Consider the following 71,393-nt stretch of genomic DNA (forward strand, 5'->3'; position numbering starts at 1 on the left):
TTTAATTTTTTATGCTGTTGAATGTATTTTGTTTAGAGGAGGATTTAAAATGCAGCTCAGCACTTGTACCTTTCTCTGACCACGAAAATCAATCCACAGGACAGAAGGATGAGTCTGCACTTCTCAGGAGACAGGAGAATTTCTGTTTTCTGCCATCACCTGCCTCCCTTCTTTGCTCTGTGGGTCTGGATCAAGAGGAAATGAGAGAATTAAGTGTTCTTGGCAACTCCTGGTTGTTCTGAGAAGCCCTCACTTGTGTCACAACTGGTAAAGCAAAGCCTGTGATAAAACTGGTGTAATATCACTGTTGTACAGCTCTTTTCTTCCTGTAGTTTATTACCCTCATCCACAATTATTATTATCATTAGTAGTAGTGCAACTGAGTATTTCACTTATTTTAACTCCTGTTATTAACAAGACTATCTACAACATGTAATTCTGATCAATCATCAGATGAATTACCACAGTCATATACTGTGCCATGGAAAAGCAAAAAAAAGAGAAAAATGAATCCAATAACATATAAAACTAATCTTCACTATAATCTTCACTACTTCAGGACCATTCAAGTATAACAGCAGTTTTAAATTCAAAGCATATTCCAAAATCTAAATTACTCTCCCTGATTCCAACTAATGCAGTCTAATATTTGTGTAACAGTAGCTTAAGAAAATAGTTCTGGATTCTGTAATTTATGTGGGCTAAGAGTTCATTTTTACTTGAACATAAAGATTAGATGGATGTTAAATCATTAAACATTCCCTCTAGAAAAAAAAAAAAAAGGAAAGAAATCTAGGGCTAATATTAATTACTGCACCCTTCCAAAAGAAACACACACACAAAAATTAGTAATAATGAGACAGTTAGGCAGATGTTCCCGAAAGAGGGTAGAAAAATAAGTTGTACCAATTACATGAGAATAAACACAAAACATTTTTTCTCCTTGTGGCTGTATGACTTTTATATGTACTATAAAAAAGGCTTAAAAAGTGTTAGTTAAAGAAAAGCTGACAACTGTTCTTGAAATTACAAGAGAAGATGCTGAGTACACGGAAAGATTGAATAGCAGCACATGGTAACAATTCATTAAACAAATATTTTGAAGTCGGCAGTGAACAGAGAAAGAATATTTGGAAGAGTGCTTGGGATCATTTAGCTGCTACTGGGACAGTTCAGGCAGCCCTTCCTCAACCACAGAACACTAAAATGGTGCTGAAATGGTGCTATTGAAACAAGATAATAAAAACAGCCACATCCATTTACATCCCATCCCATCCCATCCCATCCCATCCCATCCCATCCCATCCCATCCCATCCCATCCCATCCCATCCCATCCCATCCCATCCCATCCCATCCCATCCCATCCCGCAGCTTCCACAGAGAACACTCAATGGAGACACCCTCAGGACAGGGTGGCTGAGAAATGTGCCCCAAATATCAGGTACTGGTCTCAGAATTGCAGGTACATCCCAACATGCACAATGGAGGTTTTGGAACATCATTGCTTTAGGTCCTCAACACAAAAGACATCATGGTTCATCGGTTTAAAAAAAAAAAAAAAAAAAGATTTTATAGTCACCACATACTCAAGATTTGTCTCACTAGTCTTTAATGGCAGCTGGAATCTACAGGTTTATAAATATCTCTTTTTCATAATTGTGACAAGAAGTGACTAGATGTAGTTTTGGTGGAAAATTTCTGAAATATTGTAAGGCTAGGTAAATTACAAGGCATTATTAGAAAATGTTGATTTTGACTTTTGGTGATATTACATTAACTTTTACAAACATTAGAAACAAGCATTATTTGGTGAAATATAAACATTGCAGAAGACACTACAACCAAAAGTAATTTACTAGTCAAGTACAGAGTTAAGCAACATTTTTTTTTTCCAGAATGAAGTCACAGTAAATCAAAGAAGCAGTAATAATCTGCATGTTGAAGAACATTCTCTTCAACAGACAGAACCTCTATTTGTGTATCACTACAAGGGAGGAGTTGGTTTTGTTCAAACCTCTCCAAGAACAGCAATTCTGTCACAGCAATTTTCCTTCAGCACAAACTGGATTCGTGTCCAGATGTTGGCAGGTTTTGCACCCAGGGTGCCCCTCCAAGAAGGAGGCACACAAACATTTTTTATACCACAGTTCAGAAACTTGACACACGAGTAATCCCAGCCAATTTTAGTTTTACTATTGTCAATAAGCTTTAAAAACACACGTACTAGCTCTTTGCATTTAAAAGTGTAGCACAATTTGGCTTTTTGTTTTAAGATACAGAAATACAAAAAAATTTAAACTCACAACAGTAACACAGTTTTCGTCCTAGAAGGTGATAAGTGTAACATGTGAGATTTGCTTATGCAATGCTATGAAATATTGTCTTGTTATTGTTAATCTGAGGAGTTTCTTACGATTCAGTAAAGTCAGGTTGGACAAAAAAGGAGCCTAAAGTTGTAACACCATTTAAGACACACAGTTTCCTTAATGACAGGTTACACAGAATATTCTATACATAATACACTGATACATGAACTACACCAATCAAGTTAATCCCTATAAAAACAGGTGCACCATAGAATTGCATAGAAAGAAATCCCTGGCATTAATAGCTTGCACTGGAGACTAGGACTTTCTCCCTGCCTTTCTAGATCAAAGCATCTATGTTTTTTAAAAGCACAACTCACATTTCACATTATTCTTAGCTATATTCTTTGGAATCACTAGTGCATATGTTATTTCAAGCAATTTTGATACTTCATGCTATTGTTTAAGATCTAAAAAATGAAAATTGCAAGGAAATATTTCCCTGTCTACCCCTCCAAAAATCTAATGTAAAATAATCTTCCTATGTAGCATAAAAATAAAATCAAATCCTTCCTCAACAACAGAGGCCTCAAGCAAAAGCCCGAGTGATTAATGAAGAGGAAATTCACACAAGATAGGTTAACCCAGGGTCAAAAATCCTTTCTGTGAGGGTACTTTAAAACAGTATTTGTCAGTTGGATAAAGAAAACCTCCAAGCGATAGCCAATGGTTTTATAGCTCAGTATCCACTTTGCTCATGGAGCACCTACATTCAAGCCCATACACAGATGTAAGGAAACACTCTTATCACTTCTTTGTTTTAGGGCAATTCTCTACTATCAGCTGAACCTGAGAAAACCTTCATTGAAACAGGTGTGTTTCCCTGAATGAGTTTCATTTTGAAATACACCACTGTCTTCTATTTTAAACAAAATACTGATCAGCTCTACATAGGGACAGTGGCTTTGTTTTACAGTAATATTGGCTACATTTACTTCTTGCCTTAAACAATTTATGCTGGAAAATCCTTGATTTCAGTGCTCAAAAATATTTCCATTCCATTAAGTAATACTTCCATTTACTCCAAGCATGTGAATGTGGAGTACCTACAGGAAACAGAATTACCAAAAAGCCATACAAAATAGCTGGAAGGCAAAAGTAATTTCCTTCAGCTGTTCCTTGCACTGAGCACTTTTGTTTCATGATATAAACCCTGCAGACAGATTAAATCTATCAAAGAGTTTTAGCAATATGCATTATGCAGCATTAGATAAGTAACAGTAAAAGTTGAAAAGGCCAGGTCTCCACGAGCAGATTTAATAGAAAACTAGAACTTTCTGGCTTCAGATAGAATATATATTTAGAATATTTGTGCAAGAGGGGAATATATACAACAAATATATTCTGTTATACTAACTACAGTCACAATCAGTTTCTTTTTTACTTAACTACATAAATGTAGAGGTGTACCAGGAAGACATATTTCTGACTGACATTTCTTTCACTGTAATATGGGAAAATATTATCAAATCCTTCTGGCTGCTATAGATACATGATATCTGGCACATCTAAAAATGTGTCAGGAATTAGTATTATTGTATTTTTGTAAAAAGTTTCATTTTAATGACAAGTTCAGTAGTGGACTTGTGGTGGGAGAGCTAAGGAACTTGTGAGCTGTATTTCTAGGAAATGCTGAAAGGCACATAAAAATTTTAATACATGATATGTTCAAAAATCAGATTCTGAGTATTTTGCAGGTTACTTTACATTATAACGAGCAGCTGCTTGCCTGTTGGCATTATGGAATTTCACATATCTGTAAAGGGATGAAGCTCATGCATGAACAGACATTTGTTCATTCAAGTGATATATTTTACCCTCACATCTGCTGAAACAACTGAGTGTGCACTTACTCTGTTGTTTACTGAGATATTGAGGCACACGCACTCACATCAAAAAGTTGCTTGCACATGGTAAAAGGAGAAAAATTAATTAACCTGAAATTATGTACATTTACTGAAAATAAGTACAACACCTTCAGTTACTGATTTTATGCTAATAAATAAAGTTTAGCTAACTGAAAATCCATTTACAGTCACTTAATAGTTCTCATTTGTTTCAGGATTTCTAATAATTAGGGTAAATTCTCCAAAATCTTGCCACAGAAGGCATAGAATCACATACAAAAACCCTCCCAGTTCCGTGTGGAGCAGTAAACATCCATGTCTATCAGACACAGTACAACTCAACTTGCTGTATAAATGAGCATTATAGTGTGCATAAAATAACATGGCACATTTCATAAAGCTACAGCTTTGCACCATAGATGACACATTTTTACACCTGCAGAGACATAAACAATGAATAATTCACTTACAAGAGAAGTACACAGCCTAAGGATTATTGCCTTGCCTAAACCATTCTGCTATCACCTGGAAGGGGAGGTGGCATGGACCCCATTCATGCATATGAAACAATTTTTTTTTCCAGAAATAGAATGGCTTGAAAATTTTCAAATATTTAACTTGGCTTGTGAAAGTTTTTCTTGAACAATATTCTTCAGAAATATAATTTTAAAAAGCTGTTTTGCTCAAGATCCCAATAAAATAATTGGTGTCCTGCCAACTTGAAAATGACCCCCTACAACACAGGTTTTTCTCCTCCAAGTCATTGTTTATGTATTATAGAAATATCATTTGATATTTATATTTCATCTCCACTTAGCACAATGCTTCTAGGAAGTATTAGATGGAATAGATGGGCTCAGATTGAAATCTAATGGATTGAAAACTACATGAATGCTGCCAGTGGAAAAACACTCCCACCCACTGAACTGAACACATTTGGAAATGTGAATAAACCTTTCTTGGAAATAAATTCATGTGACAAAAGTGCAAATGTGTAATCGAAGTAGTGCATCTTTGGCATATACTACTGGTAATTTCTATGAAGACACCTCAATCTTCTTCCACAGACTTCATCAATATCATCAATAGCACTCTGGTTAAAGCTGGCTGGGTGCAGCCTTCCCTTCCCAGGCATTACAATGGAGCTGGCTCTAAATCTTCTACAAGACCAGGTCTTTTACTGGACTTGTACCTGTCTCATCAATAATCTCTGATCAAGCCATAAAGTTACAAAGTTTAGGTTGAGGTCAGGATTAACTGCTTGAAAGCTCAGGAGACTGTTCTGCAAAACACTCTACTGGTATGCTATGACTTCAGAAGGTTGAATATTCAAATTTGTGTTTAGCAAAGTTGGACATGAATAAAAGAACAATAATAGCTGAACACTATTATAAAGCCATAGCCCAATTCTGCCAGTAAGATTGCAACCAAGAACAACAGTAAGTTCACCTAAGTCATGATTAAAAACAAATCATTGTGCACTTGATACAAGTACATCCACTTAGGTAATCCAAAATGTAAGTGTTTAAGCCACAGGTGCTAGAAGGAGATTTTAAAACTTTTTTTAGAGACCTACATATGCTGCATAAATCAAACTATAATGAAAACTGTGTAAATCAAACAACAATGAAAACTGCCAATCACTGCAAAATAATTTTGGAGTTCTAGAATTGGTCAGTGTTAAAAATGTTTTTTTAGCACTGCTCGTGTTTTTTAAAGCCATTGAAACAAACAGAAAATCCTATTAAAACTTCATAAGCAAAGTTGCAGCATCAGTTCATCTAAAATGCATAGAAACTACTTTTTTCTCCAAGCATTTTCATTAGTCCACATAACTGCTGTTGGTTCACTCTGGCAGTTAAAAAGGCCCAGCTTTGGAAAGCTACAACACATAAATAAATGATGGTTTGCTATATTTCTACCTGTTTTCAAAGTGCTTTCAAATGAAGACAAGTCCTTTCTCTCCAGTATTAAGGCTCTTATAAAAAGTTCAACTAAAAGACACTTGGGCTCACTTTATCAAACACATCACTTAATATGTTTTAATAATGAACATTTTAAGACCCTAGTTGTACAATTCTAGCTTGATAAATGTGTTCTAGTAATTTACAGGATTACTGTATTATAAGGTGGGGACCTTAATATATTAAAATGTGAAATAGTCAGTAGATGCTGACAGTGTATTTCTGTTAAGTTTGGTTTCATTAAAATCACAGGGATTAGAACACTGACTGGGAGATTGAAACCAAGGTACCAATACTATAGAAAGCAGTCTTGCTATTACTTCCTTCAATTACTTATTACTTCCTTATTACTTCAATCAGAACCAATAATCTACAGAAATCAAATTAAATACTCTTTTCCCACCGAGTTTCCAGACATTTCCCCCCCCACCAGATTTTGTAAGTTTAATTATTCTGACTGGATCAGACCCTCAGGAAAAAAAATTGCTTCCAATTCTCACCAGAGTCAAAAGGTTCTGTGAGAGCTCATTACTCCACACATTACTCAAGATGCTTGGGACACTTAACCTTTTCAAGAAACACAGAAATACAGTTTTTTAAAAAAACAATCGCATTTCATCCCAGAACAACCTACAGAAAATCCAAAACCTAAAGGCCTAATCTTAAAGCCCTTCACAACCAGAAAAATCACACTGACAGGGTTTTACCACTCTCTGAAGTTATATTTGCAGAGGCCCCTCTCCAGCAGATACATGCCTCAGTCCTGGAAAATTAGCACCCAGATTTTGGCACCAGCACAACCTGTATTCAGCTGAATTCCTGAAAAAGCAGTTTTAAAAAGGAAAATGCTTTTTTTAGTGCTAATATAATTTAAAACATAGCTTTGAAGGCAGAAGCCAGTACATTGTGTAATTTTGATATATTTTGTATGGCAACATACAATATGAACTTTTTGATTTTTCTGATTAAACCTCACCAATTTTGTGAAATGCATCACTTACTGAAGTTATTACGAAGAATTTAGAGCAGAAGAATCAGAAAGCAGGCTCCTGCACTGATCCAGTTTAATTAAACTGTTAACAAGAGAAAAAAAATGAAGGTGTTGCTCATGATACAGAATGGAATTATGAATTCAACTCTTACAGCTTTTCGTTCCTTTGGGGCAATTCCACAACTTTCTTGCTGACCTGAACACAAGCAGCTTTGTGGGGCCAATCCTACTGAAACAAACACCAGATCCTGACAAACTTTTTCATCATGCAGCGCACAAATTCTAAACCAAAACACTTTCTTTTAAAAAGCCCTCCGTGAATTTCAAATTGAATGTGATCAGGTTTTTTTTTTTCCCTAACTATGATTAAATAACCAAGATAGGGTTAAAAACAAAACAAAACAAATCTTTGCTTTAAATCGAACACTTTCATTGCATAATGGAAAACCATGCCTTGGGGCGTCCGTACTTTTGTCTTTTTGGGTTCAGAACTAACCTGTCCCTTAGCCTGCGCTAGCAGGCCCTTGGCCCCGCGGGACGATTAACACGAGCGGGTCAGCGAGGCGCTGAGGGCGCGTCCAGGCCCCGCTGGAGCCGGGCTCTGCTTGAGCAGGATTAGGAGGACAGGACGGAGGGACGCCCTGTGGGAGCGCCCTCCGTGTAACCTGCTGAGGCGACAGCCTGACCTCCGGGCCGGGAGGGTGTGCGCTCACCTGCGGATCCCGGTCCTGGCCGGCAAATCCCGCACATTCTCGGCCTTTGCAGGCGGAGCCCGGCCGGCAGGCGCTGCTTTGGTGGAAGTCACAGTGTTCGGGACACTGAGGGGACCCCGCGCCTCACCCGGCGAGCGCCTGGGAGGCGAGCCAGGGTTCCTCCCAACCCCGCTAGTGACACAGAAAATACAAATTACCCCTCCGTAAGCAGAACTCGGGAGAACTCCTCCGTGCGGCTGGCGGGGAGGCGGCGGGGGCAGTGAGCCGAGACCCCCGGAGGGTCTCCCCGGCCCTGCGCGGGCTCCGCGCCTCCCCCGTTTCAGATGAAGTGGATCCAGGCAGAGCTGTCGGGGTCCTGCGGGGGCCCTGCGGCGGGCGGGACGCGCTGCCGGCCCCGCAGCCGGTAGTTCTTGCCTTCGTTGTTGTCCCAGTATTCGGCGCCGGCGACGCGGTAGCGGACGGCGAACTCAAGCGCGGTCTCGGCGGCGGCGCCCAGGGGCAGCAGGAAGGCGAAGCGATCGGTGATGCCGTCGGCCGGCCCGGGAGGCTGGTACGTGGCGGCAGCCTCGGCGCAGCTGGCCCAGCCATTAAGCGTGTAGCGCACCGACACGACCTTCTCGTAGGCGAGGTTGAGGACACGCACGGCCCCGCGCAGCCCCGCCGGCTCCGCCCGCACCCACTCCAGCCTCACCTTGTGCTGCCGCACCCGCTCCGCGAAGCCGGGGCTGGCGCCGGGCTGCGGCGGGAACAGCGGCTCCAGCAGCAGCGGCGGCGGCCCGAACAGCACCGGCTCCAGGTCGCCCAGCGCCGGCGGCTTCCTGGTCTTGAGGAGGTCGGCGGGGCGCGGCGTCGGCGGCGCGGGCAGCGGCACCCGCGGCAGGTCGGCCTCGCAGAAGAGGTGCACGGAGGTGAGCTCCAGCCCCAGCGAGTCGGCGAACCGCACGGTCTTGCGGCGCGACGGGCTCTGCTGCAGCGCGGGGCGCAGGCTGCGGTCGCCGGGCGTGGGCAGCGATTTGGCGCGGCGGCGCTGCGTGGGGCTGGGGGGCACGGCGGGCAGCGTGGGCTCCCGGCCTCGGGTCGGCGGCGGCTTCTCGCCCGCCGCTTCCCGCACCACGGGCGTGGGCGCGGCGTCGCCGTCGGGGCTGCAACCCGCCCTGCACTGCTCGGCCAGGCTGCCATAGAGGCAGGCGCTGCAGCTGAAGTTACGCGGCAGGTAGAGCCGGGGCGGCGGCCCGGGCACCGAGCTGTGCAGCGAACCCGCCTTATCCATGGGGTGCCCGCGGGAGCGGCGGCGGTGCCGGCGGCTGGCGCGGCACCCGGGTCTCCTCCTCTCGGACCGCGGGCTGCGGATGGCGAGGCTGTTTCAGCGCCCGGTCCGCGGGCTCTGGCTCTCGCCCGGACCTTGCGGGATGCCCTCGGTGCCGTCCAGGTCGCGGCCGGCCCCGGGAAGCGCCGGCGGGCTCATGTGTGCGGGGGCGGCGGCGGGACCGCGTCGCTCTGGCTGCAGCCGCTGGTGACGTGCCGCGGTCAGGCAGCGACGCACGCCCCGAGCCATCCTTCCTTCCCCATGGCTCCCACCCGCCCCAGTGCCCGCCTCGGTGTCGGCCTCGCCCCGGCTCCTAACGACACCCCGCGCCTCCCCCTTCCCGCTCTCCCCAGTTCGGCGGATACGCCGTCCACCTCCTCCTCCCCACTCGCTCTGTTCTGGGTCTTTCCTCCAGGATCTCATCCAAAAGGAGGAGGCGGCAGGGATTCCCCAGTGGAAGCATTAAAATTCATAGCGGCGCTCTCGCTCGTCCGATCCCGTTACAGAAATAGCAGCGAGAGGAAGAGGCAAAGCCGGGCTCGGGAAGATTACACGGGCCGATAAGAAACAGCTGGCTTGCAAGTTGGATCTCACAGTATACATTTAAAGGAAGAAATCCAGCTGATCTGCTGTAATGCGTTTACAGTACATCTGCCCTATAAAATACACCTGCCACGCGTCTCCAACGGGGGTAAAAGAAGCTCCGGCCGAAACACCGGGGATGATGGTGTGAAACATAAACCACGCTGCCTCTTGTCAGAAGAGCATTTGGAAATTGCTGAGCAATATTCAATAAATTCCAGTTTAATGACAGACTCTGGTGTAGCCGGTTCAAGGAGCTAAACCACTACTTTAGTAAGCGCTTCATTCCAGACTTTCCGTAATCTGGGACTCATTATTAATTAGTAAATGGCATTAAAAACAATGATCCTACCATCCTGCCAGAGCCTGACCCTGAACTGTGCTGACATGTGATTCTGATTTAGCTTCTGAGCAGGAGCTTTTTACACCTCTAGCATTTTATCTGCAGCACTTGGTGTTCCTTTGACAGTCTAGGCAGTGGAAATGCGGCTGATAAGATTAAGAATAGGACAAGTAAACCTGATAAGGACTAAGAGTTAAGGAAAAAAAAAGCCACTACCAGAACACAGGGAAAAGTTACCCGCTGTCTCATATTAGAACAATCAGCTTTAATTCCTTTACTATTAAGTATGAAAATAATCCCTAGATTACTGCTGCTGGCCTCCAAATCTTTTTAAATGACAATTGATTCATAAGTAGGAAAAATTATGCCAACCAGTATTAAATATGTCACCATTATGTTACATTGTGCCGTTGTCTCACATTTGCAGCCTGATTACAGGTTTTGAAAAATCAAATAGTAACAATAAAAATAATTACATCTGAATTCATTAGCCCAGAATCTTTAAATTGTCTCACTTGTCCTTTGACACACACCACGGGAAACATTTTTTTAGGTCTCTTTCCTGTGTCTCACTCACAGAAACGAGTATTTCAGTAAAACAACGTTAACTCATGACTGGTTTTCATCTACTCATATTAATATGGGGGAGAACAAGAACAGGCTCAGATAATTGTTCATGCAGGTTTTAAGGCAACAGCCTTTTGAATTATTTTTCCTTAATTTCCCTCTGTCATAATGAACATTTTTAAAATGAATTAACACTTGCTTTTGCTGATGTTAATCTTAAATCAAGTAGAGAGAACTTCTATTTTTTTATGTCAATATGCAGCCTTTGCATTTTTAAACCACTCTGAAACTACCAGCACTAGTAAGCTGAATTCCGAATTACCCATTCAGTCAGGTCTGGATGTTTTTGTGGTATGCCTGGGAACATAACTTTGGAGTAATTTAGCTTCTACTGTACTTTACACAATTGGGGTACCTTTGTAAAGTTTCACTTCCCCTCTTCTGGTAATGTTAGTTGCCCAACTTCTTCCTAATTCTTATCGTAAACTTCTGTAACACTATTGCTTTTTGGCTTTCTCAGGTCTCCTCTTCCACAAGCACGGTATTTCATGGAACCAAAAACCCCAACTTCCTTCTTCTCTGGTCATTGCAGCTGAGGTAGCTCATGTAACTGACTTGAAAATACAGATTCCTCCAAAGTAGTAAGCAAAAAAATACAGCATAAAACCTGAGAAATTACAGCAAAAAGAAAGAAGAAGAAAAAAAAAACACAAACCCAAACCAACACAATAAGCTTTGGACTAGTCAGGTCAAGGCAACATGAGATGAGAGGGCACCTCAGCCGTGTCTCAAGCACTGTCACTGTGTAAACACCACCAGAATTCTCACAATGGTATTTCTCATTTTCTTCTCTCAATCCAAACATTCCCAGCAAGTCTCACTGAATCTGAGGATGCTGCTGCTTTCTTTTTACTCTTGCTCACTTGCCAAATGTGCTGTGGGAACTCTTACCCACGCCTTTCACTTCTGAGGGTGTCCTTAGTACTAGGCTGGTCTGCTCCCTCTGATGAATTTTAAGACTAATGCAGTAAATGAAAGTCCTGAGCACTGAAATATAACAAATATACACATTCCCTCAAATAGCCTGCAGCCTTGTGCATCCTTCTGTGATGTGGAAACTGTGGCTTGAGTTAAAGATAGGAAGCATCAGGCACCATTTGTAAAAGGAAATAAAAAAAAAATTCGGGTTTGGCTACTACAAATATTTGTACATAGCAAATGCTGAAATCCTTAGAAGCAAGTAAGCACTTCCACACACAGGAAATACGGATTAATATGTGCAGTAGTAGGCAGCCATCCACCACCCCCTCTCAATCTTAATTTAGTTCACAAAAATTTGAACACTGAAGTTTCAAAGCCTAAATTCTCTCTGCTTTTATAGCGCTATGGTAAGGAATTTTTCAAGACTCTTTTCCAAATAATATTGTCAAGACCAAGCTGATACAGAAATCATTAACACTGCCCTAGCTACCCCCTTTAAAGAAATACCTATTATGTTTTTGCTAGATAGAGTATTTTTATGACAAGATAATTTTGAAGGTGCCAGCACTAACAGAGACAGCATCCTGTAAATTCTAGAGCTGTACAGCTTTGCTGTATTATAGGGGCCAGAACAGCAGAAGGTCTTAAATTGCAGTTATTGTTGACAGCCTTAGGAAACAGTGCCCAGGCATTGTTTTCATTCTTCCAGACTCCTCTCCCTCTGCAGATTTAAATAGCACTGTCACAGGATAAAGGTTTGTCCTAATTAACATTGTCCTAATAACATTTTGTTGACCTGTCTCTGCATCTTCCAGCTGACGTCAAAATTTTTAAAGACAGCTTCTTGTTTGCCTACGTGAGCTGAGCACCCCTGACATTCCTGCCACACCAAAGTGTAATTAAAATCTGTCAGAGGCTTGAAAATTTCCAGCTAAATGAACAGAGACATTTGGTTCTGTTTTGTTAAAAGATTTGCTAAGAAAAAGACAGAATTGTAGCAGAGAGTGAGCAGGAAGCTTTCTTCGGCTGCATTTACTGATTGTCTTGAGTCCAGGTAAACTAGGAGAAAGCAAACACCAGTGCTGGGGAGCATTAGGCAGAACTACAATGGAACCATTAATAGGGCAGAGTGTCTGAGTGCTGGGGCTTATCCAAAGTGGCCACTGTCACATGTCCACTTTAACTTTCCAGAACAGGTTTATATTTAGCAATGAGAATTGCAGGCAGATAAAATGGATGTAAAGGCAAAGTGCATTATGGTTACAGCAGCTTTGGAGATGAAGTTGTGACTCAGTATAAGAACTGTAAAGGTCAACTTCTACTCCCATTTGTATCTGTGCAGATCCTCTGAAGCCTATGAACTACGTAGGTGTTACATGAGAATATAATTCCTGAGTTCAATAATCTTATGTGACTACATGAATGTGACAATGGTATTTACACTGGCAGTCTGCAAGCCTTGCACGATACAGTTGTGATGCATGCTTCTACTTTAAAAATACCTTCCCACGCTGATGATTAACTCAGACTTTATTTATTTCCCCAAGAAAATATCTTAGTCACACCTCTAGAATTAGATAGCATGCTTGAGTTCTGTAAAAGAACAATGGTATTGATTTCTGTATCAAAAAACATCTTTACCAACCACTTATCTATTAAGGTGAAAATTATTTGATTCACAGAGTTATATCAAGGTTATTTGATTTCAAACAATGATCACTGAGTAAATTCCAACAGGCTGAAAGTTCTGCTAAACAAAAGATGTGACACTTGGAAAGGGTGTTTTGTGATTGGATGTTGGGTTTCTAGGGTTCTGACTTTTTTGTTCTTATTTTTCTTTTTAAATATTGGGATCCAAATGAAGACATGGCATTAGCAAGAAAATAGAATTTTAACAGTTTACTTACATCTATGAACTTGTGAAGCTGCCTTGGAGTATGATGAAGCTCACACAAAATTTTGGTAATTAAGCATTAATTGTTGACTCTTGAGTGGCTTAAGACTTTTACAGAGAGCAAAAAAAAAAAGCCAAAAAAAAAAAAGCCCAGTTAAGACTGTGAAAAAGAAAAAAATACCCTATATACATCACTTTTATGAAGAAAACGATAAAGAGCATGTATTTTTCATATATAAATAATCTGCACGTTTTAGAAGGATTGAATTTTCTTAACAAGGATTTCATAACAGCACACAGGTCTGGGACTCTTTCAGTCCTAGAACTTTTAACACAGCTTTTCATGCAAGTATCTGAAAAAAATGTACTTAGGGACATCCCCAAACCCCATCTTCTGGTAAGTCCTTGTGACTCAGTCTTCATGCCATGCTATAAAATAACCACAGGGCTTTCTATCAACTGCAAATGGTCTCAGTAGTACTAGTTCATGACTTTATAGACCCAAAAATAAGCTTGTTGCATGCTTTATTTTTTTTCACTGTTAGGTCTAATAGACCATTTTCTTCCCTTCCTTGGACCCTTCCCCCTATGGTAAAATTCTTTCTAATATGTTTTCCATATTTAGTTATAAAATGCAACTTCTACAAAACAAGCATCCTTTACAAATAGCCCCAAGATAAAGAAATTAATATATGCTTACTTCAGTTGCATTTTCCACTAGATAGAAAATGCAAACATCCATCTCTCTCTCTCTCTCTAACTGTGAAACTAGAAACATTTTTCAAAGACCAGGAGATTTCTTCCATTCAGATAAGTGAAAATAATTCTGCTTCAAAAAGAAAGCTGAGAAATGAATGCATTATCAATTAAAAGTCAAAGATGTTTGTGATACTAATTTTAAGATGCAGCTATGGCAGACAATCAGTTTTCTAGGACTACATTAAAAAAAAAAGTTGCAAAGAAAACTATGAACATTATTTCCATGTTTTCCATGGAAATGGAAAATTCCATGTTTCATGCCAGGTAAGAATTTTGCTGTGTTTTTTGAAACTGTCAAATCAGACAGATTTGGTTTTGCTACAACATGATACAGGGACACAGACCACACTCACAGATTATTCTATAAGACCTGCAGCTGAAGACCAGAAAAGCTACAGATTAAAGACCTAGAACATAAAGAAACAAATATACAACACTTCAGCCATCATGAGATTAATCAAGTTATGTGCCTTTGAATACACTGTTCTTCCAGCAGAGGAAACTGCAGTTTCTTGTTTTTGTGTTAAGTTCTTTTAAGAACAACACCATTACTGTTCAAAGAAAGGAAATAAAGTTACAAGCTGGATCAGTCAGAAGTGCTTCCTCCATCCAAGGTGCCAAAACTAAACAAGTGAATTGTTGACAACAATACAAAATGCAATGATGGAACACCTGAAAGTTAAATCAACATTTTTCTCCTATTGTTTTAGGTCCAAACATCCAAAGGACTGATTCACTGTCAAATCCTGGAGCCAGAAAGAAAATGAGCCCCTAATTGCATTGTTCTGATGGAAAACAATCAGCTTGCCAGCATGAAATTTCTTCAAGTGAAGGAAATTCAAGAGCTAAACCCAAACCAGTCAGGAACACTTTCACTGCCAGCAAAATTCTCAGCAACAGCAGGCAAGAAAGTACTTTGAAAATACAGTAGTTGAAAATGGATAGGTCTTCCCTACCTCTGAACAGCTACTTTCTTCTCAGTCTGCTCTCAATCAAGAGTTACTTTTTCCTGCCTTTCAGACTGTCTACCATTTGTAAAGTTCCCAGAGGTGCAGTCTGTCAAACTAGCTGACTTTTGCCCGTACGTCAAATCTTTTCTGGATGATGGAAAGCCTGAAGTAACAGCCTCATCTAAAGCAGAACCATCTCTATGATGGGAATATGGCTGTTACTCCCAGAAGGATCTTACACGTCTGACCATTTCATGATTTTAAATGCTCTGAACACAGATTTACTTTCTAGATATTTATGACATCCTTCCATAAATACCTTCCTTTCCCCTGTGGAAATACCTGAATGTTGCTGTTTGCAAATGCTTACCTGGGACTGTGACAGGGCTGAACACAGCAGCCTCCTGCTGTCCATCAGGGAATGCTTCATTCAGGACTACAGCTGAGGGAACAGTGCAGATGAACCTTCAGTCACGAGGCTTCTGCTCATTCACCTCCTCTGAATCACACATGCAAGATTTACAGAACAACAGAAATCAGCATTTTATATCCTCCAACCAACAGAAAATGGTGGGATCATCACTAAGCATGGGAACTGTATAGGAAGAAAAAGGACAGAGTATGAGACATACCCAAACCAAGACACTCCAGGGTTTGGTGGTTTTTAAATATTTACAGCAGCAAAAAATATTTTCTCAGTTATATAAAACACATTACAAAATCATAAGATGTTAGAGTGAACAGGATACTTTGAAAATCAACCATCATAATGCAGCTGAATTTCTACATGGTGTCATGACACCAGAGATCTTAAAAACTACAGAAGAGGTGGATGGTAAGGTTGAGGAAGGAAACAAAGGAGCCATGTCCTGAGAATCTGTTGTAGAGGTGAGGCATCTGTCACAGAGCTGGAACTGCAGAGGTTTTCATTCCACTGCATGTACAAGGTAAAGATTACATTTTGCATGCGCTTACAAGAGGTTTGAGACAGAAGCTTTTTGCACCTCCAAAGATCAAGAACTGACATAGTAAGATACATTTTGAAAGCTTTTGAGTCGGTAGAGATTTTGTAAAATAAAACTAAGAAGTTCAGGAGCAATGGGTGGTACTTGCCAATAGGCACTGGATCCCCCACCCAGGCCTCTGCAGGCAGAGGTCATGGCCATTAAAACAGAAGGCAAAAAACGATTGAAGTTAACTTTATTCCAAAATATGTATAATTTACAGGACTGAATAAGTGCTTCATTTATGAACAAAACATTTCAATACTTGTGAATAACTTACTAGTAGCTTTGTGTAACACTTCAGTTTCCATGAGAGGGAAATATGAAACAGTATTTTGGCACAAGGTTTCCTCTGCATGCAATAATGTAATTACAAGTTTCACAGTTACTAGGACAACATTCCTTCTTTGGGATTGTCACTTGTAAAATAGTTCTAAGAAATGAATGCTTGATTTTGTCTGGTCACTACAAGCTTACTGGCTTAAATAGCAAGAATTAAACATGAATATCCTTTGAAAACTAGATTTGCCCACTAAATAATAAAAAACAAACCCACCAGTAATGAAAAGAAAAATATTTTAAGGACATTTCTCAGCCTTGCTGAGATTAACTCACACATGCTTTGGGAGACTCACCCATGAGATTTATTACTCATTCATTCCAAACAATTACAAATTTAAATGACATTGTAATCAGGTGTTGAAGTCTTCCAGATGTAAAGATATGGCCATCTTTCATATCTAGCTTTATTACAGATGCACTTGCAAATGTCTGTAGATAGAGGTACTGTCAATCTAGCTCTGCATGCAGGTGCTTGAAATGTAAAGCACTGGATGTTGTGAAACGTAGAGCTGACATCACCACAAGTCATCTATTATATTCCATTGCTAGTTGTTGAAGGTACTGTAAAGTCAGCATATGAAAAATGGTCACAAGTAAAGGGACTTCTGTTTAACTGGGCAGTTCCTTGAGGAGTTTCCACCATTTCAGGCTGTTGGGTTAAGTTTTCAGTGAAGAGTCACACACAAACACAAACATTCCCTCACCCTGACTTTGGGGCTGAGCACTGAGTTCTGTTCATTGCATAGCAATGGCACTTGAAACAAAAGAATTCAGTCATGTTCTAAGCAGCAAGTCCTTCTCGCACACATTTAAGTTCACATCAACTCTTAAAAAACAACAATAAAAGAAACAGAAGATGCATGATTGCACCATACACTGGATTGCTACCATTAAACAGCTGTATCCTCACAGTGTTCCTGTTATCAATGGCAGCCTGGTTACAGGAGGCCCATCCCACCAGGACACAAGCATAGCAGCACCTTAAACCAAAAAGGAATGAAAAAGCTTGCAAGGCCAAGAATGTTACCAACAATTTGGTGTGAATGTATTTGGAACAGTCAATGGTACATTAAGATAATGTTTAAAAAAACAGCATATATCAGAAATATATTAAAGCAAAGGAAGCTGTACAACCTTAATGTTAAAGGCAAGTACATTTGGTTCACCTCCGAGCTGCCATTTCAGGAACGTGTTCTTTTGCAAGTTGAGCACCCTATGTTGATTCAGTATCAGTTCTATTAACTTTTCCTGCATTTAAGATGCTATTAAGCCCTCTCTAGCCCCCTAAGATCCTAATCCTGCCAACCCTTACGTTTTTACCCAGCCTCACAAAAAAATCAATTCACATCTTAGCAGCATAAGGATTTAGAACAGTGGAAGGCAAGCATTGTTCTTTGTTCTGTTGTCCCTACACAACTGGGGTCCATATGACTAACAGGGAAATTCAGCCTTTTGTTTCCAACAACAAGAAAGAAAACCAAACACATTATGCCTTGAAATAAAAATTTGTAAGGAGTTACATACATTAAGTTACAGACACTGATCAAGTTGCTCAAAACTACACGAGGTTTCACAAGGTGTCTTTTGCAGCTGTTTAATTCACAGCTGCAAGTATATATAAATTTTTTAATGCTTTCATATCCTTTGGAAGTGAGAATTTTCTAGACACAAGCAGCTTCGCATAGCTAAGAATACGTAGCATTAGCAAACTCTGACTTAAAACTACCAATTTTTCTAGGCCAACACAAAGTTTTGAGAAGAACTCCCTCCCTACTCACAGGAGAAAGCATTCACAGGGGTATTAGCAGAAACAGACACAAATCAAGCCGTAAGAAGAACATCTACTGTCAGGCAAACTTTTAGCATTCTGACAAACAAATATGGAAGGCAACAAGACAGACCTTTGATTTTTCAGCTTATTTATGCTCACGTTCTCACAGAATGCAAGTCCCAAATCTGCTGTTTCATTTGTTCAACTCTTTTTATATTAAAGAAACATACAAATGAAAACTACAACTACTACTACTAACTGAATTTTATAATAGTGTTACACAGGCATCCAGATCAAGATCCAGCAATCACAGCTTAACAGAATTAAGCAAGGAACACAAAGGGTAAGTACATGTAACATTAGTATCACTTTGAGATTAAAAAATTGTGCTTAGAGGCTACAGAGAATCTGATATTAATTTCTGTATAACAGCTCTAATGGCAGGAGGTCACAAAAAAGAATAAGATAGTAAGTCACTGCTGACCAATACTTACAATACAGTGCCTTGAAAATCAAATCAAGAGACAAACTGCAGAAAAAGGGAGATAAGTATCTTTTTAGTTCTACCCAGAAACAGTTGTGTCTGAAGTTTATTTTATAATGAAGGCAAAAATAGAAAATCACAAATTTGTTTAAATGTGAAGAATTCCTAATATTCAGCAATATTGTTTCAGATCAGGTTTAATGAAGTTTTGTGTGGGATTCACCAAAACTATGAAGTCTGGCTGCATTGTCCACATTTTCACAAAAATACTTAAATCCACACTGAGTGACGTAAGCCAGATCCAAACATGTTTCTGTTTTTAAGAATAATTTATGGAGAACCAAATTAGTGAAGAAATTAAATTCGGTCAGAAGTTCATTTTGTCTTTCCAGAAACAGTGCAGACATTTAATAAGTTTCTTAATACTGTACTTTCAATAAATGACTTCATGTTGAAGTACTGTGTTCACCTAATAAAAGTCCACACTGTTTTAAACCAGTGGACTGAGTGAAATGATTGCGCTTTGCATGTTCTAATAAAACACACAAAGCTCAGAAATAGTTATAATTGCAAAGTCCAATAACTGGGTAATGATTACATTATAAGATTTCATCTGCACAAACTTTTGGGCCTTTTCCTGGCAGTCCCTGATGCTAAGAGCTTTGGCTTACACAGTAACATGGCAATTGCCACTGTAATTTGTAAATTAGTTTCAAAGTACTTTAAACCTCAGATGGCTACAATTCAAACCCTTCAGTAATTCTGCTCCTCAGCACTCAAGATTCCTTCTCTTGCAGAGTAAAGACTGACTTTCTAAATTCAGAGGTAATGAACAGCTTCTACAGCTGTTGAAAATACTCTTTTTCCAAACCAGGTTTATAGTAACTGCCTCTCTTTCACATCAGTACAGACAACTTGCACATGGGAAACACAGAAATCAGTGTACGAAGAAATGTTCTCTGGTATTCCAGCCAGGGGAAGAAATGAGAAGGAAAAACACTTGAAAATGTTAAGTTGTGACATTACTAGAAAGATATTGCAATAGAATAAATTAACCTAATTTTGTTTTTTATCTTATCTCTCCGTTTCAAAATAGGCAGGTAAATATAAGTCAGTCATATCTTCACAAGAAACAAAATTACAAGTGAGGCCTTCCTTTTTTTAAAATATATCCCACATTTCAGATGAGAACTGTACAGACATTGTGAAACCTGGGAGCATTCCCCACAGCAGAGTTACTTTCTCCTGAGGAACTGCAAGATTCTGTTCTGCAGTTTCTTCAGCCAGACTGGAAGTGTCTGAAATCATACCCAGAAATGTTGAAAAATCAAACAGGCAACACAGATGGGGTTTCAGAAGGAACATGCGAGTTTCAGGATTAATCTAAAGAGATTATTTCAGTAAAGGTAGAGACACTCACCATGGCAATATAAAGAATATTAGGAAAAGACAAAGAAAAAAAGGAAAAAAATAAAGGTATTGCTCATCTGCAACAAAAACAAGTTGGCTGCAATGGATGAGTAACTTCACTCCCACATCCTTGAATTGAGAATATGCAGCACAAAGTATAGGGAGTCCTCAAAACCTAAGGCTTGGACATACATTTACTGCTGAACTGCAAAGTAACTATGCAGCCAACACCTCTCCTCTAACAATGGAGGAGGAAAGTTTGTTACAGGCCCAGGAATTTGACATAAAGAGTTTTCCTTTAAGGTTACAGAAACTAATACCTGTCCAGTACAAAACCAGACGTCTACATTTCACAGATACTATAGTATGAGATAAAAATTACTTAAGGCCAAATTCCAACATACATTCACAACTGGCTTAATGTAAATGAAAAATACTGCAAACAGTGGCGGGAGGGGAGCCTAAACATTAAATAAAGAAAAAAAAAAGGTGTCAGGAGGTCATATGTGTATTCTCTGAAAAATCAGTTTGTGTGAATTTGACTATACTCAGGGAAACTGTGAAAGCTGCAGATCAAAGTGCAAAAGCAAGATAGAGCTGTTCTGGAAGGGCTTCTGTGAGCTGATCTCCCAGCTCTGCTGTATGGATTCCAATTGTTTTTGGAAGAAGGATGTCCAAAAACAGAAGTCAAGGTGAGCCGTTTAAGGAATTTAATTTCCCATTTTTAAAGATTTCCCTTAAGGTTTTAAACCACTGTAACATTTCTCAACTCATATCTCAATAAAGCTTGGAGAATTTCAGCAAAACCAAATTATTCCAGTCTCTGAGGCACACACATTGTAACATTTGCATCTTACAGACAGAAATAATTTAAGTAAATCCCTTCTGAAGACTCAAAAATGTTAGTCCCATTTATTACACTAGTTAAAAGGACGACATACTAATCTTCCCTACAATAACAAGTTCCAAGTTCTTTTCCTACCCTTTGAAGAGCATTAGTGCCACTCAGGGCAAAAAAAATACTGCTTTCTACACACATTTTTAATAATAAATATTTTCAACACTTCAAGAACCTCTGTGTGTTTAATGTGTTGGACAGGTATTTGGAAAATGTCAGCTTATGCAGGAGAAAGCTGTGAAGGCATAAAGTAAAAGAAGACAATACGGCTGATTATGTTCATGCCGGATTTAAAATACAAGCTACTAAAAAAAGTAAACAGAAGTAGCTTACACTAATAGAATCCTCCCCCATAAGTTCAGGGAAGCATCTTAATTTGAACAGGTCAGGGTTTTGGTCCAGCATATTAGAACCCTGCATGTAAGCCAGGAACAGAGAGAGATAGAGAGAACAACTTTAGAAGTTCTTCCACTTAGATGAAAGCAGTAACAGCTTTGTAAAGAAGTCTGAGGAAAAAACATAGGCACCACATAATTTTTTAAGGTTCAAATGTACATTAACATGTTACAGCCCCCCTTTCCCCTTCTATTTATACACACATTGTTTATGTAAAGTTACATATTCAATAGAGTACCTTCAGCATGAAAAGTCTCTTAGGTCAACTGCTCATGACAAGTACATTCAATAAAGCTAAGTGGTAAAGCCATCTCTCCCACCCCAATAAGTTAAATTCAAACCACAAGAAACAGTTACATTACGTAGCACTCAGTGGCTGGGCTTGTCAGAGCTCTGGAACAAGGAGCACAGCTCTTCACAGGTCTGTGTTTCTACTGAACTGAACTGGGACTCCATTGTATTCCAGGCTAAGTCAGCCAGAAGGAAGTCATCCATTGCTGTCTGTGTTTCATTGCTGGTAAGGAATAAACTCCCCAGATTCTCAAAGCAGCTATCCATAGTCTGCGTCTCAGCACTACTGAGCTGGACTTTGCTTTCAATATTCTGAGTAGGTGTATTCTTAGTAGCCATATATACCTCTGTCTGGGTTTCTGTATCAGATGAATCAGTGCTCATTGAGAAACTGGACTGTTTCAGAATACTTCCTAAAGGCAGATGGGTAGTACTGTCCAAAAAGAAATTCAAGTCAGTCTGCGTCTGTGTATCAAACATCTCCAAACCTAAGAAGTTAGAATTGCCTCGGCAGTTATATGATTGAGTGGCACTATCTGAAAATAAGAAATCAGTCTGAGTTTCAATGTCCAGTGACTCCAAAACTGGCTCAGAGTTCAGCGTACCAAGCTCACTCTCCTCAGTCTGAGTTTGGATGTTGGATGCTGAAAAGAACTCTTCAATGTCGAAGTCTATCCCTGTGCTCTGTGACGGGCCAGATGGAAGATGTGTGTCAGCATTAGAACTCGTCTCAGACAAAAGGCCACGATTATCCAGTGTCTGTCCAGACATGTTTCCTGAAAAGATGTTTTCCAAATCACTTAGCAGGTCCATTGTCTGGGTTTGATTATCTGTTGTATTTTGAGGTGGAAGTATATTAGTCTGTGTATTGAAGCTGATAAGGGATTCAGACTTAACTGTATCCTGATTGAGGCTCTTGCAACTGCTTCTTTGCAGCAAGGTTTGATCTATATTTGCAGGCATTAAATTGTTTTCTGGAAGTTCAATGTGAGTAGAAACATTATATGATGAAGGAACATTGTCAAAAATGTCACTGCACATTACAGCCTGGTCCATCTGTACTCTTCCATCAATACAGTCTTGTGTCCTACTGGTTTGAGTCTCTCTGGAAATGCCACACGTTGGAAAACAGCCCTGACTGAAAGCATCAGTCTGAGCAGCTATGGATGAAGTCAGTTTGGAAGCAGGCAGCAGTGTCTGTGTCTGTACACTGATGGGTAATGAAACCTGGGAACTGAATGACAGATCTGTCTGAGAACAAGAGGACACAGAAGAACTAGGAGTCCAGGCTGCAGCTGGTACAAAGCTCTGTGAGATATAAGATAAGTCAGTCTGTATATTTATTGAAGAAATTCTGTTCTTGTGACAAGCATTCCCCAGCTCTTGCCCTGTATTACTTGATGTAATCTTGTCCAATTCAACTTGTACACCAGTACTTACTGGTTCACGATCACCAGAAGTCGTCACTTTTGAGACAGGCATACTGTCTTTAAATACAAGTGTTTCTGCCTCCAGGGCTGGAATCAGAATTCCTATAGACTGAGGCAATAAATGAACAGTACTTACAACTGAACCTTGATTATCAACAGCCACTACAGCAGGTTTGACAGAAGAGTCTGTTGCAGATACATACACAGGCAAGTGAGCAACCTGCATTACTGGAAGTTTAACCAAAGCCACCTTGGGCTTGGGTAAAAGCATCTTTGGTGCACATTTTGGCTGCATTTGGTTCGTGAAGTTAGAACTGCAGGAGCCTTCAAGAGAGGCCACTACTTTCACTTCAGAGGACTCCAATTCCTGAGTGCCAGGAGCAGTACTGTCTGTATTGCTGAATGCTTCATTTGCTTTCTCTGCCAACTGCTGATTATGTACGGAGGACTCCATTTTCCTTTTCTTACTAGGAGGATCCCTGTGAACATGAGATCAATAATTTATACTTCTTTCAAACACAGAACATCTGCCTTCCATTCTTTTGAGCCACTGCATTGAAAATACAAACTGAAGTCACAGATGAGGCTGGATACGAGAAGACAATTAACCAGATTAAAACATAAAAAGACTCCATGAAGTTCAATATTGTTAAATGTCATTCCTTGTTCTCTCATTTAAAAAAAAAAGAATAAACACAACCCCTTATGGAGACCTATTTCCAAATGGATGTGCAAGTTTATATGGTTTCGTCTCCTCTGTACATTAAGCACTCTGATTTGAAGACTTTTAATGTGTTATTTTGACACTGACTCAGACTGAGCATTGAAGGGACAGAGCTCTTAAAATATGTGTACAGGTAACAGTCTCTCATGGAAATGGAAGATAAAAATAAGCAATTCTTCACACAAAACATATTTTTGCAGCAGCTGAACCTCAAAGACAGACTAGGCCTCAGAAAGCCTGCTCTTTATTAAATATATGTAAATATTAAAACTATAAATCTAAACATGCAGAGAGAGATGGTAAAAAATACATCTACCAACAATTGCAACAATGACTAGACTGTACAAGAAAATAACGCAAACTGCATTCCACACCTCAGTTACCAGCTATAAACATTTCCAAATTATCTCTACTCTCACAGAACTGTAAAAGCAGATGCAACAAGAACCACCGCCATTTATGCCAAGCACTGCAGTGTCATCAGTACTTTTTGTTTTCTATGTAGGGAAACCAGATCTTACTGATTAGATGATCACCACTGCCTTCAATAAAACAGAAACTCCCAAAAGCAACAAAGAAACTGCAAACTGCTTTTCAGCTAGAACAACATGATCCTATTTCCTATTTGATCAACAAAAAGGAGACAAAAAGGCAGCACACATGAGACACACAGGACTTGGTGATGAATGTATCATTACTGCACTGCTTCACTTTTACCTGTGTTCTGCAGGAATTTCATGGCCAGTTCTGTAAATGTGAGACAGTAATGCTGTTCTGCTGGCATAAGGGCACCCACAAGTACACTGGAAAGTCTTGCCACAGACCTCTATATGCCGTTTCAAATACCATTCTGTGCCATAGGAGTTACTACATTTATCACATTTGTGCTTCTTCTCAGCATGCATTTTCATAAAGTGCTAGAATACACAAGGGAAAGTAAACATTAGCTTCCAGTGAAGATAAAAAAAAGAAAATCATGGTTAGGGAAGAAAATATCTGCAATATTTTAGTTGCTAAGTAGTGCTGAAGTGTAGCATTAATTATTTTTTTAAAGTGTTACTACAAATAAGTTTAAAGAAGTCAATAGAGAGAATCTGCACTTTGCAAATCTGTTGATGCTACATGCGTCATAAAAACATAGATAAACATTTACCTAATCTAATGCCATTGGAGGTTTCCTGTGGACATCAATAAATCTATAGATCAACCTTGACAAAAGAGCACAGTAAGTCTATGCTGCAACATGTGCACACTCTTGAAGATCTACAACTGAGCAAACAATCTCAAGTCGCACAGGTCAACACCACAGCAAACACCAGAATTTCACCCATCTCATTTATGGCACCAAGTGCCTGCCACTCAGTTCCTTCAGGGTCCCCAGCTCAGCACAGGTAACCAACTGCAGCACAGTGCTCTTTTTTGCTCACTAATGCAGAAACATTAGTGTCTTACATGTTTTCTTAAACAGGTTAACTAGTAAATAAATGCATTTTGATATTAAAGCAGAAAAAAGCTCTTAAACCTTGACCACTTGAAAAAGTTAAAAGCATCAGCCACAGTTTAAACCTTCATCAGTTGCTACTGTGATTTTTCCCCCCCTCTTCTTTAATCTTTCTCTATCCATTTAATTTGTGGAGAGGGGCTCTGATCAGTTTAGAAGAACATATTGACATCTGTCTGATTGGAAGGTTCAAGTCCTCTAATATCAACATGCAAGCATGCAGACTCATGAATCACATGTGCACTTGGAGCTGGTGCATACAGTTCTCTAACTTCTGCCTTTGTGTTGAGAGGTCACGCTCTTATCCGCATGCAAAAGTGCACACTCTGGAGTAGAGACAAGACTAAATTGGTGTGAAAATATTTCAGGAAACAGGAATACCTGTTTTACAAGAGAAAATTGGGAAAATGGTCTGTTTGGTCCTCTAGGGCAGCCTTCAATAGGACAGCAGTAGAATTTCTGTGAAGTTTTCAAACCCTTCCTTATTGGTGCATTAAGTTTTCCATCCTGAAAGAGAACCAGTTGAGAAGTTGACAATTCTACAGGTTTGCATATTCAAGACAATATTTAGAATACACATCAACTATGGCTCAGAGTTTACACATCTCAATGAATTGGAGGCACTTTCTTGAGTGATTTGAAAGTTCAAATGGAGTTTTTGCCCTGTGTGGATGCCACTTGGCAAATATCCCATCAAAATTACAAGGTGCAATTACAACAAGCTCTACGGAGTAGTGGTACTGTACTATTTACTTTTACCAAGACACTCCCTGTCCCATGTTTCCTGTTATTTGAGCCAAAAAAATTTCCATACAGATACTACCCTAGACTGCTGATTCAATGTGGTTTTACTTGTTAGTAGCACAGTATGTGAGGTTCCATTAAGATTAGAAACAAAACACTTCCTTGATGCTGGAATTCCGTTAACACTATTTAGAGTTTACTTGTAATAAAATGAAAAATGCCAAGTATGCTCTGCCACTTAATTTAGACCATAAACCAAATCTCACTTAAGTCTGTGAAACAACTGGTATGCTAATTCTGACTCTCCAAACACTAAGTGACCAATCTATCCAGGCTCTCTATGGGAGCTGTCTCACTGACCCTCACAAATACATAGACAAAAGCAACAGAGCTTGCTCAAGGAGGACCTCAAAACTACATATAAAAAGGACATACTAGTGGGATTGTGCAGATTTTTCAACCAAATATAATTCCTTCCTACTGAGGACACAGGCATGGAAACCAGAGAAGACATATACCTCTAGACCTACCCTACCTGAAAGAGTCTCAGTGGAAGCATCAGGCATTTGTGTCTAAGCAAAAAAGTAAAGGGGAACTATTTAAAATCTGATGCTCAGAATAGCTGTGAGTGTCCTTCCATCCTGAGACTGACCTGGAGGACAAACACAGTCTCTAGAGCCTGGGGTTACAGAGTTACTGTAGTCCATGGTGGCATCTCCAAGATTATTTTTCAGGGAAGAAATGGGACCGTGCCCGGTTTGAACTCTGCACCTGATTTGCCTTAGCATGAAGACAGTAAGTACAGTCAGTAGTGGAAGGCTGATTTCACACCCGTCACTCCCTAACTACCTCTTTGGGCAGATCTCCAGCTGGTGGTGTTTACACAGGTTACACCAAACACAGAGAATGCACAAAGCCCAACAGTCTCCTCCCAGTGTGAAGCAAACAGAGTATGTACCTCAGCTGCCAGAGCCCAAAGGGCTTCCCTTCTCACACCTCCACTTCTTACCCACCTGCAGTTACTCACAACCAAACAATGCTGTCCTCAGCCACTCCTGCCTGGCTTTTGAAGTCCCCTCATTTACACCCCAGGAAATTGGGGAGGGGGATATTTCAATGATTTTGCTGTCCCTCAAATCACCTCTTAAGCTAAGACACTTTGTAAAATGTAATAATCCCTTCAAGCAGTATTTCATTTCTATTTCCACACACTCAACACTGGTACTTGCTGACACTGCCACAAGTTCATTTTTATTAATGACGTACCAGAAGCAAGCAACGTTTAGAGCCTCTTGACCAAAATGATCAGCCACCATATCATGAAAACCTGGAATAATTCTCTGAAAATGGAGCTTTCATGTAACGTTTTAACCTCCTCAGCACCTTTATGTACAGCAGTTTTCCCTGTGGGCAGCCCATTCATAAAGAGGCCTGTTCTATCTCTGCTGAATCATCACTGTGACTACTGTTGTACCTCCTAGAGCCACTGCCCTAAACAGGAACATGACACAAAGAAATCTAGCTGTTCCACCCCAATTCCACTTTTTAACCCTGACTTTACACAGAACATTTTCATCACATGTCAAAGTCCTCAGGAGAAAAGATGATCTGTCTTTAAGTCAAAGCTACATTTGACCTCTCCCACTGCATGATGATACCAATATGTTGAGTAACTGGCAATTAGTTACTATATCACTAAATAAAAAGTTATTAAATGTGTTATATTTAACATCACAACCCAACAACTGAAAGGGCAATATGGGAAACATGTTTAGCCACTTAACATGTAAACCAGAGTCAGGTTATTTAAAACTACTGAAATACTGAGGTATAGAATACTACCAAGTGTTTAAAAGCTTAACAGACACCAGGAAGATGCTTTTTTAACAGCTGGAACATAGTCTTTAGTGGCAGAGACCACAACACAGTAGTTGTGACAAGTTGAGAGATACTCTACACATACAACATATCATATAAGGACAGTAATCTTATTTTGAATTATCCCAAGTCCTGGTGGCTCTAATCTTGCATCTTCTCAAAGCCCACCTGGCCAGCCCTGTTTCAGACATTCTCACAGCTCCCTTCCTCACCTATCTGATTTTATGTCCCATGTTTCTACAACATCCACCCACCAAAATTATTGGTAGATATTGGTCCAATGAAGTTCTCCCAGTACAGACACTTGCACTGTAAGAAATACTGACATGGCTCGTGACAACAATTCTGAAAACGGGAATTAACAGTCCTTGCTACAAACTTAGTCAAGGTGAACTTAGTGACGTCTTGCTTTCCTGCCCCAGAAAGGCTTACTCCAAAGGATTAATTTTAAATGATGTTGCAGTAGACTGTAGTCAACTATATAAAACATGGGGGTTTTTTGCAGCACCAATTCAGCCATTTCTTTACTAAATAGGACATGGAGAGAAGTGCATTTGTTCTTATTATAACAGCTATTGTGGCAGTGCAGTATTTGAGTAACCTACCCCAAGGGTATTGTATTCTTTCCAGTTCACACTGGCTACAGCCTCCCTGTTATCACAGGAATCCACAGAATCCTCTCCTTTACATGCACTCTTCTAGCTTCCTTTTAAACTACACAGAAATAGTTTCCCTTCTTCCCATAAAATAATACAGACAAGACCAAAAATTTAAAAATTCAAGTAAAATAGACTAAGTGTCTATTTATATCAACTGCTCTCATTTTTTTTTCTTGGTTTATCCTCTGTCAAGGAGCCAATAAATAAAAATTTATATATTAACACTTTTTATCTTTCTTTGTTAGGCCAAACAAGCCAAATTCTTCTAATTTCCCTTTGTCAGAAACACTTGACATTCATCACCCTTAGCAGGTATCTTCTACACATCTTCTGGGCTCATTTTAACTTATTTGAATCAGATTCTTACCCTACAATACTGGCATAGAATATCCTTCTGCCATATTTTAGGGCTGCCCTTCTCACAGCAGCTTTACCCTAAATGCTCATTTGTGTATGACCAAATTGTTTTTGTAAGTGTTAACCTCAGGTTATTTCTGTTACAAACCAGAGCTGATCAAACTGTTTGTTATACTTCATGAGACTGAAACCTGGTACTGCTGCACTTGACTGTTTTTACAGTCTCCATGTAAATGTCCTTCCTTTGCCATTGCAATCCCTCATGGGTTTTGGTATTAAAACATCCTACTGGTGCTAATTTTATTAATGAAAATCAACCAAGTCATTCTCCCTTCTCTTCAGGAGTACTATGTTCTCTCCTTCCGCAACAGCTTTTTACCATCTCATTTGCAAAGTTGCCTCTTCACTAATAAATGCAATCTACTAAATTATTTTTATCTGGGGAATCAGCTACCTCTTAAAAGGGAATAATACTACTAATAATAAAATATTCAGACTGCCTTAAGCCTCAAAAATATTTTAGTCTCAATCACAGTGCCCTTGAAACAACTCAAGAAGGTTCTGAAAATCTGTATCCATCCATATTTCAGTATTTATTACAAGCAATCACAAGATTCAGTAATTAGGTGTATGGAGTATGCTCTAATTCTTCAAGGCACTGGTGGCTAACAGCAAACTGGGTGTGAAAGCAGCATTTCCTCACCCATCACACCCTGAGTTACGTAACCCACCAGCTGCAGTACACACTCAGAGCATCAGCTCACAACCAAAATGACTCTGAAAGACCTGAAAGAACACTTGGAACTTCTGCTGTACACAAAGATATGAGATCTAACACATAACACACGGTAAAGTTGTTAGTACATATAGGAAATGAAATTAAAACATCCCAGAGACAGGAGACAGCAAGAACGCTTGACACTATTTCCTTTTGTTCCTCACCAACAAGCACGTGTGACCCACACTTGACTCTGTAGCCATTTCACAAAACAGGGATGTTTATTGTTCACCCACTGAGGCTGCACTTTCAGAATGCAGCTATGAATGCTGCACTTGAAGTTTTCCAGGAATACGATTTGTCCTTGCACACTTGGCATTATGATTTTGGGAAAAACAAGGATATCTTTCCAAAAGGCCCACTCTGAATGTGTGCCTGCTCAACTGCGGTTCTCCTCCCCCCTAGCACATGCTTAGCTCAAGAGTATTATGGAAATGAGGGCTTGTTTCCAAAATGGCATCCATCTGTTTTGCTGGTTTTTTTTTAGCTCAGACTTTTTTTTTAAAAACAAACAAAACCCCAGCATAACAGCCCTCGGTGTTGGGATGGAGATGGTTTGCCAGCTGATAAGGTTAGGAAATGCTGCATGTTTGCACAGCACCTCACAAGTGGGGCTTTAAAGCCTTACTGCAGAAAGATTGGTGATAAGCAAGTAAAACAGAAGCTGAATCCCAAAGAACTCTTAACTACCTGTGGTATGTTTACAAAAATGTGCAAAATTGGATATTTTCTGTAAGTAATTTTAGAGGAATCCTCAACACAACTGGACAGCCCATCCACACACACTTGTGTATTTATACACGGACCTGCAGGGGCCTTTCACAGGGGGAAAACATATACAAGAGACAATGAGAAACACTTCATTATTCATTATCGGGAATCACAGAATGGTTTGGGGTGGAAGGGGACCTTGAACAACATCTTGTTCTGTCCCGATGCCATGGGCAGGGTCACCTTCCACTATCCCAGGTTGCTCCAAGCTCCATCCAACCAGCTACAGGGTAACGCTCACACTGTAGAACTTCTTGCTAATATCTAACCTAAACCTCCTCTCTTTTCATTTTCATTCCCCGTGTCCGGCCACTCCAGGCTCTTGTCCCCATTCCTCCTGCGAGTTCCCTTCAGGTACAAAGAAGGCCTCAATTAGGTCACCCCGAAGCACCCTCTTTTCCAAGCTGAACAATCCCAGTTGTCTGAGAATCTCTCAGAAGAATCCCAGTTCTTCTGAGGGTGAGGAATCACACCCCCGCTCAGTCTCACTACGACCCAAACCCCAGCACAGCCAACACCGCAGCCGCCCCCCGGACCCGGACCCGAGCCGGCCGTAGGCCCCGGGGCGGAACACGGCGCTGCGCCACGACAGAGCAACCACGGGGAGGGGGCGGCGGGGCCGGCCCGGCCTCACGGCGGTACCTGGAGCGGGTGCGCCTTGCTGAGGTGCATGTTGAGGGCCGGGCTGTTGGGCAGCACCTTCCCGCAGCCGGGCACGGTGCACAGGATGTTGGTCCGCACTTGGGACAGCTCTGTCACCGAGGGCCGTACCAGCTCCCCGGCGGGCGGCACGTCCCTCACGGGCGCGGGGGGCCGCCCCAAGCCCCCGCCACGCCGCCCGGCCGCCGCCGCCATATTGCTGTCAGCTGCTCGGCCCCCTCTCCGCTTCCGGGGGCGGCGGCCAATCGGCGGCGGCGGCGCTGAATATTAATGAGGCACGTGGCTCGGCCCCGCCCCCGCCCGCCAGCGCCCCACGGCGGCGGCCCGCGAGCGGTGCGGCCGAGCTCGGGCCCGTGCGCGCTCCCGCGGCACAAAGCGCGCACACCGCGCACCGGGAGTACCGGGACGCGCTGGGGAAGCGGCGAGTACCAGGCTGGGCACGGCCCCCGCCCGCCGCTCACCGCGCAGGCGGCTCCGCTGCACGGCCGCGGGGCTGGGGCTATTGTGCCGCACGGAGAAAGGCGGAGGCAGGCACTGATTTAGTTCTCTGCTAATCAGTGACAGGACAGGAGGGAACGGCCCAAGCTCTGGCGGCAGGGTGAAGATGGATATTGGGAAAAGGTTCTTTATCCAGAGTGTAGTCGGAACTTTAGAACAGGCTTCCTCGGGAAGTAGCCTCAGGAGCACCCTGACAGCACTCCAGGAGCATCTGGAAAACACTCTTTGTCACAAGTCAGGATTTGACTTGTGGATCCCTTTCCAACTCAGAATATTCTATGATTTCCTGATATTGGAACCACCAACACAACAGACACATTTCCTCACCATAGCTGGTCAAGAGAAGAGATGAACACCATTTATTGGTGAGAGTTATGCCACAGGTGTAGCCCCAGCATGTGTGCTCCTCCTGCAACCCCTGTGGCCTCAGCTGCAGGCGTTCTGCTTGGGGTTAGCACAGAATAGTTTGGGTTGAAAGGGACCTTTAAACATTTAGTCTAACCCCAAACTTTCAACCTGCTGGAAGAGACCAACTAGAATGGGGAAGACAAGACTGGTCTCCACCTTCCCCCTTTGCCTCTACCTTCTCCACACCTCCTCAATGGGGACACTTGCTCAGCAAGAAGGAACCCCAGAGTTGCAGATGTTTCCTGACAAGTTAATAAATACACACCTCCTTGCCTGGAAATGCTCTGCAGCTCCTGGGATATCCCTGCTTACAAAAAGTTAGAGATAAAACATCTCTGAAATCAGAGATACCAAACAGGGGATGTTAAAGGGGGATGGAGACTGCCTTTCCCAGAAACAAGAGGCAGTAGGCCAGGCACTCACGGTGCTGTAGAGCACTGGGGAACTTTTATCTTTGTGGTAAATCACTGCCATCTCAGGCATTTAGGTTATTTGGGAGAGCACATAATGAAGAACAAGTTGCACACAGTGAAATGGATGCAGTAATCTTAATGGATCTGAATCCTGGAAGTATGGTAGCTCTTAATGTCTGTCACACCAAACCTGGAATTCTTTCAGAATCCTAACATTACATTCAGTATTTTGTCAAATCAACATTTAAATCACACAGGTGGAATTCCTAAAATCCATACCACTAGCAGATAGTCCCAAATCTCTTTTCATATATGAGTTACAAAAGTGCTGAAAACCAAACCAAAAAATCAGCATATGGTAGGTAACATTTTCAAGTCAGGCCAAACAAACTTTTATGAGAAGACTTAATTTACAGTCTAAAATACATGCCCATACAACCTCTGGAAATACAGCTGCTTCTTGCACACTGAGATATTGAAAGTATATTGGAATTCTACATACACCAAGTACACACAAAACAATCAAGATAACAGAATTAAAAATAAAAACTAGTACATTTAAAATGAATCTTCAAATCAATCTCAAAAAACAGAGTGGGAAATATCTATACAATGCTATCAACTGTAAAGAACTCCAGTGCAAAGCATTAGTGACTGTTGCCAGGTTGATTCCATAATCTTTGTCCCCAAGCAAAAAAAAAACCAAAAACAGTGGCAATGGGCAAGAATTTCAGAAGGATCAAATACTGAGATATTCTAAAACATGTACCTTCCTCAAAAGAAATATTGGCTCTTTCAATGTATTTTTCCACCATAAAATTTCCTAAGGCATTAATAGCAACAGGCAGATTTTCAAGTTTTTTCAAGTTACTGGCTGTTGCCCTTGGTGAGAAAGACTCCTAAAGTTGGATGGAAGCTTCTCACTGACACCTGTATTCCAAAAGTCCCTTCTTCCCCATGCCCTGAAACAGTCTTAGAATACAATTTATGTACTTCGGTGAAAACAGGACTGAGCTGCAGCCAGGGAGCCCCACCCACATGAATGGGACTGTTCACCCTGTTCCAAACAAGGCAGGTGTTCTGCCCAAAATATGAAAGGCCACCTGGAGTATTGTAGCAACCTACAGCTGTGATAGCAAGCTGAATAGCTACAGCTATTATTGTATCTTTATTATCTTCACAAATACTATTAAAAGTACAATTAAAAGCAGTCATCACATTTAAATTTAAAATAACCACAATCTCTGTTTCAACTTGCAACTTGCTTTTTTTATTAGTGAAGGCTAACTTCTGTTAAAGACAACTGTGGAAAAATAATTAATGAGCTATAATTTGGAAAAAACTTTAAGGTATTGACAAAGACTAAGCTATTTTTGAAAGCTCATGATGATTTAGATTAATACTACTAAGAAATAAGTTGCATATTTCTCTATGAGTCAGTTGTAAATTAAGGGCTTACAAAACTTTCTGACAATAAACATTTTTTCTCTCTAATTTTAAAGAAATTCCTAGCTTTATGTGGTATGCACGTAAGGAGTGGTGAAAGTGGTGCATCAGCTACACCTGGGGGGAGAGAGAGAGAGAGAGAGAGAGAGAGAGAGACAGATAAATGCAGCTGTACTCAACTATTACCTTTCATAACTGTTAGTAAAACTGAAACACAAAACTAAACCACTAAAACAAACCACAACTTGAATATCCATGTGCAAACCAGTAATTCTAAGAATAAACTGTTAGATATTTAGGAATAAGTTATTAAAGTGGTAACATTTTTATTCTACTATGTTTCTTTTTCTAAACAAGCCATGAAGCTGTTTCCTTATGTAAGATACAAGCAGAATGTAAGATGACAAAAATATGGAAAACTCTGGAATTTCCCTCCATTTTGCAGAGTTGGAACTCTTACCTGCTGGTGCCAAGGATTTCAGTGATTCTAAAAGATGTGGACTTGAAAACTTGACCAAACATCTGAATGGTTCTTTTTTATCCAAAACATTCATTTTAGGATCACTTCTAAACATCGTCTCAAGCTGTTAACACAAAATTTAACCAGTGAACATAAGCTATGAATATATTTTATTTATATGGTATTACATATTACATTTAAACGTTTAAATGGGACTGTTTCCAATTTGAAATCTAACATGTTTCTAACTGGAAGAATGTTATAGTAAAATCTGAGGGTGCCACCGTGTGGCAGAGTTTTCTGCTGAAAGCAAGAGGAAGCTTGTTCAGTAGTACTGTAAAACATTAAGTATTTCTTAGAATTTTCAATTTATCCGTTCATGCAATAAAACCTCTGCATCATCAAGAAGTCAGTTACGGTGTCATACACAGCATAAGATTTCCATGTACTTAAAATAATCCTAATTTCTCATGCTCCTGTGCACTGCTAGTCTAAGTCTAGTCTTTACTACAAAAGCAGGTTGAAATACTGAGTTCACAAGGCTGAAAGACTGAAACACGATCTAAAACTCTGGCCAAATTTCAGTCTGTTTCTTACAGTGACCTTTAACTCATTTATTTTAAAATGTCCTCCCTGAAGTTTTAAAAGACCCATATTATTTCTTAAATTTGAAAATTAATCTAACTATCAGTACATTAAAATTAGAACACCAAATCAAATTTCCCTACCCTGTATTGTGCAAATTCGAGTTTTGGTTGAGGACCAGTACCAAAAAATTCCTGGTTCAATCTGTGGATTCTTTCTTTCTCACTTCTGTTTTCATGAATTATCATTATATCTGCTGCAGGGGAAACAAGTAGGGAAAAGAAAACAGAAAGACAAGGTTGTCAGCTTCTGTAATACTGGTTTTCTGATCAATGATTCCAATGAAAATTTGTATGTAACAGTTTTAATGAATTCATTGCACTCTGTTTTTGGATAAGGTAGTTGTCTCTACCATTTATATTTTCAGTTCTTACTAAGAGAAAAACACAAGGTAATGTGAGATTCTGGGCGTTGAGTGGGTTTGGTTTCCACGTCCAGTGCCACTCATGGGAAATACTGACCTCTCCCAGTGCCAGCCAAGGCCAGCCAGCCAAGGCCCCAGGGATGGACAACATAACGGCAATGGAGCAGATGTACATTTCCTTTTATCCATCTCTTCTCACAAACCAGCAGGAATGAGGTTTAAATTGGCTTTACATTTCAAATATACATACCATTTTCTGGTTCTACATTCTCCCTTTGCAGAGGTTTTGGAGTGTAAGTATCGAAGTTCTAAATGGAGAGAGAAAGGAAAAAATATTTCAGTTCAGTTCTACTTTTAAAACATCTAGCTGAAAAAAACCCAACTTCAATGTATTTCCTTTTATTTCTCATTCTGGAAGAATGATCTTCCAAATTTTGACCCTTATTAGAAGTGTGGAAGCCAACCTAATTTTGAAAAAAAGTCTCAGGATAGTTCTGAACATTTCCCTATTTACAAGTTTTGCATGGATGAGCAGTCTAAGCACTCATTCCAACAGCCTTCAACTGATGGCTCCAGGAAGCCAAATGAAAGGATGCGAAAAAAGCTTAGGACAGAATTGTTCATATAATTTTTAGTCTGAGTTTAGCCATCAGGAATTACAATAATAAAATGCACATGGGATACCAAATAATTACATCCCCACTGCGATGTTACCTTCATGAAAGGCTGTCGACGTCAGTAGTTCAATATTATTTTAACTTGATGTTCTCTTGGAAAAGGTGAATTTTCCCCCTTGCTAGGGGGTGAAAACTAGGCCTGAAACAAAAAGCAAGACTTATCTCAGGATTTACTTGTGGCTCACCTGGCTATATCTTTTAAACACAATATCTTTAAGGGAGTTTAAAGAATGACTTCGAAGCTCCATTTCACGGATGTCATGGTAATTGGAGGCAACAATCAGGGCCTTTGAATAAAAATTGAAATTGTTTTAACATCAGTTTTAATCATCACTGTGCTTGTAATATGTAAGAAACATAGCATCTCTAGACATCGTGGTGTTTTTGTTTCAAGGTAAGCAACTGCCCTTTAACTATGATTTTCATATCTGGAAAAATGTTGCAGAGATTATTGTACAGCTCAGGTTAATATTTAAAAATTCACAGTATTAACAAGCTAAGTCCCATAGTCTTATCAGCTGAAAAATAAACAGAATCATAAAATAATTTAATTACTACTACAGAAATTTGAGGAAATTTTTAAATAGAGGAAAAAAGATCTACGAAAGCTGATCATCACAAGTTAACAGAAATGTACAGCATTCCCTGATGAGCTCATATGCTTCATTCTTGAAGTTAACAGTGTTGATCTAATATTCTTCAACTTCTTGAAGAGACAATTTAATGGAATACTGCTCAAGACTTGGTTAAGAAATTAAACTGAATAAACCAAATTTATTCACAATACACTAATCCAAAGATTTTGGGCTTGCGCCATTTTTATCATGAGCTAAGGAGAAAAAAACAAATAGGTAGTTTAGCATATTATGTTACTTGAGGTGTCTTTACCAATCCTCTTAAAAGCTAACCCAGTTATAGCTGTACATGACTGTGGGGAAGTCAGGGTCTGAGCAGTTTTATTTGGTACCTGACACAGCAGAGGCAAGTTGCTTTTCAGCACTGAGGCAGAAATGAAGACATAGGGAGTCTGTGAATGGTACACAACATAGCTGGGTTTGTACTGGTTTGGCTTTTTATATGGTGTTCCCCAGGCAACTCTAATCCAGATTGCATTATCCTCATATTCCTTAAAAGTGATGGTGACCTGATAGAAAAAGTTTTGATTTACCAACATATTTAGGTATCCATAAAGATTTTCTTATCTCTTAACATCTCTATTTACAAGACCCAAACATAATTTAGTACCACTGCTTGAACAAGAAAAAAACCCACTAAGTGTGGTAAGGATTGTATTTAAATAGAATTTCCATACAAAAACAATAACCTCACAAACTGGGATAAAAAGAAGAATCACCTTTCAAACTCTAATATTGCTTTTCTTCCTGTCAATATACATTTTTTTTCTGAAGACTGAAAATAGAAAATAGCTTATTACAAAAGTTCTGATCTCTCTTTTGGGAAAAGAACACGAACATATCAGTTTAGAAGGAGGGCTAGTGGCAATAATTCCAATATGTCCATTTTTGGAGAAACTAAACTTTTGATCAACTTGTGATTTTAGACCTGAATATTAATTACTGCTCAAGAATACACAATCAAAAGTCTGAACATCCCATTTTCTATTCTTGTTGATTTGCACCTTATTTACTTGTTTTTACCTTGATTCAAGTAGGTAGACTTAAAAAAACCCAACAACAACAAAAACCCCAAAATATTGCAAAACTTTATTGTAAGAGTGATGTGAACTGCATCCGATTGGCTGCGAGTGTGATTTGGGTTTGTTGCCCTCTCCTGTGTGAGTGGGAGCCCACTGGGTGTCATGGAGTGACACAGGTGATCAGCCAGAGGCATTTTCTATTCCCTTGCCCAAATGAAGCTGGTGAGCTAAAGCAACTAAAGGCTCCTGCAAACTAGGCAAAGATTTGATAAAGAAACCACCAGCATGCTGCCTTTCTTGAAGCCAGTCACATTTTAAGACAAATTTACATTTTATTTCCTTCAAGCATAATTGTGAAGTTGCTAAAACAGATATGCAATACATTTTTCCTATTTCAAATGCAGGTCCTATCATTCCCAAATGAATAATTCCATTTAATTCTTGACTCAAACTGTAAGAAACAGTTATGAAAACTACATATTGACACCAGAGCTGTGAAGCAAATCTAGAATGGATTTGTTCTTACATTTTTCAGGGCTGACTGAAGTATTTGTTTAAATTTTTTTTTGAAGTCTGCTATGTCAAAATATTCCACTTCTTCTCCTGTTACATAAGACAAAAAAAACCAACCAGAAATAAGATTTGTAGGTACAAAAAGTAGTTCAGAGATGTTTTTAGTTTTGCTGAAAACAAAATAAAGCAGAAAAAATTGAAGTTGCATAACCTTATAGTAAAAGCTGTATTTTAATTCTGACACTATATTATTAGACTTTAATTTACTTACTATACTTTAATTCTGACACAATATTATTGCTATACTGAGAAAAGATTAATATTTAATTAGAAGTTACTAATGTGCAATAATTGCTTGAGAAGTTAATGGAAAGTATTCTAAAAACATTAAAGATAATATCCATTGAAAAATCCATACTAGACTGCAGTAAAATGTTAAAAATCTCTCCACAGAAAAAAACGAGATGAAAATATATTTGTGATTAAAATGTAGGATATGAGGCAGCACAGCACTATGTTGCTGAGAGTTGTGGAATTGCAGCAACAAAAGATATTTTACCTGATTTTTTCATCCGGTAAACACTCCACATTCTTTTGTTTTGGTAGATGTGGTTGTCTAAGAAAAAACAGGAATTGCTCAATAACAATGTGCTATCAAACAGGAATTTAGAAACAAAGAATATCACAATACTGTTATAGACAGGTTACTTTTAAAAGTATTACATAATGCAATAATGCATTACTGCATAATATTAATGTATTAACATTCTTAAACTACCACTCATAGCAATCATAAAAGCAAAATAGTTTTTTTTATTAAGAGAGATGTAAAGTTCTTTCGTAATTTGGTGAGCAGCTAACAAAGGGCATCCCTGGGGTTCAGTGTTTAAGGAAGGGTTTTACCTACACTGCCCAATGTAAGACATGTAGATTGTTAGAAAAAAACATGAGATTTTAAACTGTTGTCTAATCAAGTTGTGAAATGATATTAGAGTTAGGAGTTAAATACTTTTGTTGATCTTAGCTTTTTGTAAAAGAGGTCACAGCCAATAAGATTAATCTAAAATGTGATGTGCTTACCCCAAATGCATCTGCACAACACAAGGGTCATCACTATGTAATTAGGGGCATTATGAAGTTACTTAGAAAAATTAAACGTAATTTTAATTCACTTTTTACTTACAAGTTATGTCTAGAGCTGCTGCTTGCTTTATGCCTGCAGAATTTTCCTAGAAAGAACAAGAGTGCATGGTGAGCTACAGGTCCAGAATGCCCAATCTCACTATTTATCAAGTGAAAAATAATCTCAGTATTAGCAGCTTAAAGGACATTGCATTGAAGCCCACAGCATGTATACTCTCTTCAAAGGCACAACACCTGGTCCCAGATTTTGAAAAATCAGTAACAAAAACTATTTTAGCAAGGTTTAAATGTTCCTCTGCAGAGGCAGCAAGAGGAATGTAATCCTTACAGTGTGATGTACAAAGAATTAGAAAGAAAGTTATTGAGTATTTGTGGCAATGTAACAGTATTTCACTGTTCACTGTTTCAACTAGAATTTCACTGTCAGGAGTTTTAACATATTGGTTATTACTTATTTATGCTCCACAGCATGAGAAGATTTTTAAGAAACTGCATGACACAATTTGTTACAGATATAAGTATTTCAGAAAAAAATGCTATTTTAAAATGTGGCATTTCCTATCTTATGAGAATAACTTAAGAGTTTCTTTCCTGTAGTTTGATCTACACTCCAGGTAAGTAATTTTTGAGTATGAAATTCAAAGGGAATCATACCAAAAGCCACAGAATTCAAGATTTATCAGTAATAACTGCATCTATCTAGGTTATGATATTAAACCCCTCTGGCACACTAAAATCAGAGTTAGAGCATATAGTTTTTTTGTTTACAGCATGCTGAATGGAAGTAATTCTGGCCAAGTAAAGTGAAAAATCACCCCAACAACATTAAAAGTCTAAAAGATATAAACTAGTGCTATCATTACCCATACTAAATAGCTTTAAATCAAGACTTTGTAAGGAGTGAGCATCTCCATCAAAACCTTTATTTTACAATTTAGACATACACACATTTTTTAAAGGTTTAACATACCGAGTTTTTATCTACCATATGTAACTTAGAGCTCAAAACATATATTTGCATACTTAGTATAGGTCTGTTCTACACAGGTCCTATAGATCAGACAAAATCAGTGGTGTTACCCACTGAGCTTTACATTTTCCAGACTACTGAGTGGCATTTGAGGCTGTGTTGTGGCCAAAGATTACTGTTTCAGGCTTTTTTCGTGATGCTTCTCATGCATCCTATATGTCACTGAATTTTTTTGAAGGCGGGGATTTACCTCACAGAGTTGAACAACATCTTGAGAAATGTTGTCCTTTATCTGGTGGAAATTTAGTGTCTGCAGCTGTGCCTCAGAGAGAAAGCCCCATTTCTGCAGCATCATTTTTATTTCATCCCTTGGGATTTTTAGCACAGTTCTTCGGATGTACTCAGCCACAGTTTCATCCATGATGGAACCACCTAGAAAGCTGAAAGGTTAAAGAGAATAAGACCAAGCCACAGGGAGTCTCAGGGGACATGGTCCCTTCCAAGGTGCACAGAGCTGCACCTTGGCACAACTGGCTTGATGTTAGTCCTAAGTGTGGCACTACTACAGATTTAGACAGTGGCAAGTTGAAATACATGCAGTAACTTACACCGACACTGAATCACAGAACATCCTGAGTTGAAAGAATCCACAAGATCAGAGTCCAACTCCCAGCCCTGTGCAGGACAGCCCAAGAATTCCATCAGGTGCCGGAGTGTCTCCCAAACACTTCTTGAACTCCGTCAGGCTTAGTGCTGTGACCGCTGCTCTGGGGAGCCTGTTCCAGTGCCCAACCCCTCACTGGATCAAAAACCTTTTCCTGATATCCAGCCTATACCTCCCCTGACACAGCTTCATGCCGTTCCCTGGAATCCTGTCACTGGTCACAGAGATCACTGCCTGCCCCTCCACTTCCCCTCACTGCGATGAGCTCCCCCCTCAGTCTCCTGTTCCTCAAGCTAACCAGACCAACTCACGTCACGCCTTTAGAAGTCTCCCTTACTGACCGAGGCGTGGTGCGAGCAGAGGGATGGGGCTCTGGGTGCCGCCCAGGGCTCTTGCTGTCCGTCCGCTCCGATGAGTGACCGCAGCCCTCGGACGGCGGGCACGGGCGGGCAGAACCCCTTGGACCGAACGGGCCGGACCGCACCTGGCCCGGCCGCCTCGCCCCGCTCCCGCCGCTCCCGCGCCCGCCTTTCGAACCGACCAATCAGATCCCGCGCCGTGCCCCGTTCATCCAATCACAGGGCTCCCCTCCTGCAGCCCAGCTCCGCTCCGGCGCCGGCGCCGTGCGCGCCCTTCGCTCTGAGGCGACTTCCGGCCGGGGCCGGCCGAGTTACTGCGCCCGCCCCGCACCGGGGTGAGTGAGGGGCGGCCTCGGGTCGAGCCAGCGGGAAAGGGAAAAATTCAGGGAAAAGACGGTGTCTAGGGAAACCCTTACGCCGCCTCCTGCTGCCTTCCCTTCCAACTTCCTGGCTTTGCGGGGGGTGGGCCGTGGCGAGCCGAGCTCGGGTCCACTTTCTGGGACTCTCCGCTCACCGCGCAACGTCCCGGAGGGCTTTGGAAGGACAGGTCTGAGAGGGATCACGGCTCTCTCCGTTGTGGCTGCCGTAAGCTGCTTTTCCTGTCTGTGTGTGTCCCGTCGCTTCTTTGAGGCCTCCCGGGAGCAGTGAGGAGCCGCGGACAGCGCGGGCTGGTTCCGTGGGACCCTGCTGCCCTAACGTGGTAACAGCAGCCGCTCCAGCCCCTCGCACCGCATGGCGGAACCGTGTTGCTAAACAATGGTTACTTTCCGCCGAGTACTACCTGCCTTTCGTCACGGGATTGGGCTGGTAGAGGGGCCAGAGCCTGTCTTTCAACAAGGAAATGGATCCTCTCGCTCCCTTTCTCTGTGAAGGGGAAAAGCTGTTTTACAGTACGGAGGAAGATACTGATAGGTTTGCAGAGTTCTTCTTTGGGCAATTAATGAAACGGAGATGAGGCGGAATGAAGCCTGGTCTGGTGGATGCAGCGAAGTACAAGAGCAGCGGGTAAAATAGGAATTTGGTGACAGCACCCTGTCCTTTTGTAATTGTAGAGTGAGTTAGAGTGGAAGGGACCTCAAAGAGCCTCTTGTTCCAACCCCCTGGCATAGGCATGGACATCTTCCACTAGACAGTGCTTTATTTTTATGCTGTCTGGATCTTGTCATTCTTAACTGTATGTTTTGCAAAGGTGTAACAGGAACAGAAAGAGACAACTTTAGCAATCTGATACAGTGTTATACAGTGTTGTCCTGTGCAGTGGTACTGACTAGATGTTGCAATAAAAATATCTCACTAATCGTGCCAAAAATCTGCTGATGTTTCTTGTATGAATATAACCTTTAATAATTTCCAGGAAGTGAAAATACCTTCCAGTGCTTTACTTGATCCCTAATTTCAGCCTTAAATAAAATTGTAAAAATTAGTATTTAAGTTTGTGTTCCACCTGTTCTATTTTGTAGGATTGACACCTTCTTAATTTGTTTTACTAAGTATAAAATCAGGTATGATGTCGTTTCATCAGGTACTAAAAGCAGGTGAGCTCATTCTGCTGCTGTGAGGGAGGTTGAATTGTTGGCAGAAAGCAGGCATGTAAGAAGAAAATCAATATGAATCTTATTTACCAGCATTTAAAAATACTATTCTTTAGGTTCGGGGAAAGTAAGTGCATTCTACATAATTAGAAAGATCTCGAAGTAGACATAATTGACCATTTTCCCATTTCCTTTCTACTCTTCACAGATATATTTCTATATTATTTTCCCCTATTCTAATAAGTAATGTTGGAAAATCAGTGCATAGTTTTAGAGACTGAATTTCAAGACCAAATTTTGTAAGATTTAGCTAAGCTTGGTTTGTTAAGTGGATTTTTAAATTGGAGGTGCTGGAAAGTTTGGGGTCATTCTCAATGTGCCTAATCGTAGCTTTATGGACAGCAGCATAGAGTGACCCTGTAATATCCTGGTCTGGAAGATGTTAATGGTATTACTGAAAGGTAGAAACAAAGTCTTGAGTTCCCTTGGGTTTTGAAATAGTGTGCACTAACTGTGATTTCTCATTTCACTGATCACTGAGTATTTAAGGCTATTATCAAAATTCTTTGTGTAGTAAAGAACATTAGGAATGCAGGGGTTCTGCTGAAGTGGCACAAATGATACCTTGAGGCAAACACCAGCCTTTTAGGTGTGGAGCTGAATATTTTATGCTAAAATTTTGTACAATCTTAGAGAAAACAGGATTTGAGTAAACAAAAAGATTGTAAATATTTTTTTTTTTCCAAACACCAAACAGAACAGTACCGTGTAACTGAGAACGTGAAACTCCCAATGTTTTGTATTACTCAAGTTAAGACAGTGACATTGACTACAAAAATAAATGTTAAACGTGGAGAACAGAGTGGCTTCAGAAGAACCGCGGGTTCGTTCTGTGAATCCCTGTTGTGGTTTGCACGGTCCTGCTGCCGCCTTGTGGGCGTTGAGTGTTTGCAGCGAGTGTTTGTGTTCTGTGCAAAGCACAGTTCTGTGTTCTCGTTAAAGAGCTTCATCATTAGCAATGTACATGCTCAGGTGTAATTTTTCATCATCAGGATTGCTTAACAAGGATTTGCATTTTGCTTTAAGAGGTCATTTTTCTGAACAGCGTGTGAATTCATGTGGTTTGGGTTTTTTTTTTTACCATTGACCTTAGAAAGTTGCAGAAGATATGATTGTGTTCTTTTCAAATGGAAAAATAGTAAAACTCAGTTTAAAAAGTAGTCTTCTAAAATGCTTTAATTAAATATGGAAAAAGCATCTTATGGAAACAATTACCTAGATCTAAACCTTCCCTTCATTGTTGTCCCTCAAGAATGGAAAGATTAAGCATTGGGCTAATCAGCAAAACTAAAGGAACCTAATTCAGTTTTCCTTCTGCGTCAGGGAACTGGTTAGTTCATATTTATGGGAGATTGTGAGAAAAGAAAGAAACTTCCCTGGACTCCTGATGTGCTGACCTCATAGTTGATTTTGAGAAGTGAGGATGCACCGAACCCTTTGTTTCCCCACGCAGGAAGCATGAGCAAGTCAGGAGGAGAAATTAGCACATGGACAGGATTTAGCATTTTATCCTAAATTTTGGTGTCAAACATGAGATGCTCACAGTTCTTCCATGTTCTTTTGGGTCAGCCTTTGGTTTCTGCCCACTTCCTGCGTGTCTGCAATTTTATTTGAATTCTGTAGTACATGTAGGTTCCTTTTGCAATTAATATGAAATGTTTAATGTATTGAACACATGTATAGATTAATTTTCAGATTAGGGATGAGTATCACATCTTGATAATTTATATGTTGATTGCTGTTAGAAAGTTTGAGATGCTTAGTGTCCCAAGATTGCTTACACAAGGAATTATCTCATTATTTTTCTAAGCAGAAATATTAGTATTGGAAGTTCAGTATCATTATCAGAGAATTTCCAGCTTTAGGCTTTTGATTTTTTAGAAAAAAATCTGGTTTATGTTGGAAACCATACAGCCAGAATATCCTCTATTTTCCCTACTTAAGGAGAAACCAAACAGGATATGATACTGGAATGAGACATTTTCGTAATTATTTTTTCCCAGAAGAATAGCATAGATCTAGAAACCGATTTAGGAAGTTGAAAGATTAATTATCTTCATCCATGTTTTCTATGTTCAGAGACTATTACTTTATAGAAATTTGTATTTTTAAGAGATTCCTATGTAATGTAATTTTTATCAAGAAAGAAAAAATTGCACTGAATCTCATATCAAACACATTAAAGGGCAGAACACTTCTGTGCAAACCAATGAAATATGTCAGTGGCATTATGTAAAGAGATAATTTCTTTACTCCTCTCCAAATATTCACTTCAAATATTAACATTTGCTTAGCTTTTTGCAATTCCTGTGTTTTCTAAATATTGTTCTTTTACTTCCAGTATTTCTTGTACAGAAATTATGTGTTTACCTTGGCTTTCTTGACCCCATATTTCTGTTAGTAGTTTCCTCAGAGCAATTTATATTGCTTATTCACTATTTTTTCCTGTGATTTTTTTTTTTGTTTGTTTTGTTTTCCCAGTATTCTTTTATATATCAATTCCCTGTGAGCTACCACCTCTATAAAATTCTGTCCATTTGGACTTAGATTCTGGTAAGATGACAACTTGCAATTCTCATTTTTCATTAGAATGTTATTAAAAAGAAACTAAGGAAAACAATGTCCTTTCTTCACACACATTGTTGTTTCTCTTGAAACTCTTTTTGTATGTCAGAGTCATTCCCCTCCAGTAAAAAGATTTCAGCCTTCCCTGCTCATTTATAGACCACTGTATAATCTGACATTTCTAAACATCAGTTTAATATTGAGCACTGAGAACAGTGCTCTGTCCTAACTTCAGAAGTGCTTAAAGCCTCCAGGGAAGCACAGAAAGATGTTTTGTTACTTAGTCCAACACATCCTACAGGAACTAAGTGCTAGAACTTGAAACTTTCTAATATTGAATATTATTTGAAAATTTCAGGAGTACTGATCTATCAACTGGTGTGACTGTTAAGGACTAATTTATAGCACCTATTCTAAAGAGGCACTATTGGAAGATCCCTTGGAGTTGTTAAAAGGCTTTTAACTAATGAAGTGCACCATCACCTCTGTTTGTGGCATTGGTGGCTTTCATCCAAGGTCTGAGAATACTTTTGTAAACAAAACAAGAATAACATTCTTATTTTAGGAATAACGAATCTTTCCTTGAAATGCTCCCTTTGACTTCCTGGCCTGTGCTGATGTGCATTCCCTGTTTCATTAGGACACTGCTCTTGCTTTCTCCCGAGACTGCCAGCTCAGATGACAGTTTTAGGAAGTGCAGGCAGAGGCTGAATGATGAAGAGCTTTAATAATCATCTGGGTTCACACATGTTAAAGTAACACACAGCCATTGAGCAGGTCACCCTCTCAGGGGAATGCTAACTCCAGAGCTATCAAAAAAGCTCTGCTGATAAATTTAAAACATATTGACTTTGTGTGGCATGCAATCAAAAGCTGGTGGCAATAACACAGCAGGGTTCTTAATCACTATGCTGTTACAGTTGTGCTCCTGCTGTCATATTTCTAAAGGTTCATTTGTTAATTTGTTGAAAAGAATGCTTAAGTAACTTGTACAGTTTCCAACAACTTCTGTGCTAAGAGTAAGTGTAGTGTAATATTAGACTTCCAGATAGTATGGGGGAAGGTTTTTGGAAGAAATCACTACAACACTATGTGGAACATATTCTCATGGTTCTCAAGTGGCTTTTAAATGTTTGGATTTTTAAAATTAAGTTTGCTTGTGGGAATCTAACTCTTGTTAAGCTGAACACATGGTGAGAAGTGGATATATGAGTGTATGTGGCTCTTTAAGCCAAATATATTCCTTGAGCATTCTAGGAATAGCAGTGGAGATTATAACTGTTATAACTGCAGCTGAATTTTGGGATTTTGCAATTGTAAAATCTGACCCTTGGCTTCTTGAATTTGTCCAGTCTGTCCAGCAGGAATGTTAAGACAGTGATGGCTACTTAGTACAAGCTGTAGTGGTGTTTGCCTGATGTACTGCAACTGGATAGGTGATCTGTTTGGGAGAAGGGGAAATGACAAAATACTGAGTAAACAAACAAACAGGCATCTCTCTCACTCAGTGGCAGTATGGGCCATAACAATAAAATTTTACCAAGATGAGTCCATTTATCCTGGTATGAACTGGACTTTTCTCCTCCCCTTCCTGGTGATCTTCCAGAACAAAGATGTTTCAGTCCATTTCAACTAAAGAACTCACTCCCTCCCCACAGAACCCTGCAGCAAAGGGTGTTCCCCTTTAGTTTTCCGGAGAGAAAACTTGAGGGAAAATGAAGTGCTTCTTTCCACTGTCTGATGGAGTGGGGGATTCATGTAGAAGACCAATCCTGTTGCTTTTCAAAGGAGCACAGTGAAAGATCAAGGGGCAACAACATGGAGTTGCAAGAAGGGATATTTCTTAGTGATTTTAAAAAAAATATCATTGCTGTTTTGATAAAGTGATTAAGTACTGGCTTTTAAAGAATCACCAATGTCTGGTTTAGGATTTTGTAAAAAGTTCTCAAGAGTGTTGTAATGGAATAGTATTGTGCTTCCTGTTGTAATCTTTGTAAAAGGTAGAAAGAAAATCACATACACTTAACTTCATAAAGCAAGAAAGCAGAAAATTGAAGTAGGAAGGTGAAAAGATAATCTGGAGTTCCAGAAATATTAATGCTGCTAGAGAGTCCCTGAAAATTAAAATCTCAGCTGCATGCTTTTGTCTGTGATAGCCAAAATTATGAACTTCTGGTTGACCGTTAATGTTTGGGTTGTGTAGATCAGGCATGTGCTGGGTTTAATGATGTAACTGTGTAATATAAATTATATGCATAAACCTGCATTTTGATCTCCAATATTGTTAAAATAACACTGTGATAATATCTTACATGTTTAATCAGACTTGCTAGTGACACTATTTTAACGTTGGCAGGTGGAAATTTTCTCAGATTCTTGTCCTTGTGCTACTAAAATCATCCCTAACTAAAGATGCATCCAGACCTGTCTCCTCATCTGCACACTGAAGAGTGTAACCTAATTATCAGTCTGCTCAAGCAGTGTCACAAGGAGGTAAGAACTGTTGAGCAGAGAAAAGAGTGGGTGGGTTGGGGAAATGAATGTCAGATAAATTAGTGATGATACTATATGATCATGGAGAGAAAACCCTCCTCTAGGCAGAACAGCCATGAAATATTGCTGGTGTGTTTTCACTGAAAAGCTGTCTGATGACTGTAAAATCATTCCAGTGATTTATTTAGGAAATACAACATACCTTAAAATTTCCTGTGCTGCAGCTTTACACTTAGGGACCTATTTTAAGGACTAAAATAGCTTCTACACCTCTTAGTGCTGTGTACCCCTCAAAAAACAATAATAAAATTACCTTGAAATATCCTCTTTTTATATGCTCATGGTATTTCCACATTTCAGCTGTCCCTGGGGCAGATAGCTCAGTGTGGTTATAAGCAGATGTGTTGATGGGGATCCTGATAGCCACATGCCTGATGTTCAGTGCTGGGAGAGCTAATTGGGAATTACTGCATGACTTCCACCTTCTTAACAGGCACCTACTCAAGGATGGAAATGCTAAATTGTCTTCAGGCTTCTCCAGACTCTTCATTGCTTCAAGATAATGGAATCATCATCTCACTTGTTTAAAAGCCTTTTTAAGAATTCGCTTTGTCTACATCTTCTGCATCTCTAGATGTAGAAGATTTGGCCCTTGCATTGAAAGCTTTCTGCAGCACCATTGCAATGTTAAATTATTTTCCCAATATATTCTAAATAGATGTTCTGCAGAGATAATCTTGCTGTATTAGTGCATAAAAAAGTTAAATTTCATAGTTTCTACTGGGATAAAAATATATTTAAATATTCACTATGAATGTGAAAACTCTGATTTACATCACTACATGCAATCTACAATATTTTCACCTCCGTGGTCAGTTGTGATGTTGATGCTTTTTTCTAATGCAGTCTGATTCTAAGACAATACAAATGTTAGCTTTATTGTTTTGAACAGAATTGTAAATTTTTCTTTTTGAAAGCTGTTAGGATGAGAAACAAGGCTGATAATTCACAAAACGTGAGAGAAGACAGTTTATCTGAAAGAGGGTAACAACATTTTGCAAGATTTTAACATAGCTAAAGTAACATACTAAAAAACATTTTCAGCACAACACTTTATTATGATTTCCAAATTACAGCAATGAAGAGAGCAGAGTTCTAATACTAAAATTCATTTGCAGGGAGTATATTGTACTGGTTTTCTTTAGAAACACGTAGTTTGTTTTTGTTGGCACTTGGAGTGCAGTATCTTGAAACATAGCACACTGCAATCTTGATACCATCTCATAGGTGGTACTTCCCATTCCACAGAACATCTCCAAGCTTTAACACTAAAAGTTGAATTAAAAGTTGAATTAAATGCAGGAGTTACGCTTTTCTTCTGAGGTCAGAAATTTTAATTTGCCTAAAAATGCTTTAGGTAGTTTGAGAGATTGTAGAAACTTTTTTCCTTTCATTTTTTTGTTGATTTTTTTATAACAACTTTATTGTTGCAATGTAGGTAAATGTTCAGTAGCTAGAATAAAGTGTGAAGACTACATTAACTACCATAATATCAAAAGGATTGCCAATGATCATCAGTTAGGAGAACAGGCAGCATGTAAGTAGTATAAAGTGAAAGTGTTGTAATTATTTGTTCATAATTGTGAAAATAAATCCAATCAGGAAAGAAAATACATTCAGATGTGTCCTGCATACATAGGGGAGCTTTCTGTAGTTTGAGTAGGAATGCAGCAGTAATGATTTACTAATTGCAAGTAATGAATGATGGGCTGGCTTTTTGTTTGAAGTTTGATTTTTTTCTGTTGTTTTAAATGAATGTCAAGATAGAAGTATCATAGACTTGTGTGAATTAGACTGCCTTGAGAACTGGAACTAAAAGGTGCACTTGAACTCCTTGGCAGCAAGTGATTCAAAGGAATCTATTGTCAGTATGACTTATGAAATGACTGGGAGCAGCAATAACATCATGCACAGAATTATGCTCTCTTGGTTTTGTTTGAAGTTGATCTCTACATGAAGAGGAATTACTTTTGTCAGTCTTATGCTCAGCTGGGAGAGGATGCTTGTGTTGGCAGTCTCAGAACAGAGGATGACTTTTTCACACTAAGTAGAAAGGGAGTGATAGTTTTTCATTTGAAATTTAAGGGGAATGTACTAAAATATTCTTTTTAAATTGAACTCACTGAAATCTGAAGTCAGTGATCTTAATGAGTTACTGGTGACTACTTGCTGTTTTCTCATAATGCCTAAGAACCCTCATCTACAGTTCTAAGAACCTTCATCTACAGTTTAAATCACTACTTCTGAGGGATGAAAAGCATTATTTTTTAACTGGGGGGGGGGTGTCCATTTTCACAAGTCAGTTTGATTTACTTTATCCCTAATCTAGAACCTGCACTGTATATCACGTTTTGTATCTAGTGAGGAGAGGTTAATGGGATTCCTATTTGATGCCACTTTTTAATAACTCCACTCTGGTGCCAAGTGCTATTTACTATAAATAGACAAAATGTTATAGGTAGCAGCTCAAAGAAACGTGTACTGTCTTGCAGTAGCATCACTGTAATAGGTGTAGTAGCTATTTTGGAGAAACTGATTCTTTGTTTCCCTTATAATCTCAGCCAAGAAGTTGACATTTTAGGAATCTGGCTAAATAAACATAGATTAAACCCACTGTATGCACTACTCAGAGTGGAGTTAGCTTGAGTGTTCACCTTGAAATTTAACATGCAGGTATGCAAGTAGAATACAAAACTAAATCTGTATCAGCTGGAATGAAAATGTTGTAAAAGCAAGATCAGTGTGCAGTAAAGTGACCACTTACTCTGTGCAACTGCTTCAGAGTCATCTGATGCCCTTTATAAATGGCAGCGGTATAAACAAGCTAATTATAGCACTGCTATAGTTAAGTGTTTGTCATAAACTTTATTAACCCACTCCTACTTCAGTTGTGTTCTCCTGGCTGAGATCTTGTTCATTTGAATCCTTAACAGTGTTCATGTATCACTTGTATGAATCCACCTGGCTGCTGGTCAGCTGTGGAAATACACATAGGTTTCCCTCTGAAATATGGAAGGGACTTCATTTTGTTCTTCTTAATCTTTTTTATTTCGTTAGCTGTTTGCAAGATAGGCTGACTTGTCTCCATTCATTGTGCAGCTGCAAATACCTACTAAAAGCCCCCTCCTTCAGGTCTTCTAAATCACTTGGATGCTCTGCTGCCAGGTTCTGCCATGAGATTCTGTGGCATGGCATAACCATCCCCCTGAAAAACCATGCATTCTGAGAGTGGTTTAATGCCTGGTAATATGGAATTGCTTTAAGAAATCCTGGCTAAAAGGAGAGGTTTTTATGGTGAATACCATCATGTTAGCTATGGAGAGCCCTCATGAGGACAAGGCCTGCAGTTTTTTAGAAACTAAGGCCCGCAATTGAGCTGTGCCATAAGGATGGCAAATGCATCTTATTTATTAACCTCAAGATCCAGAGATATTTTTTATACTGATTCTGATGTTACCGTCAATTAAGCCTAGTGCCTGCATCTTCTGGACCAATACCACATTGTTCATGTAGTTGGGATGGTGGAGCAGTGAATCCTTTGCCTCTCTAGGTCACAAAGAAATAATGAAAATTAATGCAGGGAGGACGTTGCCTCTGTATCACAACCTGGAGTTCAGAATATTTATTTTTTGTATGTTATTTAATCTAGTGTGAATGAGAGTTGTGACACTGACTTCTAGAGCTATAAAATGTATGTTCTGCATTTAAACAATAGCTTCAGCTGAAGTGTCCTCCTTTAGTCTGGTTATACATGGTGAGTACCTTCAACTTTGAGCAAGGCAGGGGTGGCTCAAGTGGGCTTCAGGAGTAGCTCAAAACTCTGCCTCCTTGGGGAAAAAAGTTACCAAACAGCACTTTTCACAAGAAAGGAAAAGGAAAAGACCAGAATATGTTGAAAACCGCAAATTAAATAAATTTAGTGCTTCAGAGAAAGAAACCTTTGGATTGTAATTTTTTTTTCCTTAACTCATCAGCACAATATTTTGAAGTTTTTCGGCCATTGCAATGATATTGACCGTGAGATGAGGAAGTGCTTAAAAAAAGAGGTAAGCAATAAATTATAAATACTGTGAGTTAAAGGCCTAATAAAAAATGGGAGAGAACTAGAGTTGCTTTTTACTAAGTAGTATGAATCAATAAATGTAAGCACATTCTGCTGTGGGCACTTGAGACCAAATCTAAACTTTTAAAAATAAATTTGTCAAGTAAAATCTGGCATTAACAAATGGTGTGGTGTATTTTTTTTATATACAAAAATAGGCAAACACATTTTGATGAAACAAATATTGCAGATAGGAACTGACACTTCACAGATTGCTTCTGACTTTTTTCTTAATTTTGTTTTAGTAGTGGTATTTGCACAGAATTTAATATAAAAGCAGTAATGGTCACCTCTGCATAAGTAACACTTAAAGCTGAAGTCAGTTACACTGACTGAAACTACTTCATGAGTTGCTGAGTTAGGCCCTAAATGAAAATATCTGCAGTTATGAAGGAATTTAGACTATGGGAGTTTAAGTGGATTACCTGTTTTAATAGGCACGTTTTCCGAAGAGTGTTCTTTATATTTATGGTGGTTGTGCCTACATGACACAACATATAAACGAACATTTCACATGCCTTTTAACTTGAAACTGTACTTACTAATTTTTATGGAAATTTCACCATACTACAGTTTCTTTCCACATTATCTCATTATTCTTATTTTGAATAAAAGGCTTCCATTGAAGCCTTTACATTAAAGGAGTACTTGGTGCTTATATTTGTCTGCCTTCTTAAAATGTGCTTATATTGATATGCCATTACTAGGAAGCCCGTGAAAGGTTGTTCACAAATATTGAATAGGTAGAGATATAGCTTTTAAAGATCCATTGTTCTCATTCTACGTAAAAACATGGATGGGTTATTGAAAAATTAAATATTGGCAAGGGAAAAAGTTGAGCATTCTGTAAATGTTAAGTAATGTTTTGGGTCATTGTTTCAGTTATAGACCAATCAGTATAATGGATGAAAAACTGCAAATCCTTTTCAAAATCAATTTCTTTAGTAGTTTATTACATTATATAGAGAATTGAATATTTGTGGCTTATTTGGGTTTTATTCTCCATACCAATTATTAAAATATTGAACAAATATATGCTGTAACCTAAGTACAAGAATAATTTGCTTCTCATGAAATACATATCAATTTATGCATTGATTTTTAATTTTTAATTTATTTGAGCCATGAAAATATTTCCTTTTTGTTCGCAATGAAAGAAAGGCTCTTCAAGCTTCTGCTAGTGCAGGGGCATACTTGAAAGCATGGTGGCTTTATACATGTATCTTAACTGTGAAGGCTTTCTTGATTCCATTTTACACTGGAGTCCTGCCTCTGTTGTAGTTCTTGTTTAAACCATTAAAAATCCCTACACGCCTTACCCTCATTCAATCAAAATTTGCCTTTGTTCCTTTCATCTTGGTATCCTGTTTTATTTGTGCATATAGTTAATGACCAGGATCAAAAATAGACCAAGCCTGTGATGACAAATTCATGTTTCAGAAGGCAAATACCCATTAATCAGTATCTTGTAAAAGGAGAAGAGTCTGACCTGTGCTCTAGAATAGCACCAGTGCAACTTTTTTCTTAATTCATGTGTGAAATGTAGCTGTCGTGTTAGATCACTGTATAATTAACTCCCTCCTCAAGATTAACAGAATGTTCTTTATTAGAATGTTCTAATACTCTTTAGCTTAATAACTCAAACTCAGAAACATTATTTTGATGGAATAAATGTTAGTTTCAAAGAAAAAGTGTTAATTTCAAAGTAATGATGAACCTATATCTAGATATTAACAAGAGCTGTATTTCTAATGCATCAGTTAAATATATTGTTTCTGTTCCTGGATAAAAAATGTTCTCAACAGTTTGAAATTTGACATATCCGTTTAATGATAACAGCTGATCTGTTAATTTCCTTATCTGTCTTCCAGTATGAAGAAAACAGGCGCAGGAACCGGGAGAAACGACAGAGGATAATAAATGCTCACAAAGCCTCAGAGAAGTGAGCTGTGCTGGGGCTGGACAGCTGCAGCTCCATAGGGGCATTCACTTGGCAGCTGACAGAATACTTGTGTTTTGTCACCACTGTCCAGCCTGTGGTTTGTGAAATGAAGACAAAATAAATGCATCTAATACCAATTCATTCCCAACAAGGCAAGCAAGGTGAAAAAATAAATGCAATACATCCCTCACAACCTAACTTATATTTTGACCTCTAAAAGAAAACTATCGTGGCAAGTCTTTCTTCTGGGAGTTTCATGATTGTTAAGCAATGAGGATTTGGTATGTGTGAGGTACTAGTGTTCAGGGCAGCTGTGTTCCCTGCTTTGTACTGAGTTGCATTTACTTCCTCATGTTTAGCTAAACTCCTTTAGTTTCTCTTTCATATCTTGGATTTTGTAGGGTTTTTTTGTTTTTATTTTTCATTGCAAAACACTGAATTACCTTTTCTATCACTTTTTGTAGTGTGATAATGCTAATTAAATGGATCAGCAAAAAGAAATTTTAAACAGATGTGGCTTGAAATTGGAAATTGCCTATCAAGGAGTAATTGGAGTTCTAGTATTTTTATTGGAGCTAAAAGGATGAAGCTACTGTCTTCAGCTGAGAAGATTACAAATCCTCCCTGCCAACCATATGTACAGTGTAGACTGTTGTAAGACAATTTGTTCATCATACCCAAAGCAAGTGGCTTTAGAAATTCAGAATGGAACATTTCCAGGGATTTACAGAGCTTCCCCTTGATTTTTGTTAAGTACAATCAATGTGCGCTGAGTGGTTTTTGAAGAGGAGTGCTGCCAGAAATGCAAGCTGAAGTTCTTCAATTTTCTCTGTTACAAAGGTAAAGCTAAGTTACTCCTGTTGAGGTTTAAGCAAAACTGGCACTGAAGTGAAAGAAAAGTGTAACTTTCTCCGGCAAGTCAATGTGTATTGTGTTACCAAGTTGCCTTGTTAGCCTATAAAGGGTGTTTATTTGCCATCAAACTGCTGAAAGCCCAGAACAAGTCTCAGAATTAGTAAGATTTGGTATCTAAACATAAACTGGTTTGTCCAGTGATGGAGCTGCTTCTCTGTGTGTCTGCTGGATTCACCTTACTTTTAAATAATGCCTCTGTTTTGCCTAGCAGCAAATGAGGTTTTTTTTAAAAATAAATTTTGTCGAGCAAAATATGCAAAGTATCTAGAAACCTTTTGGAAAAAAGGTACCTATTCTACAGTGAATTACATGGTTTGTTGTAAGAGCCATTGTTGATACTCAATCTTGAAATTGGTACATGCCCCCATTTTTGGAAGAAAATGGTATTTTGAGAGCTCTTTTGAAGGGTGAATTAGAATAATTTTAGATATTTTTCAATACCTGGATGGACCCAATTAAATTGGTAAAATTAAACCACAAATGTTTCATTGAAAGCAAAAGCTGAAGCAATTGTTTCTGCATCTTGACACACTGGGTGTTTCTTAGAACAAGTAAATGATGCACTGTTTGAATTAATACTTAAATGGCTGGAATGGTGCAGCCTTTGTTGTTGCTTTTCAGAGTGTTTTCAAAGAGTACTTTGCAGAGAACTCCCCTATCTGAGAACTTTGCATCCATGATACTTCTTCCACTTGAGATGACACAACCTACTTCAGGCAAGCTCTTAAATAGGATTTGTAGTCTTTAAGTAAATAAATAAATTGAGAATTGTTCCAGAGATTAGGTTGAGAAGCTGATAGCTGAGTGCTGAAAAGCACTGAAGCTTTTGTTTCTTTAATCAGCCTCTCTGAGCCCCAGTCTTTCACACAGCAACAAAATAAGAAACCAAGAGCCACTTAACACAGCTCATTAGTCAGAATCATGTTTGCAAAGATCAATGTGCTTAGTGCAAGAAAGACCAAATGGCACACACAATTCCTATTGATACTTTCAACTACATTTTATTTATAAATCAGTTTTACAGATCAGCTTTGTTTACCTAGTGAAAGTCTGATCATGGTCTTCCTTCTGTTTCTCTTTGCTAATTGCCCACTAATAGTGTGATATGAGAGTGCCCATTGATTCCTGTGCGTTTTGTTCCTTTTGTTTGACAGAGTTCATGTTGCTAATTTGATCTTGAAGCTGAAAAACACTGGTGTAATAATACTGATGATTTATCTGACAGAGAGAGGGGTAAGGGCGAAATAGTAAATGTGGGTTTTTTTCTTGTTTCCTAAAGTGAGCTTGTGTGAAATAAATCTTACCTCTATAGACTTTGAAGATACTTTATTGCAATGTCATTTGTCTATAGGAGCATTTTGCCCATTGTTCTTTCTGAAAGACCGTGTTTGAGAGAGAAGATAAATTTGATGTAATTTGTGTTGAATTGCATGTGAGAAACTCATGGGTGTTTCACGTGGGAGAGTGAAGAAGGGGGAAACAGAAAGGGCAAATGGCAGCTCTGGCCATAATGGTGAGGATTTTCCATATTGAAGTGCCATAAAAATCTAGGATACGTGGACTGGAGGACAGAGCAAAGGGAATTAAAACTGTCCGGCAAAATCCCTCCAGTTTTACTAGAATCACCTGGTAACACTATTTGTAGTGTACTTTCTCCTGCTGGAAAACTAAATGGCATTCTGTTTTCCTTATTTTAATGTTTTAAATATTTATTTTTTTAGGAGAAGGAAAAATATTCTGCTGAATAGCAGCAGCATAGTGTAAGTACAGCAGGGTGAGTTCTTGCTCTGGTGTTAATTTCTTTATACAACAAGGCTTGAATCTGGTGCTCCTGTTAAGCTGCAGTGCTGAGTGTTAATATATTATGAGTGTACTGCTCATCTTTCCCTGTAAACTTTAGCTGGTAACATCCTCAAGGAATTATGTCCTTTGTTGCTGATAAAGATGATGTGTAGTTTCTAGAGCTTGAAACAATGCCTTGATTTAGTTGAGCTGACTGTACAGTTTGGGTGAGGACTAGTCCTGAACATTTCCAATGTGTTACACAATTCACTGAAGCTCCACACCTCATGTATAAAATGTATTCAACTGTCAGGTATTCCTGAGTTTGGCACTGCCCATGCTTTATAAAAATTCATGACATCTAATACAAATTTTTTTCTGATGTAAATGGCAATACACTTCTGTGGAATACCTAAAAGGATTTGAACAACTGGAAAACTCATACCAGATTCTGATAGGTGAGTTAAAAATTAATTATTAACATTAGTGCTTAAGCAAAGGAGATTCTCTGCCTGGAAAACATAATGGATTTTAGTTTTGCAACTTATGTTACACATTGAGTTTTATTAACATGGGCTAGAATAGAGTATCAGCAAATCTTAGTGGTCCCATTAGACTGTTTATTTAACAGGCTCAGTGATTACAATGCTACTCATCAACAGAACCTGCCTCGCAGTACATGAAGGTCTACTAATAAAAACTTGAAAGTGAATACTAAATTCACATCAGGCTCCCCAAACCAACTTAAATTGCTATGTACCGAAAAATTTATCAACAGGAAGAAAATATATATTTAGCATGAAAATGGTTCTTGTGGACCATCATGCCTTAAAATTATTGTTTTCAACTATTTGGTGATATTTTAAAGGCTGGGAGCTTTCATGTAGAGCTATTGCTTTAACCAATGAGACTTTTATCGGTATTTTAATGTAGACCCTCGGATAAAACAAGATCCATTTCAAAGATACAAGCGAGCAGAAAAATCTTTTGGGACAGTAATTACGTGGAAAGATGTTACTGATGGCTTGACAGAACTCATTCCCAGTACAAACGTCAGCCATCCAGGACCTGGAGATTTGTTTCAGCTTGGTAAAAGCGTCAAATACTTTGAAGAGTATGGAAAGGTGTGGGTAAGTTACAGGAACGCTGTTCTGACCTTGTCAACTGCAACACTGAGGTGCTGAGAGCAACAGACGTGTTTTGTTAGCGTGATATTAGCGGTCTAATTTTTACAAAAAACTTTGATTGAAAACTATTCATGACCTTTGCTGCCAGCAGCCCGACGCTTGAGTTGTTCGACTTGAAATAAATCTGATTTCCCCTCCAGCCCCGGGCTGAGGCGGCCGCTCTCCGCGCTGGCATCACCGCGCTCCGGCTGTGCCACGATGCCAGCGGCGACTGCGGCTCCGTCCCGGCGGTGCCACTGGGAAAACCCTTCGTTTGCCAGAAGAACACTGGGAATGTTTTGGTATTTTTCCCGAGCGCCGGTTGAACTGCTCTCAGTCAGCCGGCACACACGGGACGTGATCGTGCCCAGAGCGGGGCGGCGGCCGGCTCGGAGCTGCACAAGGCGGCCTCCGCTGCCTCCAGGGGCCGACCGCCAGCGCTTGGCGCTGCGGGATCACCGAGATCGGCAGCGCCGTCACCACTCGCCGCCCGGCAGCCGGGAACCTCGCCGGGCTCAGCTGTCACGACCCGGCCGTATCCCGTACCGCGTTCTCCTCATCCCGTATCCCGTCTCGCGTTCCCCCGTGCCGTACCCCGTTCTCCTCAAACCGCATCCCGTTCCCGCACCCCGCGCTGCGGGACTCGGCAGCGCCGCCCAGCGGCCGCTCGCTCCCGCGGGAGGCAGCGGCCTCCCCGCCGCGCGGGCGGGGCTCCCTCAGGCCGCGCCGCCATCTTGGGGGGCCCTGACTGCTGCTTTTGGCCCAGACTTGCCATGCTGAAGGGTTGGTCTGTGCCCAGGTGCCCGTGCTCGTGCTGTGGAATGGCTTCAGCCCTTGTAAGAACTGGGTGCTGGTGGCGTGCCATTGCCCCTGGATTCTGTGCAGGCCAACCACAGAGTCTGCCTCAGGTAAAATGACATCCACACTTCCCACATGGGTCAAAAGTTGTTACAGCTGACCCCCCGGGCTCTGACGTACTCTGGGGATGCTGCTGATCCCTAATTGATGTTGAATTCTCTTGCACAATCCTACTTCTGTTTGTCACCAACTTTTTTATTTATTTAAATCAAGTCCATGTTGTGCTGCGAACAGCGCTGTTGAAATTAGCAAACGTGGTTGGACTTTGCAGTGTCCAGTGCTGAGCAAGGCCCTGGCACAGGGCCCCATGCCTAGCCACAAACCACAGCAGGGGTGGGCGCTGACATCACCAAAAATCCTCTCTATGGTGTTTGGTAGGATTAGAAGACTACATGTTGCTTCTCTTCACCCCCTGGATCGGTAATCATAGCTATAAGAGATATTTTAGAAACAGCTATGTTGTTGCCCTAATACAGGCATTCCTGTTTTCCAAAGTTCAGCAGGATGTTTAAACTGGCTGATGCACCTGGCTCTGGAAGCAGCCAGGAATAAAAGGTCGTCCTCAAAGACAACTGGCATGGATGAAGTTTTGATTTATTAGTGATTCATTTTGTGTTGCATAATGGTTGGTTTGTCACTTGTTCTGGGTATTCTGTAATATTGTAATCATTTATTCAGTGGCACCTTAGACCACGCGGGCAATGCACAAAACAATCCACCTCAGCTGTATCTGTTAATTGAAAACTGCAGCTTTAAATTCTTAACTTTCCTGTAGCTTTCAGAGCTACATATTTGTGTGGATTATTTAGCTGTGTTTTGGGTTGGTTCATATTCTAACATTCCTGGTAATGAATATATAAAGTACTTTGTGTCTAAGTGGCATTAGTTAGACAGCTGCGGTTACAAACAGCCCACATAATCACATTAAATCAATATTAAATGTGTGCTACTGAATAGTTGTCTTTGGGATGCTGATGATCCCAATTTAATTTAAACTTCATCCCACTAGTGCTTCCAAAAAACCTCAGAGGAAAACAAATCAAAAATCAAATCCCCAAACAAATAACTCCAAATGGAATAATGTATCTTTCATAATTGGTCCACAGTGGCTTCATTTAGGTGGATGTGCAAGTGTGTGGTATGCAGCAGCAAAAAGTCCAAAACTGTTGGCTGTTCACTGCAAGAGAGGTAACAACTGTGGAGAATGGGTGTCAAGATGAAGATGCTTTTTTTTGTTTGTTTGTTTTGTTTTTGTGATGAGTTTATTTGATATTTTGTGTGAGGAAAAGATGTAAATACTAGAAGTTTCTTCAGAAAGCCAGTTTGTCCTCAGTGTGATGCAGCTGTGCTGCTGTTGGTTCTCTTTGCTGGATGGCCAAGAATAGATGGTGAGGGCTGAAGATGGGCAGCAACAAGGAAACCTGACACTTTCCTCTGGATCTGCTTGGTATTCAAAATGGAGACTCTTAAATCATCTGGTTATAACCAGAGCTGGACATTCTCCCTTGGATTTTTTTTTTTTTTTTTTTGTGCTGGGCTTGTGTTCATGGGCTTCTGTTTCCATGCTTGGGACTGTGTTCAAGGTGAAGGCAAGAGTGATTTAGTTTTTCTAAATCTCCTGGTTAGGAAGCTGCAAATTATTGCAGGGAGTGGTGCATTGAGTGCAAAACAATTGCAATGTACAGTACTCACTGGAGAATATTTTTCTGTAGTTGTTGATTAGGTCTTAAAATGTTTTAGAAGAGACTGCATACAGAAGTTGTGTACTATATGTATTACAGGAGAAACAGAAAGTGAAGATACCTGCAAGGGAAGTGAGAATTCTCCCTTAGAACAGAACAGCAGGAAGGGAACCTGATTTGTATGAAAATATGTCTTTTAATAGATGGAATATCCGAGGAAGAACTCAAAACTTTAATCATTGGGACTTCTATTTGTGGCTTGATGTAGTAAAGATCATCAGGCCAGTTTTAGTGTATTATGGTGCTGCTAAGGTGAAGTTTCCTTGTGCCCTTACACCAAAAATGGTGCTTAAGAGATGTAGGTGATGCCTGACAAGTATGGGTCAGGTGAATCTGGGTCTCTGCTGTGTCCATTCCTTAGCTGTGTTCCTTCTATTTGTTGCTGCTCCAGAGGTTGCCCAGCAACTCTTGTCTGTTTTATGTAAGTGAGTTATTAAGGAATGGGAAGAGGAAGAAGTAAAAGTAGAAATGTTGGATTGTCTAAATTATTAGGATCATCTAAAATTAGAAGTGGAGTAGTGTTGTGTGTGTGCACTTGTACCTGTATCTGTATGTACAGATATGAATAAATGTATAAAAATTGGTACAGTTGTGAAGGGGATGACTCTTTTAGCCAGCATTTCCAATATGGACAGGTTATGATCCTTGTTCTCCTCTCAAGCTGTCTGATGGATCAAAAACGCAGCAATAATACAACAGTGCAGCCTTAGTGAGAGCATTTACTTTTATGTGGGGATTTTGATTCAAAATATGAAAAGTGAAAAAATATTACCAAAAATCGAGAGCAAAACCAAAATATGTTAATCTTTCTGTTGTCTTTTGAGACACTGCAAATAGGCATTTTAATTCAGGTGTGTTTGACTTGGCTTTGACAGTGAGAGAAGCTGAAATAGCTTAGCAGCAGCAAGAAGTTTCGAATTATCATATGCCTCTGTGCTAACCTGCATTTTAGAATTATTTCAGCTAAGTGCAGAATTATGTTCTGAGTCTTAGCATTCCCAAACAAATCAGATCACTGATGTAATGATAGATGTGAATAGTGTACAAATACAGCAGATAAGAATTTTGCTATTTTTCAGCCAGCTCATGGGAAAGGATGACTGACTAGTAGATTTGCATATAGACTACACAGATGCTAAGTATTTTTCTTTAAATAATTACAATAATTTCTTATAATAAATACCTTTATTTCAATTTGACCAGCAATGACAAGTAATGCAAGTTATTTTTGTTGATGCCGTAAAATCTTTCAAGTAATTATGGTTTACTCTTCAAAATTAAATCACCATGTTTCATCTTCATTTGAGCTTTCTACAAAAGTGGTGATAGATAAATACTTGAGCACAGCCCTTTGGGATCTGTGGTAGATTGCAGAGATCCAGTATTTAGCAGATACAGCCAAAATCAGCCCAGGGAAACCTCGAGTCTGTTGAGTCTTTTAGATTTGAGCTAGTGATGGGCTCCTCCAAAAGCCATGGTCTTAAACAGCTGTGAACTTAAGTTGAGATTCAGATCTGGTTTTGTTTTACAACTTCCTCTTACCTTTGTAAGCAGAACCAAAACCATAGTTTCAAGTCTTTTTTGTTAGATGCGTGGCTTGAAACTTAAATCCAGATTTGGTGGTTTAGGCTTGTGCTAATCTTTTTTTTTTTTTTTCCTTTTTAAAATGAAACAAAGTATAAATAACCACCTCAGCAGCTGGTCAGAAAAGCTGCCGTTTTCTGAAATAGGGATTCTCAGTTCAAGTGTAAAATTTGCCTTCTGAAAAGGGAAGAACACAAGATGCTGCCCTGAGACAGTTGGCAGGTGGCAAGTTGACAGAGGATTTTCCTCCAAACCTGTGTTGGGCCCCTCAATCTTGACTTGAAACCAAGTACTGGAATGATAATGTGTTGTTACTGCTGAGCAGAGAGTGCTTCCAGCACAGAGAGCAGTTGTACACATACAAAGTGGGTGAATCAGAATACATACAGGAATCAAGAGTACATAGAGCAGCCATTTTCTCTCACTAGTGAGTATGTAGACCAGGAATTTGTAATTGCCACTGGTTTTCTGGAGAAATTGTTCTGTTGTATTACATTCTTTTCACAACAGTATTAAAGAGTTCTTTCAATTACACATCTTTTGAAATTGGTGTAAAAAAATTGTATTCTTGGTTTACAAATAGGCACTGGCACCAGGCTAGTGGTTTTGTTTTTCACATGGTTGTGGGGAATTGTTTAATTCTCCTTTCTGATTACTCTTTCTCTAGGTCAGCAGCCAGCAGTGAGGAGCATCATGTAAAAATAAAACTCCTATTTTTAGTTCAGCTACATAATGTCCTATTTATAATACTGAAATATCAGCTACTACCTGGCCCCTTTCAATTCAATGAACCATTTCTTCTTTGTTAGCCCTCATTGCTCTTTTTTCACATCTGCCCCTTTTGATTCTTCTGCAATTATTTTTGTAGGTTTGGGGATGCTTTTCCAATGGGGCTTTCAATTCTGCATAGTGCTGAGAGCGATCAGTTCAAGTAATTTGACTAGAAGTAAGGACAAGTGGCAGCTAGCAGGGGATACTCAAAACTTGGTATAATTAATCCTCGAATTTTAACACAATGAAACTCTTGCAGGGGGAGAAGCAGATGCAATCATAATGGTATATCAATTGATCCAGATAGATATTTGCTCCTGCTTTTAATTCCTCATGACTACTGAAAACATGATAATTTGACTTAATTTTCCTTAGGATGATTCATGGCAGAAATTTTCTTCTTTCCCCCCCCTTTTGTATAATTTTAACACACGCCAGGGAGAAGGGAGACAGAGAAGAGAACATACACAAACATCTCCTGGCTAGCCAATGAACTGCCTAGGATCTGGAAGTGAAATTGTTAACAATGTGCTGAAAACCTCAGAGTGTAGCTGAAGTCTGGGGTTTTGGCAAGTAAAAGATGGCTCTCAGCACAGGACCTTAGGAAAAATACATTTGTCCAAAGGAAGTTTTTACCCTGCCCGCAGTCTTGGAGATAAGGCGGGAATTGTAACAGGAATAGTTCCAAAATGTGTTTGTCAGCTCATAGAGCAAGAAGGAAATGTTGATTTGCTACTGGGTGAGGTTCTGCTGCCATCAGAGAGTAGGCTTCAAAATGAGGATTTCACTTTGCTTAAGCCAAAGCTAATGTAGAAAAATTTCCAGTTAGAGGCAGATTATGAGACCAGATAGACCCTATTATCCACTGGGGACCAGACACTGAAAACATTTTATTTCCTCCATATGATGTATCTCACTCGAAAGAAATGAAATGACTTGTAAACCTACAGCTTTTCAACGGGGTTGAGTCATGCTAGAGACTGATGAGAAGTTGGATGGGGGTGGAGGAGGAGGGAAAGTAATTCTGGTAATGTGGAGACCTTGTCATTGTGTGGCAAAGTTTGAGTTTTAGAACCATGATTATGCTTGAGTGAAATTTTTGCATGATGTGTATGATACATGGTGTGGAGCTGTGTTGGAAGATGAATAAATAGATTGAGCAAGTACTTAGCCAGGCACGGTCACGTTGTTGTAGCAGAGGTAGCAAAGTCTGATGGCTGGGAACAGCCATTCTTTAGGAAAATGGGGAGCTGCTTTAAAAGAGCCAAAATAATATAAAAGCACAATTTAAAACCCCTGAGCAACAAACCCTGTAACCCACAGCATTCAGTGGCAGAGGTACAGAACACTTTATGTAATTAGATTCAATGTACAAAGACTCTGCATTTCACAAAATTTCAGTTATCTTCTGAACAACAACAAAAAGCTATTGTTTCTTCTTGTCCTGTTTCATCTCCTTGTTTGAATATAAATCCAAAGAGAGTTCCTCCTTCTCAGACAGTTCTTTTTTCCTCCTTAAGTTGCAGAATAAACAATATAAATAAGTGGAAATAAGTGAGGTATAAAGGAAAAATATCTCTCTTATGACTGCTCTGTCTCAAAACCCTCATCTGTAGTTGGGTAAAAGATTGTTTTTGGAGAGGAAGGTGATGACTGGAATGAGGTTAGGTGGGATAAATGTGTAATTCTATTGTTATATTTAGTATTGCAGTATCTGTGAGCCAAGAGAAAGGTAGCAGGGTACAGATGTGCAAAAGAGGAATATTTGAGGGTTTTCGGTCCCTGCTTGAGGAGAGACCATATGAGTGAATGAGGTCAACAGAAGGGTAAAAATAGACAATGTGAAAAAGGGATGGAGTGAGAAGAGCCCCCTGAAAAATGTCCACAGGGTGTGAAGGGAGGAGTAGAAAGAATAGACTGCTGAATGGAGCTCTAAAAAGAAGGGCAAGGAGGAAGCCCACAGTATAAACTGTACCAAACTGAAGTTTTAGGGAGAGATGGGTGATTTGTGATGTCAAGGATATCAGTGGGGTGTTTAAGAGATTTGGAGAAGACAGTGTTGGGTCTTGAATTTACAGAGGTCAGCAGGGATACCTGGGACAGCTGTCTTAGCAGAAGCTTGAAACTACTTTTCTGTAGACATGAGGTGGAGACTCACAGCAGCTTCCTGAGTGAAGAGATTCCCATTTTTAGCATTCTTTCCCTTTAACAAGTTACGATCATTTCATGTCTTGTAACAGTTATCCTCCAGCTTTTCATTAAGTGACTAATATTCTTGGACTTTATACAGTCATAAATAAAGTATGTTAGATGTGACCATTCCTGGCAGAGCTCCAAGTTCTTTTTCCACAAAGAAACATTTGTTTGCCTTCTACCTAATAACAATCAAAGCAATGAAGACACTGCTATAGTATTTTTGAGGTACTTGGAGTGTTTACTGCAATGTAATATATTCACTGCTCATTGCATTCTCCAAATAATTTATTTTGAAGACAAACACCCACCCCTTTCCTGAGCTCCCTTCCTCCATTCACCTTTCACTTTGAGAAGAATCCTTTCCAAAGCAATCAGCTGGATCTGACCCAAGTACAAATATGCTAAATTATGCCATTGTTCTCTTTTCCTGAAGTATTTTTTCTACCCCCCACCCCCTTGTTTAATGCAAACCCATTTGATCCTGTCCCCTTGGCTTTGTAGTACACAGCACATACATTTTAGTGTAGCCTTGCAATTATTTCTGTGTATTTAATTTCAGTATCACTTTTTGTCATTTATTGTCTTAAACCTGTAAACAGTTTCAAGCTGGTAAAGTTTTCAAAGCTTGTGCTTTCCATGTTTCTGGAACCTGAAGTGCTACCTTAGTATATCTACGTCCACATATGCAATTAAAGATCTTCATTCAGAGACTGGTTTAACACAGGAGAAAAGTAGTATGGAAAACTTGTCATTCATAGACACCATGGTAATTGCCTCCATTTATATTGAGAAGAACAGTTAATGGAGGTAGTGATGGTTTTAAATATTTTCTCTTAATTACATGAAAAGCTACTATTGCTCTAGAGCATGGAATGTGACCACTGGTTGCTTTTGCACACCTGTGCTCTGCCTGCTGTGGATGAAAGGTCCTGAGAAGTAATGCAAAAAGTGTGAGAAAATAGTTTACATCCTTGAATCTTTGATTCTTTGATTCTTTTTTCTTGGGTCACCAGTGCACTGAATGGGATTGAAAATATTCCCCATAAGTAGAGATAATATTTAGGAATGTAGATGATGAATAATTTCCTGTGGCGATACAACTGTTCAAGCCTGTCTGCTCTTGGGCATTAATGGAACAGATTGAGTTTGTTCCCTGGGAAAAGACAGTGCCTGTCTGTTGGGTTGTATCAATCAGAATTATCAAATAAAACTCAAGGTGAAATTCCATCAGGAAGATAGCTGATCTCCTTTTTCTGGTATGTGTGAGAATTATGACTAGAACACTGCTTCAGTTTTTGCCTTAAACTTCTTGATTTAAAAAAAAAATATTACGCAAAAAATTACGGAGCTAAAGGAGAGATACAGATTCCATTTGGTATTTGAATATGTGTGAGAAAGAGAAGACTATTGTAGGGGACATCTTCATATGAGAGAGTCTTATTCACAGGAAATTGGGAGCACAGTTCAAAGAATATATTGAAGAAGGCAGCATTGAAGCATCCAGAAGAGGATGTGTGATGAGAGAGTACTGCACTCGTAATAAACAAAAATACAATGTTCCTGCACCCAGGAATGACATGGAAAACAGGATGGAGCTATCTTCCACTGACATGGAGATAATGAAGCAGAGGTAAAGTAGGATTTAAGCTTGAGGTACAAGCCTTCAGAATCCAACGGTTGTTCATTAGGTATCTTGGATACTGAGAGCCTTCAAGATACTGCCTTTTCCTTGATTACTTTCTTTCTGCTTCTGAATATCATGATATTTGTATAAAAATAGCAAAACATCCTGAAGAGAGACATGCATAAACCTCTGAGCACATATACACTCCCTGGTTTTCATCTGGGGGTCCATATAGAGAACTGGAAATCCCAAGGTCATTAAAATGCCATGAAAGCTCTGGCATTGAGTACCATTTTGGCTCCTCTAGAGCCAGAAGATGAAGAAGATGAGCAGGCAGGACTTGCAAGAGGTTGATCCCCAAATCTGTGTGTGATGGTGACACCAAGCTCTTCATTGGCACATTCTTGCCCTTTCAGCTGAAAGGAAGCTTGGAAAAGCTGAAGACTTGTTTGGGATTCTTGAGTGCTCTGCTCTTCAGGACCCTTTATCATGTTCCTTTGTTTCCTGTTTTTTTCCTCCCTTTTGGGAGGAATTCATATTGAATTCATATTGTGGATTTCTGCTTCCACATGGAGATTTTGTGAGCTTGAGCTCATGTTTTTAAGGGAGTGAACTCGAACAGGAAGGGAGCAGAGACATATGTATCCCTCTTGTGTCAAAGGCTTAGTCATTAAAATGCACTTAGAAAATTTTCTGTGTGACAATATTGTGGTATTGAGAAGCAAGAATATTTCTTAAGTGGCTGAAGTGTATTATGGACTTAAAGGGTAGAAATCCACTAAACTAGAAAAACTTGCATTTGGTTAAAATAGAATTTTTCCCCTCAAGAGTAGTTCTGAATCTGCTCTGTTCAGCAGACCCTTTTTTGACATTAATTAATGTTTTGCATATATGTGAGTAGGACTTGTCTGTTCTGGTGTTGGATGTCCCAGGCTCTGAAGGTTCTCACTTCAGTTGGAGAAGCAGAGAAAAGCAATAAAATTATTCAGGTATGCCTCTTTTTTTTTTTTTTTTTGGTAGAAAAACTGAGTTGTTCCATCAATCTGAGTGACAGCTTTGGACAATAAATTATCATGTTTATTTTACTCACAGTCATGTTCCTCATTGTTAAAGGACAGGCAAGGAGATATTGTTTCACTGATGGCAATGTTCATGGCAGCGTAGAAAATTAGCTTTAGGTAGGTGTATTTCTGAAATGTATGTGTCTCAGTCCCTGACAAGTATTGGAATGTATTTGCTGTTATGGGTTTAGTTGCTAGTTAACATATTTTTGTGTTTTATTCTTGGGACCTGTTTCACAGATGCCTGTGGTTCATTGATGAGTGCTCTGTGCATGTTTTGCATGGTAAAATTTGGTACAAAAATTAGGCTTCTATACAAACTCCCATTTGTCATGTTTTTTTTATTTATTTTTGGTTTGAAATGAGAACAGAGCCATGGTTCTAAAAGTTGTTGTCTTGTTTGCAAATAGTTAAAATTAATTTATTCTACACAGAAATAGAATTTAAACAGGTAGAAATCCTCTTCACTTACTCCTCCTGTTGAGTTGTCCGTTAATGATGGCACGTCAAGAAAAGGAGGAATGTGCTAATCCTTGTTTCTTTCCTGTTAACACAAGGCAGTTATTCTTGACTGGAATTTTGAAAAAAGCAGTGACATTTCTAGGGAATTATTCCAGACTTGATACTTAGTGCCCCTGAAAACATAATTTTCATGCAATCTCCTCAAGTTTCTAAACTCACTTAGTTGTGGCCCTTTCTGTTTTTTTTTTTTCCTCCATCACTGTGTATAAATATAAATAAACACAAATTAGGGTAGTAAGCAGTGTTTGATATGAATATGTGTCATAGCAAACTTCCTGTGTTGCCTGACCCTTTAAGGTCTATCCCACTCCTGATACTGTCACTAAAGATTTGCAAGGTAACGTGATCCGTTTTGGTTTTCAAGCTGAAAGCAGTGAGCTGTGAGGTTCCCCTCACTGCTTTTTCTTCTGATGTTTTGCTGTGATTCTGGAGAAGGAGGACTAGGATCCCTTTTTAGACAATCACCACAATTCCCTGTGAAGGAGAGTTTTTGCATTCCCCTCCAGTGTGTGCACATTTTACAGGTTTATTAACCTTTAAGACAGACAGAACTTCTCCTGAGCAATGGAGCTCACGGTGCGTAACGGGAGAGGCCAGCCTGTGTAACCTCTCTTTTCTAGGAATGAAATTCTAACGAGTGTTGGGTCTCTTGTCCTGGCTCTTTGTCTTGGTGCTGTTTCCTCTTTCAGTGATCCAATATTGATTAGAGCAGCCGTGGAGGCACATGGAAGTGACCAGTGCTGTCACTGGTGAGGGCACAGTGTGTGTGGCTGTGTTTTGCCTCTGTGCCAGGCTCTCTTCTAACACACTTCCAGGCTCGTGGGACACCAAGCTGGGTAAGCTCTTTTCCTTGGGTAGTTGTGCATCATACCTAATTTTCTCCCAACTTTTCCCTGAGCTGGCAGTGATTCCAGAGGCAACCAAGCAGCTCATTGGCAATCATCCAGGAAGTATTGCTTTGTTTTCTTTATTAAACTGTGACTTTAGAAGACAGAGACTGGAATGGGCTTAGTTCTAGTAAGTTAGAACAGCCTAGAGGGCTTTCTGTGCTACCATAGCAGTCTCCTGTGTACCACTGGTAACGTCCCTGCTGCAGTGTAAATCACTGGGTAACTCAGCACACCTTTTATTTAGTTGAATATAAATAAACAGCAGGATACTTGAAAGAAATAACACTCCAGAGGAAAACACAATCCTGGTGCAATTAGAGCATTTCTATTTAGATAATTGCTCACAGAAGTTATAAGCTTGGATCTAATCCTCAAAGGATACAGAAAATTGGCAGTTCTAGGATGATCCGCTTCTTTCACTCTTTTTCCTCCCTTAATGCATTAATATCTTTGTTTCTTAAACCCTAAATGCTGAAATTTTTTTGCTTTTTTCCTACTATACTGAGAGTGATACTGCAAATGACAAAATAGCAAAAGATGCCCTAGTGATAATCTAATTTTTGAGAGAATCTGTGTAGAGAGAGGAGTGATAACAAGCATGGTAATTTACTGCTGCTTGAAAGAAAAACATGACCTCATGCAGTTACAGAGGGGCTTGCCCTAATTATGGGTACAGGCAAGTTGGTCCCTGGGGTGTTGGTGAGCCAAGCAGCAATCTCCACAAACAAGTATTTACTACCTCAGTGAGACTGTTCTCTCTTATGCCCCCTTTATAGGAATAGGCTTTTTGTGAATATTTTTTCCCATTTCTAAGAGCTGTAGCTTGGTGCTCAGGTGAGGAAGGAGAATTAGTTCCTGACTGTCCCATTGACCTGGGCTGGGAGTTCAGGCAGGTTAACTCCATTCCTTTGCTTTACCCACATCTGTAGAGTGGGGATTACCAGCTATGGGTAGAGTGCTTGCAGTTGCTTCCCATGCTTTATTTGGTTTCTTTCTTCTCTTCTCTGTTGACTTTTTTTTTTTTTTTATCCTTAAAGTTTCTGAGACTGAGACCCTTAAAAGCTGGAAAATTTGGAATACAAAGAGAATTGCCTGTTACACTATTCAGCAGAGTGCTCTGAAAGAATAGAGTTCTGGCCAGAAACAAATACTGGCACATATAAAATACTGGTGTATAAAACAAATTACCCCTGTAATGCAGGTCAGCCCTTTGTTCAGTTGTGTTTTCTTAAATGTCTCCTCAATCCTCTGTTTTCAGTGCATTCTGTGAGACATATTTGCACATGCAGTTTATAGAAACACTGCTTTGAACACCTGCCAAGAAGTAGATTTCTGAAGGATGAGTAAAGATCTTAGTTTATGTTGCAGTTCATCAAATTAAAATCAGGAGTCCTGAAAAATAACACTTCAACAGATTAATTGCTGAAAAATTATTGAATTAATTGATAAAGCAAAATGTGAAGTCAGTTAAGATGTGTATGAAATACCCTTACTGGTATGGAAAATTGGCTCGTTATTTACATGAGAAGGTTCCAGATCAGAAAAATAATATGTTGCCATGTGTGTGAGTTGGAAACACTTATTGGTTAGAGGAGTAAAATATGCCTTTGGAAGTATTTTGTTCTGCATGCCATTTTTTCCAGCATATTCCAGAGCTCAGATTTTGCTCACAAATATATGAAAAAATGGGTAGGTATCCATATGCAGTTTCTGTGCATGAGGCCTCCTCCCCAGCTCTTTAGCATTTAAGGGAAGGGAAAAAGTGTGGGTGTGAAAGTACGGGGGCAGTTTGAGAAGGCACTCTTTAAATGGTATGGGATTGTGTCATTCTCCCTCATAATTTACATCCTCAAACCATCATTTACTTCTTAATCCTTCTTTGAATAATGAATATTCATCTAATCTGTTCTTGGTTCTCTATGTAACTCCCATTTCTGAAGAACATCTTT

General features: G+C 39.6%; 4 protein-coding genes across 5 annotated transcripts; 1 reads left to right on the forward strand and 3 right to left on the reverse strand.

The window, feature by feature from the left end:
* Positions 1-8,201: 8,201 nt before the first annotated feature.
* LOC134048113 (protein phosphatase 1 regulatory subunit 3E-like) lies at positions 8,202-9,152 on the reverse strand. The gene has a single exon (XM_062499701.1). It carries the CDS (start codon positions 9,150-9,152, stop codon positions 8,202-8,204), a length of 951 nt encoding a protein of 316 aa, XP_062355685.1.
* Positions 9,153-21,018: 11,866 nt separating this feature from the next.
* Positions 21,019-31,494, reverse strand: ATMIN (ATM interactor). The gene is made up of 4 exons (XM_062500078.1): positions 31,345-31,494; positions 25,897-26,022; positions 24,732-24,931; positions 21,019-23,769 (listed from the first exon to the last, which is right to left on the reverse strand). Exons 1-4 carry the CDS (start codon positions 31,372-31,374, stop codon positions 21,939-21,941), a joined length of 2,187 nt encoding a protein of 728 aa, XP_062356062.1. The 5' UTR covers positions 31,375-31,494; the 3' UTR covers positions 21,019-21,938.
* A 2,442-nt stretch (positions 31,495-33,936) lies between these two features.
* CENPN (centromere protein N) lies at positions 33,937-41,636 on the reverse strand. Its single transcript, XM_062500118.1, has 11 exons — positions 41,562-41,636; positions 40,807-40,996; positions 39,627-39,672; positions 39,003-39,059; positions 38,457-38,533; positions 37,241-37,417; positions 36,459-36,560; positions 35,847-35,904; positions 35,316-35,428; positions 34,588-34,711; positions 33,937-34,244 (listed from the first exon to the last, which is right to left on the reverse strand). Exons 2-11 carry the CDS (start codon positions 40,975-40,977, stop codon positions 34,129-34,131), a joined length of 1,041 nt encoding a protein of 346 aa, XP_062356102.1. The 5' UTR covers positions 40,978-40,996; positions 41,562-41,636; the 3' UTR covers positions 33,937-34,128.
* A 217-nt stretch (positions 41,637-41,853) lies between these two features.
* On the forward strand, positions 41,854-56,572 carry CMC2 (C-X9-C motif containing 2). 2 transcript variants are annotated; one of them, XM_062500182.1, is made up of 4 exons: positions 41,854-41,914; positions 48,093-48,229; positions 52,264-52,335; positions 54,263-56,572. In XM_062500182.1, the coding sequence occupies exons 2-4, from the start codon at positions 48,149-48,151 to the stop codon at positions 54,335-54,337; spliced, it is 228 nt and encodes a 75-aa protein (XP_062356166.1). In that variant the 5' UTR covers positions 41,854-41,914; positions 48,093-48,148; the 3' UTR covers positions 54,338-56,572. The 2 variants fall into 2 exon arrangements, with proteins under 2 accessions (XP_062356166.1, XP_062356167.1); XM_062500183.1 differs by lacking the exon at positions 41,854-41,914 and adding an exon at positions 41,974-42,164.
* Positions 56,573-71,393: the final 14,821 nt, after the last annotated feature.

Source organism: Cinclus cinclus, chromosome 11 (genome assembly GCF_963662255.1).
Source record: "Cinclus cinclus chromosome 11, bCinCin1.1, whole genome shotgun sequence".
Lineage (NCBI taxonomy): Eukaryota > Metazoa > Chordata > Aves > Passeriformes > Cinclidae > Cinclus > Cinclus cinclus.

What these genes read in the sequence shown, in the direction of transcription:
- CMC2 (XM_062500182.1), top strand. Translation starts at nt 48,149, where the DNA reads ATGCATCCAGACCTGTCTCCTCATCTGCACACTGAAGAGTGTAACCTA. An exon ending in TCAAGCAGTGTCACAAGGAG is followed by an intron (nt 48,230 to 52,263) that starts GTAAGAACTGTT and finishes TTAACTCATCAG; the next exon opens with CACAATATTTTGAAGTTTTT. An exon ending in GGAAGTGCTTAAAAAAAGAG is followed by an intron (nt 52,336 to 54,262) that starts GTAAGCAATAAA and finishes TCTGTCTTCCAG; the next exon opens with TATGAAGAAAACAGGCGCAG.
- ATMIN (XM_062500078.1), bottom strand. Translation starts at nt 31,374, where the DNA reads ATGCACCTCAGCAAGGCGCACCCGCTCCAG. An exon ending in GCAAGGCGCACCCGCTCCAG is followed by an intron (nt 26,023 to 31,344) that starts GTACCGCCGTGA and finishes GTTCTCTTTCAG; the next exon opens with GATGGAAAACTTAATGCACC. An exon ending in GAAATTCCTGCAGAACACAG is followed by an intron (nt 23,770 to 24,731) that starts GTAAAAGTGAAG and finishes TCATGTTCACAG; the next exon opens with GGATCCTCCTAGTAAGAAAA.
- LOC134048113 (XM_062499701.1), bottom strand. Translation starts at nt 9,152, where the DNA reads ATGGATAAGGCGGGTTCGCTGCACAGCTCGGTGCCCGGGCCGCCGCCC.
- CENPN (XM_062500118.1), bottom strand. Translation starts at nt 40,977, where the DNA reads ATGGATGAAACTGTGGCTGAGTACATCCGAAGAACTGTGCTAAAAATC. An exon ending in TTACCGGATGAAAAAATCAG is followed by an intron (nt 38,534 to 39,002) that starts GTAAAATATCTT and finishes CTTATGTAACAG; the next exon opens with GAGAAGAAGTGGAATATTTT. An exon ending in TTCAGTCAGCCCTGAAAAAT is followed by an intron (nt 37,418 to 38,456) that starts GTAAGAACAAAT and finishes TTTTTCTATCAG; the next exon opens with GTCACCATCACTTTTAAGGA.